Source organism: Argiope bruennichi, chromosome X1, assembly GCF_947563725.1.
Source record: "Argiope bruennichi chromosome X1, qqArgBrue1.1, whole genome shotgun sequence".
Classification (NCBI taxonomy): Eukaryota; Metazoa; Arthropoda; class Arachnida; order Araneae; family Araneidae; genus Argiope; species Argiope bruennichi.
Genome location: NC_079162.1, coordinates 77934050 through 78006138, shown reverse-complemented (window position 1 = coordinate 78006138; position 72089 = coordinate 77934050). Strand labels below are relative to the sequence as shown.

The 72089-nt window shown below is 29.6% G+C and overlaps 1 protein-coding gene across 1 annotated transcript; it reads left to right on the top strand.

Moving 5' to 3' along the window:
* Positions 1 to 33550: 33550 nt before the first annotated feature.
* Positions 33551 to 70655, top strand: LOC129958682 (uncharacterized). The gene is made up of 3 exons (XM_056071324.1): positions 33551 to 33687; positions 46691 to 46745; positions 65316 to 70655. The coding sequence occupies exon 3, from the start codon at positions 65367 to 65369 to the stop codon at positions 68031 to 68033; it is 2667 nt and encodes an 888-aa protein (XP_055927299.1). The 5' UTR covers positions 33551 to 33687; positions 46691 to 46745; positions 65316 to 65366; the 3' UTR covers positions 68034 to 70655.
* The last annotated feature ends 1434 nt before the right edge of the window (positions 70656 to 72089 follow it).

Sequence of the window (72089 nt, the reverse complement as noted above, 5' to 3'; positions counted from 1 at the left end):
TCATGTTTTTTTTTTATTTATTTATTTATTTATTATTTTTATTATTATTATTATTTGTCAATTCCGTTTATCAATTTTAACTAATTTGAAAGCCTTTAAATAAAATTCGATTTTTTTTCCCTTTAATCCCTTGATGTTTCTATTAAAATAATGTGTAAATATTGCATATAATTCGAGTATATTTTGGTTATTTTAATGTATAAAATAAAACTTGTATTCACTTCTGAATTGTTATTATTATTTAAATACCTACATACATTGAGTTTAAATTAATGTTAAGAGAATAAGTTTTAGATTTCTTAATTCTCTCGAAAGTTCACAGAAAGTTTTATAAGCAATTGGCTAGAAAATCTGATTTCTGCTAAATTTGAAAGCTTTGTTTTCTCCAGCACCTTAGATTTTTTTTATGAATTAAATTTATTTTTAGCTGCCCTATATAAGTGTTCGGAAACCAAAACTAAATATACAATCTTTCAGAAATCAAATAGGTCTGGATCTACCAGATGTGGGGTACTTAAGTCAAAAGGTTTTTCAGACACATAATGTTTATTGACAAATGGACGACACAAACACAGATACACTTATAAAAATCACACGGCTATGCCGAGATGACAATCCATGCTGATATATCACGCAGCTCGCAGGCTGAAGTCACAACATCGCCGCCTAGTGGCAGTTACATTTCGCTTGGCTTTACAACATCCTCCCCCCCCCCCTTTGAGATTCAGAAAGAGTCTCAAGTATATAACAAACATTATTCAAGAGATCGAGTTTTTTAGGTGCTTTCACACATCTGCCAGAGGAGGTGTATTTTCTCATAATTACATCATCAGCAGGTGCTGATTTGTTTTGATTATGACACACATCATGAGAATTACATTCCTCTCCAGTAGGTTCCTTATGAATAGGTTTATTTGAATAAATTTCTAAAGGATAAATTCGCTGTATAAGGCGTAAAACTGTCCCATGTTGTGTTTTAAGTTTAACTGTCCGAATTTTCCTATCACGCCCTGGAATCAATTCAATAATTTTCGCCAAAACCCAAAACAAACGCTTTTTGTTATCACCTACTAAAACTATTTCTCCAACCTGAGGACTACGCGAATGCTTTTCATTATGTTTTTGCACAAGTTGGCCAAGGTATTTCTTTCTAAAGCGCTGACGTAGATCTTTCAACAAGTTGTTGCAATATTGTTTTCTTTTGTTGAGACATTTCGAACTTAACTCTTTAATATCTTCAGTGTTTGAGCTTTTGTTTTCGATAAGGAACATACTAGGAGTAAGAGGAATGAATTCTTCTGTATTTTCTGAAACATAGGTTAACGGTCTACAATTGATGATGGATTTACAGTCACAAATTATGGTATACAGTTCATCATATGCTAAATTAGATTTTCCTAAAGTGCGTTTTAACAGATCTTTTAGAGTGAGAACCAACCTTTCCCATCAGCCTCCCCACCAAGCTGCGGTAGTAGGAATAAATTTCCAAAATATTTTAGAAAATCTTGTTTCTTTCAGAATTTTACTCCAATTCAATTGTGAGAGATCACTGGAAGCGCCCCGAAAGTTGGTTCCATTATCGCAATAAATTGTTCGTGGTGGGCCACGTCTAGCGATAAAGCTTTTCTACATTGACGTAGTTTTCCTTTTCTTTGCTGCCTCTCTTTTTCTCTTTTTCTTTCCAAAGATTTCACACAAATTCCAGGACTTGTATTGTACATGTTTTTATGAACGGAAGACATCAAACTCCTGGAATTATGTGAAATCACTGCACCATTACAACGAGCTTGGTAACTGTTGCGAAGGCAGAAATTAATTCTTTTCCCTCCAATAAATTTTGCGACAATTGCATTGAATTGCTCCACACAATTGTTGTTGGCAGCAAAAAGTAAGCTTTTGCTATGGGTGGCCAAATTTTGTATGGCAGTCATTACTGTAAAAAGCAGTCCACTGTTTCGTAGATCTTCCACCATATCTCTTTCAGTTCTTTTTTCTTCCTTACAAAATGCTTCTATGCATTGTTCGTGCCTACCAAAAACGTGATACGTAACATTTATCATGCGCTTCTGCAATTTCTGCATTCCGTCTTTTGGTGGAAATTTTGAATAAAAGGCAGTAGCGTTATATATGGCCTTTCGCATTTTTAAAATGTTTTTTCTAGGAGCTTCCTATGGGCAATGGGTCCAGACTTTGTATTCTTGGCAATGTCTTTCAATTTATTACAAAAGTTCCTGTAGAGATGGTTGCGGCACTCTATTTTTTCCACTTGGAACTCATCGTAAGGTCTGGAATCCAAAATCATTTTGTAAACATTACTATCTCCGTCTGCAACGAGCTTTGCATATTTCACACCATACATCTAAATACTGTTCTGGAATCCTTCTTTAATAATGTCAGCCTCCATTCCAGAAGAGCTTCCATTCCAGTTTTTATAACATGTATGATTGTTAGGTGGTATTTTCAATTTATTTGCTCTGAAGCAGACGGAGCAATACTTGTTTCAAACACCCAAGTATAGGACTTTCTTCGTTCGAAATCCTACGATTGCCGCCTGAAATATATATATCATTCTTGTAGTAATTTTAATTGGAAGGAGTAACATTTAAAAACTAGTAAGACATAACGAATAAATAAACGCTTTGGAAATAGTTTTACAACATTGTTATGAAATATTTCCACTAATATAAAATAATTTAGGCAGAAATATCAGTCGTATTCTCTATTTCAATTTAGATAAATATAATTTCGGTTTCGTTTACTTTTTAATGCTCGTATTGTACTTATGCCTTTAAAATAAGCTTTTCAATATATTGCGCTTGAGAAATACAAAACTATTAAAATATTTATATTTAATAACCATATAATCATTTTTATTGTTTAAATATTTAATTACATACTTGGAGCAATTCTTCCGGAAATATTAATAATTATCGGAAAAAATTGCATTTCTTACTAAGCAATTATATCAGCTGTTTATACCGTTTAAATATGTTTCCCTTGATTTCAGGATCAAAATAATAATTGCCCTTAGAAAATATTTTAGTAACCTGCATCAGTGAAATTAAAGGCTTTATTGTTCTTCGCATCCTATTCCAAAAGTAATCTAATATTAGTAATCATCTTCATTTCAAACTAATAGTTAACAATAGGATTAGTTAATGTTAAATGAAGAAAATGATTAAGATAAAAGAGCAAAATAATAATAATAATGCAATTGTACTTTCCAGATTAGAACCTAATTTAACAGAAATCAAAATTTCTATAATATTAAAACATTATAATAGGTTTTAATAAAATATCAACTCTTTATTTATTTATTTTTTGCAAAAAGAGTGAGTGAAAATTGCGTTACGTACCGCTCCGGATAGAGATGAATAATTGGTCCTATATGATCGTTTTGCCCAGCAACCATCAGCAACTACGGTCGAAAGAGGTATACCATCTGAATCTATTTCAGTAGCCTCTATCGTCAAACGTTTCTCCTCCATTGCTGCATCGTGCATTTCTTTTGTAGCTGTTTCTTCCCAGGCTGCCGAAATGCGGTCGTGATCCTTTTGGAAAGTGCATGAAGTCATGGACGGAATATATTCTAGATTTAAATATCCGCCACCCGTAGCCATGATACTTGAAACAGCAGCAGTATTTACAGGCATTTTGCGCGAATCTGGTTTTTCAGACCAAATAATTTCTGTGAAAAAACACATGCTACACTTTAGTTCAATACCAGTTCGTAATCCTTTTCTTATTTCAGATACGACTATCGTATTTGCTAAACAGCAATTAAAGAGACCGTGATTGTCTATTTGACGAAGTCTGCTTAAAAAATACCCTACATCAATTATTCTTCTTCCAATGAGAGTTATATCCTTTGATGTTTGATGATTTTGACTGGAAACACACAGAGTTTCAGCAGGCTCATCTGGAGATGTTTTTTCCAAACATATTCGCTAGACTTTCAGTCTGAAAAATTTCATGGCAGCTTTATATTGTACATAATTTACATTTTTTAATGCAATTTTAAATTCTATTAGCTATACACATCATTTTAATTCTACAAATATGAAATAGCATAAAATTAGTGATATCAGTTGTTCTTAAATTGCATTTCGTGACGTCTTACTACTTTAAAGAATTATATATACTTAAAAGCCGCAATATTTTGGATCCCCTTAATTTATATAAAGCATTTATTTATTTTTAATGTTATCAAACCATTTCTTGTGAAAATTATTGATAAAAAATGCGAAATATTGACTTATATTATAATTAAAAAATTGCAATACTCGTAAATTTTTACAATAACTTGCATTTGTGTATAAGTCACTCAAGATTCATGCATTAACACAAACTGCAAAAATTTAAAATTGATTATTTTTTCTTACGATAATTAAAATCGTCGTTGAAAAATTAAAACTGTAAAAAATAATGTTGATTATTTGTGCTTCCCTTCTAAAATCTGATATAATACTGTGTAGATAATTATAAAAAAATAAAGTAAACTTTTTCTGAATTTGGATGATTTTTAGGTCACTACTGTCCTGAACCCTCTGCTTGTTAAACTTTTTCTATCAAAATGCTGATAAATCCAATTTTTATACATCTTTGGTTTACAGCAAAATAAAATTATTCTTTTTAGGAAAAATAATTTTTTTAAAAAAAGAGTTCAAAATTATTTTGTTTGACTAACTAAATAATAACTAAGGTTCTGTTTTAAATTTAAACTTATTAAAGAATTATACCTATTTTTCTCTCCATTCAGCTAAGTTTTGTCCCATTCGCTTTTTCCTATTTGCCGACGGGAACAATCTTGTCTTTGAACCTCTTCGATAATCCATATTCAGTTAATTTCCCCTCAATATTTCAAACATGTAAGCAAGAAAAATAAACGATTTGCAAATTTACAGATAGATATAATCATATACTTGAAAATAGTCTACTAAATTTGTTTCCAAGGATGCGGTAGCATTCGCAGAAACAAGTATGGATTGCGGAGATCACAGCTGTGATGGTAAACAAAATAAAAAGAAAGAAAGGCAGAAAGGAGATAATGCTGAGGGGGAGATTTTAAGACCTAGTGAAGACCAGATAATAAAAGTGACAATCAATCAGATGTAAAGGGAGGGTTTATAGTCTATTCCTCCACGAATGGGAGGAGTTAAAGGAGCATTGGAAGAGAGTGCAAATTATTTTTCCAATTTTAGGTCTAAAATACTGTTTTTACACATTTTTTTAAAAAATTTAAATGTGCATCGGAAAGAAGATACCAAAACTGATACTTTTTACCCTGCTATTTTTATTTTAATTACGATAATTTTTTTATAGAATTGTTTAAATGTGCGAAGTTGAAGTTTAGTGACTTTTAATAAATATTTAAAAATACTTTGAGAAGTCCGAGAAAAAATTCCTTTGGTAGAATCCTGTCTTTTTATTCCTTCTACCGATTGCAGTTGACTTCATAAAAAAGAAACCGCAATAGCAAACTTAAAAGACTTAAAATATTTCTCCATAGGATAACATTACGTTTGAAAATTGTAGGTGGCGTGTATACGGCACCCTTAAGTCAGAGAAAACAAGATGTAAAAAAAGAAATAATAAAATATAAGAACAGTCGTCAAACAAAAAGTTGAACAATCATTAAAATAGGCGTAACCGTCACAAGATGGATAATCGTTATGACTTAATTATTCCATACAAATAGTTTAAAAAGTCAATCATCTGGACGAACGAGTCAGTCGCCAAAGACGGCCGGTATTAACAAATAAAAATATCTTCATCTGAGTTAACATGCATTTTCAAGTTAAAAGAATAAAAGAAATATTTAAAACTTATGGTGCCAGTGCACAGCTGATCACAATAAATGCTCATTAGTCAAGAAAGCGAGAAAAATTTCAAACATAAAAAATATTTTTTTAAAAAAAATAAATATACTGTCGAAAAAAAAGGAAAAAAAAAAAAAAAGGAAGAAATAGATTACGAATTTAAGATGTTTGGAAGAAAATGATGCTTTCTTTAAGTAGAAATTAGAAGTTAGAAACTTCACTTTAAATTCAGCTTTCTCGAAATAAGTTATTTTCGTAAATCTTTATATTTCAAACACCATTCCTTAATATTATTTAAAATATCACCCTGATTTTTTTTTTTTTTTTTTTTTTTTTGTTATGCTGTTTAAGAATTGAATTAAAATATCAGTGTAGTGATGAAACATCGTTAAGTTATGCACCATTCAAACTTTGAAAAAGATTCTAAACAAAAGCTGATTTTGTATTAAAAATGTATCTTGTAATTTATAAGAATTTTGAGTTATTCTTATATTTTTGTTCCATTCTCTAGCCAATATGTCAATGATTATATATACAATAAAGTATATCATTCCAGGCATTTGTTTTGATTGGGAATGTTTGAAAAAAAAAAAAAATTCCAGGCAAAGTATTTTCAAATGTTTAAAAAAATTAAATAATAAAATATTTGTGGGCGATATATTAAGTTTTTGTATAAATGTCATTTGAAATTAGAAAAACATTGATTCAAATATCATTATTTAAAAAAATATAATCCCCCGAGTAGCCGTATACCTTAAATTAAAACACCAAAAGCTTGAGAATCCGAATTAATTGAGGTTATTTCTGTTCGGATTTTGAAAATACAGAAATGCCAAATGCAATAAAATATTGATTTTTGGAGGTCTGTGAAGAGAGACCTCCCAGCGAGCGTAGGAAGGTTGCTATGGCAACTCTCCTAAGAAGAGAGTTCCGAGAATACAGGGAATTCTGGGAAGAGTTGCACTTATCGCTTGTTTACCTGGATTGAGCCTTTGGGATGAAGAACCACCATTCGAAGAGTTTGGAATTGGTGGGCAGCGGGAATGAACGAGGAAGCAATGGCAGAAGTTTTTGATTATATAAAAAGAATAATAAAATTACAGGCGATTAGTTAAGCAGTGTACACTGCATATTATAGATATTTTTATAATATACAGTGTACACAGATGTAATATATTTTAATTTATTTGTAGTATTTCTAATAGAATTTACGGTTAGTTTAGCTTTTTTGTGCAGAAATCAGTAATTTTGATATAAAATTAATTGAATTAAGAAAATTAAAAATATTATAAAATGATTAGAGTTGAAAAGGTATTCTGTGGTTAAAATAATAATAATGCGAACTAGAATATTTACTAGGTTCTGATTATAATTTATTTATCACAGGCAAGTTCCCTGCCTCATATTAGTTGCATCACTGATGATAGTCACGGATTCTGGAACAAAATACAGACGAGTTTGTTTTTACGAATTAAGGCGTTGTATTCATTCTTAAATGCAAATTCATATGTTTCTTTTACGTTGGACACAAACATGAAGTTTCATGTTTCAAATTCGTAATAGTTATTTTTAATAAGGATATTTTAAGAAAATTTTAATAAAGATTTATTTTTTAATAAGGATATGTTTTTTTTTTTTTTTTTTTTTTAGAAAATAAGGAAAAGATTTTCGGATTATACGAAAATTCCGGTTCCAAGGGTTCGAATTATTCAGTTTCCTCGGTATGTAGTGATATTTGCTGCCTTACTTTTATATTACTAAACAGATAATTTTGGAAAATCTTGTCGAAAGAAAAGAAGGCATTATTTGAAAATGTTCTCTATATTAATTATATAATTATAGTTTACTACAGTTAAATATAAACTACTAATAATATGAGAAATTCGCAGAATATGTAGAAGTATCAGTCCCGAAACTTTTTCGCGTTCTCTTTCTCAAAAGTGTCAGAGGGGCTACCAGCTCAGGTGTTGTCCTCGTCATCTGACCGCGGTTCAAAATTATGAGGTCTGTCCCAAAATAGCCTTAGCGTTGCATTAAAACGGGACGTTAATATAACTAAACTAAACTCAAAGATCTACCCCTTCTTCTCCCAGATAAATGTGTAGGCAAAGTCATGAACGCCACGACAGCTCAGATTTTTATTTTTAGAGTCTCGTAAATGAGTGTTTTGTGCTTTGTTTTTTAGACTAGAAAATCTATGCATTTTCGAAGCCTTCTTTTTTTTACAATAAATTAAAACCAAAATTTGACAAAAATGACAATATTAATTACAAAATCATATATTAAATTCCATTCATTTTAATCGTTGCGTTTTTACATGCATGCGAAAGTACAGACAGATCTACGGTCGAACCCTTCATGGCTTTAGTTCAAAAATTAATGCAGGTCTATACTAAATGCTAAGTCAAAGTATCAAATTTTATTCAATTGGTTCCTAAAGTATTGTAGTTATTATATTCACTTGTTCTCGGACCGACAGACTAATAATCCTGTGAATGAATTTCGCTCAAGATTTGACAGGAATCTATAAATTTGTTTTAAACAACGTATACCAAATCTGGTTTGTTCTATCTCAAAAGTTTTTGGATTATCGATTTTATAATTTAAGTTGTTTAATTTAGTTCAGTTATATTAATGTCCCGTTTTAAAGCAACACTAGGGTTATTTTGGAACGAATTTCATACTTTTGAACCGCTGTCAGATGACGAGGACGGCACCTTAGCTAGCACCCTCCTGTCCACGCTTCCGCGTCGCACCAACGGGAGGGCATTTGTCACGACAGGTTCAGCGTGCACCAGGCCCGCTTACACGATGGTCCTTTGGTGGGTCTCGAACCTGAATCCCTGCAGTTCCGAAGCCGAAATCTAACCATCAGGCCACCTCAATTATTCCTAAAACTGAAGTATTTCCAGAATGTTTACATTCCACATTGCTCTCCCAACCTCTCAAATTAAAACAACCTCTAGACATAATGATTTTTGCTTTTTCAATAAAATTCTCAGCCTCTGAAATACTACAAACTCCAGTTAAACAATTGTCAACATAAAAAGAACATTTGAGTTTCTGTACAACATCATAAAATTTAGTACAATTTTCAAGAAGATGCATAATTGTAGTATTCAATAAAAATGGGCTCGAAGAAACACCAAATACAATTCTACAATGTCTGTAAATCAATTCTTCATTACAAGGATAAAAGAATCTAAGAAAATTTCTAACTTTAGGTGCAACAGATAACATAAAGAATGCCTTCTCAATATCTGCACTAACACCAATTGGATACATTCGAAATCGATCGAGAATATCTGATATTAATTCTATTAGATTAATTCCCTTAAACAAACATTCGTTCAAAAAAGATTTCCCTCGCTCAAAAGCAGAAGCGTCAAAAACCGGGCGAATTTTTGTAGTTTGGCTTTCCAGTTTAATCACTGGCCGGTGTGATAAATAATGGCATTCTTTATTTAATTCGAAATCCGGCACACGTTCAATAATCAAGTTTTCCCAATCCTCAAACACTTTCTTGTAATCCGAAAAGAATTCCCCATTTCCAAATTTGCTCATCATTTTTTCATGTCTTTTCCAGACTAATTCTTTATTATTAGGTAAATTCTTAGAATCATGTTTCCAAGGAAGTTCAACTTCATATCTTCCATCAGGAAGAATTTTCATTTTGTCATTTAAATCAATATCGCCTTTCCCCCCTTCAGATTCGGTGGGGCTAGAAATACCCAAAACTTCAAGTTGCCAAAATTTATTTACTGGAAAGGTCATGGAATGCATTGATAATGTCGTTAAAATATTATCTTTTTCATAAGTCCATAAACAGTCCAACCGAATTTGGTTTCAACTGCAGTTAAACCAGATTCTATTTCAATTGCATTTCCTGTCAATAATTTTCCTAAAACATCTGCGCCGATCAAAAGATTAATTTCTGTTTCATTTCGAAAATAATCCGAGAAATCTATTTTCTTTCTTTTCAATTCATTCAAAATATCTTTATCCTCAATCCTAGGAATAAAGCCGCAAATTCTTCTTTCAGAAAGAACTTCAAAACTACAAGAAAATGTTTTGTCTAAATTACTGAGCTCGCTCGGGAATACATCATGATTCATCGGTTTAGTTTCTTTCCCGCCGAATAACGCATGAATAACAGTTTCAGTTCGAAGTGGAGAAACATTGAGTTGATTTACGATGTTTTCATTTATGTAGCTAGATTGCGAACCAGAATCGAAAACAGCGCGAATTAATTTCTGCTGACATTGATGTCTAATGAAAATACAAAGCGTTTGCAAGAAGATAATTTCGCTTTTGCTGATGTTAGAGAGGGAATTCTCAGATTTTTGAGTAACACATTTAGACTCATTATTTCTATCGCACATTAAATCAAAATGATGGCTATTACAATGTGAACAATTCAATTGATTTTTAATATTACAAAATTTACTTATATGCCTAGATTTTTTTAAACAAGAAAAACATGCACCTTTTTTTTTAATATTAATATTTCTTATCATCTAAAGACATTTTCTTAGCTAAAATACATTTCTCACTAAGGTGCGATTTGTCACAAAAAATACTGTTTCGAACCTTCTTACCTTGCGTTAGAAGACTTACCAATGCTGAAGCGGTTGCTGATTCAATCGGTTGTAACTGTTCACTATGGATTCTGTAATTATCTCTCCTACGACAGCCTGGCTGGGGTCCGAATCCAGCTCTAGCAAGGTTGATCATTTCTTCACCTTTTAAGGTGAAGAAATGAAGCAGCATTATTTTGATTATCATTCATATGTTCTGTTCATTGTATACATAAATCTTTTCACTGGAAACCATTCCCATGACATCATAGTGCTATTAAAAGTGTAGAGTTGCAGTTCATTCATCATCTTTTGGTGGAATGGAGATTATCATGATGAGTGCAATGGAAGCAAGAGGACCCAGGTTTTCGAAAATATTTCTTTAATGATCACATTTCACACAAAACGAACACAAAATCTGAAGACAAGACAAGACATTAACGCGCATACCTTAACAGAACAGCATTTAATCTCATTATAATTACAATGGCAATGCACTATGAGGTGCGTACCGAATCAGGCATCACCATCTATTATCCAAAAGAGAAGATAGAGCAATGCAACTGCTACAATCTAAATTTTGCATTAATCTAACCACTTTTTTGTTTGTTTTGTGTACATGTGTGAAATATGGCAGCTTTTAATTCAAACGGTCTGGTCTGCAGATTGTCAACACATTCCTCATCTTAATATTTCGTCTTTATCGTTAATAGGCAGTTCGAATAAGTTTATTCTAGATATTCAGTTTTTGAAACCTTTATTTATATATTTCTGCTATTTTCATCTAAGAGAAATGCTTATTGATTTGAATTAGTGAAATCGATGCAGAATCTCATTTCACAACTAAAAAACTGAATATACATATTAAAATAAAAATTTCTCCAAGTTTAATGAGCAGATAAAAGTAATCTCCTTGCAACTTTCATGCTTACATTTCAATAAAGGTTGTATCCCACTCCATTTCTGTGTGAACTTTGGGCAAGGATCGTGGCAGTAACGAGAGCTCATATTTTTATTTTCAAGGTCACCCACTGGAATTTTATGTTTAATATCACAGCAAAATAAATAGAATATGTATTTGGACACTTTTTATTGATGGATTAAAACAAAAATTTAATACAAAACTATATCTTTTGTAACAAGATTCATTTAGTAATAACACCAAACTTCATTAATCCGAATTTTTGCTTTTTTTAGATCAAAATATTTACAGATATATGAAATATAGGTCAACAGATGATCAACTCTTGAATAGATTTAGATCAAAATCTGATACGCACCTACATTTTAAATGTTAAAACTGTGAACCAAATTTTATTTATATAGGTCGTACGCTATAAGTATCGAGTTCACTTTTACCTAGAAACCCAAACAGACTTCTTATAATGGATTTCATTTAAAATTGATAGAAATCTAAGAAATTTGCTTTAAGACCAGGTACCAAATTACATCTGTCTAGGTCAGAACATTTTTTGAGTTATCATACTGACATTGAAATATAATTAAAAATTTTTTCTCAGAGAAGCTTTTGTCAAAATCTTTTTGATAAAAAAAAAAAAAAAAAAAAAAAAATCTTTCTCTTTACATATTTTGTGTACGAGGAAGTAAATATGTATAAATTTTGAAGATATTTCAAAGATAGCATTTAAATTACTAAATGTCCCACCTTTCAAAATCTTTCATATCATTCTAACATCATCTTAATTTCCAGAAGCCTGTGAAAGATGATTTAGAGCACTGAAGTTGATTTTCAACCATATTCTAGTTACCTTAACTGATGAGCATATGGGTAAATTAATGCTGATCTTTTCTTTAAAGACATAGTGATAGACTTGTCATTCGTTAAGTGGTGAAGAAATAATTTCAATCAAAGTTCAATGAAGTAAAGCTGTAGTCCACGTTTTTTTTTAATCCATCAAATTATTGTGCATCTTTCCAAGACTAGTCTTGAAAATAAATTGAATTTTGAGGAAAATGTTTTGATTTATAATCATTCATCTCAATCAATAGGGCCATATTATTAAATTGAAGCGAACTCGAGGCTAGAGGTACAAGAACACTTTTATTTATATATTTTGATTTATAAGGGCATCGTACTCAAGCACATTCTAATTAAAATTAACATTCGTCCTGAATTTTAAAGTATTTTTTTAGGATTTATTTCAAGTTTTCAAATTTGCTTGTAGATCAGTTGAGTCTTGTTCGCTTTATTTGGCTGACTGACTCAGCATTTTTCCTTTTACTATAAATTAAAAAAATAGAGAAAAGAACTTTCTGTGCTGTCATAAAATAAAGAAAGAAAAAAATTGCTTAAGCAATTCGGGAGTTAAGGGTTTGCCACTTTTCCAAGAAATCTTTCACGGAGAAAGGAGAGTGACATTGACCTTCCTTGACCTGATGCTGATAGGTTCTTTCATTTCTTGTGTATACGCATTTGTTAAACCAATAGGTTATAAATCCGGCGATGATCAGAATCAACATATTTTCACATATAATATAGTTTTATACGTTAAAACTACTATTTTATAAAATATTATAATATACAAAATCCATTCATCATTTGAAATGTTTTAAATAAAAACGTTGACTGAATCAAATGGTTTTAAAAACCACCAATAAAATACAGAGGTAGAGTATAGTAAAATTACTATATTTAGATTTTGGGTTGATTTTCCAAAAGGTTATTGATCCGAGTTCGGGGATGAGATGGTACATTTTGAATATTGTCACAATTTCTTGTAATAAAGGAAGGAAAAATAATTTACACAGTGGATTCTTATAAACTATTGTGTCATAATATGGTATAATCAACCTCTCCAAATATAATATGACAATGATGAAAATTTACAGATGCCTTATAATCACAGATGCAAGTCATGAAAGAAGTTTTTCAAAATTAGAGATACAAAAACTGTTTTGTAAACAAATCAAGAACACGTGAACTCTGGCTATTATGGATAATGAACATAATACTAAAAAAAAATTATTTCCAAAGTATTTTAACAAAATTAGTATTAAAACTAGTGAGAGTGGTCTTCTCAAAACTTTCTTGTATACTTTCTAATAATGAATGTTATCCTAGAGAGCGCCTTGCGTGACACTGGCATACACAGTTATGAAATATTAACTTTTGAAGTGAATTTAATATTTTTAACGAATCTATTATGTGATCCTAGGCTAATTATTCAGCGATTAATTCCTGGCATGCGGTTAATAGTATCCGAAAATTGAATTTGTGTTTAAAGCGTGTTTTTCTCAACTGATCAGTACAAAAATTTGACACAAAACTATACTTGTAGTCACAAAATCAATTACCAATTTGATATATTTATGTCACTGCATTTTTGAGTTATTGCATTTACATGTTTCTGAAAATACAGACGACAGACAGTCAACCTCTTGTTGGATCTAGTTCAAAATATGATAGGCATCTACTCTATATTTGTTAAAATCCGCGTTCCGAATTTTATCCATCTAGCTTTCTTCATTTTGTAGTTATAGTGTTTACGTATATTCAAACAGCAGGACAGATAGACTTCATCTGAACGGATTTTGCACAAAATTTGATAAAAATCTACAAATTTGATATAAAGACCGTATCCAAATTTCATCTGTCTAGCTCAAATCATTTTTGAGTTTTCTTTGTCATAGACATACAGACGGACATTTTCCAGAAACTTGTTCTTCGAACTCGGGAGATCTCAAACAAGGAGATTTATCAAAATTTTGAAGCTAAATTCTTAGATGACTTGATTTTTTTTTTTTTTTTTTTTTTTAGTCTGCGAATTCTTATTGATAGAAAAATATTTATATGCAGTTTTTGACGGCCTTTTTTTTTTTTTTTTTTCAACAAAATGGAATTTTTTAAGAAATAAAGCAGATATGGATCTGAAATTTTTTCTAATTTTTCCCTTTTATATAATTTAGCATATACTTAAGTGGAATTCCAAACGTTTTGCACGCATTAAAAAAGATAAAAATTAATTTTTTAAACTTAAAAAAATTGTTTTACAAATTAAAAATGTTCACTTTAAAAAATTTGTTCCTGATTTAACTAAACAATCACAATCTTCAACAGCTTATTTAGTAGGTCTTTTAAATACCTGCAAATTTTTAAACTAAACATTTTCCTTTCAGATTTAGAGCTTTTTATTCAAATGCGAAAAACTAGTGTTGAAACATTAGTTTTTCGCATTTAAATAAACTCCAGATTATCCGAATGCAACATTAGAGGCTTGTTTGGGATTGTTTGCTACCTTAACAACATAAATAATAAAACTTGGTATAATGTCCCCCCCCCCTTCACATTTTTGTACTTTTCATGATAATTCAATAGGAATATTTTTATTGCTCAAGCTTTATTTTATTTAAGATTTTTGACGGATATATTTTGTTACAGCTTCACGCCGATAGATGGCGTATCTGTCGAGTACAAAGTTTCTGTCAATTCTTTTTTGTAGAGTGTGTAAGAACGATTCTGTGACCTAGACGTGGCATCCAACTGTGAGAGGTGTCCTAATCTGTAACAGTCTACCTGAAGAGGCACAAAAAATGTGTCCGGAAATAAAATGGTGTTCACCAGAAAGAAATGAGGAATTATCTGAAGAGAATTACATTAAGTGGTCCGTCGACTACGCAGTATTGAACCATCGAGAGTTTTGAGAAGTCGACAAGTGGTTCTGTTTTGCCGCGTGTGTTTATTTGATATTGTTCTCAATGATTTCTGAATCGTTTAGAGTGATCTCCAATGGATATAAAGTGTAAATTCCTATGATTGAATTATTATGTCCGTTTTGGTTTCAGGGTAACTGTGAGTACACTTTTGTTTTCCAAATTTGTATATTACTTTCGTTTTTATGAGTTGCATATATTCAGAGTTCTCTTTTCAAAATGCTTTCAAAGTTTAAAAAGAGTGAATTAATTGAAGTTGCCGAGGAACTAGAAATTGATATTCCTGCAGGTGCCAAAGTAATTACAATTAAAGATTTAATTGAAAAGAGCGAGATCTATAAAGATAATTATGAATTCGTAAAAACTGTGGTTGAGTCAATAATTGAAAAAAAAAAAGATTACGAGAAAAATGAAGCACAGAAACTAGAATTGGAAAAACTTAAACTCGCGCAATTAGAAAAACAACTTGAGCTTGCGAATTTACAAAAAGATGTAACATAAAAGGTTAATGTGGCAAATAGCGATTCCGATTTAAATTTTAGTTTAGAAAGTTTGATAAAAAGTGTCAAAACTTTAACTATGCCAGTTCCTACACGAGCAAAGTCGTGTAATTTATTTTTTGAATCGCTTGAAAGAGCTTTCAAAACCAAAAATGTCCCAGAACAATTCAAGTCAGAGATCCTATTAAATATCTTAGGCGAAAAAGTTAGCAATTTAATGATATATTTAAATAAGGATGAATTGTGCATGTATGATAAATTAAAGGAATTAGTGTTAAAAGAATTTCAATCCACCCCACAAGAAGTGTTAAATAATTTTCGTAAAGCGAAAAAACGTCCAAACGAAAGCTATATCCAGTTTGCATCGCGACTTAGTGCAGCATTTGATTATTATTGTCAATTAAGAAAGGTAAATGATTTCAAGGGAGTTGGTGAACTCATGGTTTCCGAAAAAATATTTGATTCATTAGATCGTGAACTACAAATTTATATTGGCGTGAAACAAGGAGAATCTTGGTATGTGCCACCAGATTTGGCTAGGCATTGCGATATTTATGTATCGTCAAAATTCAAAACCGATAGTAATGTGCTTTCACGACTGCAAGTTGTAAACCATTCTCAAAAATATCGTAAAGAATACAGTCCACAAAAAGCATTTGTATCGGAAGTTAAAACTCCGAAATGTGTAATTTGTAAATCTAATGAAAATCATTCATTCCCTGGATGTATGTCCTGTTTTCAAAAATATGCTTGTTAATGAGAGAATAGAGGTCGTTAAAAATAAGCAATTATGTTTTAATTGTTTAAATCACCATAAAATTGCTAACTGTTATTCAAAATCCGATTGTTCCATTTGCAAAAAAAGACGCAACACTTTTTTGCACTTGGGAAATACTCAAAGCGAAACTGAAACTCGTTTGCAGAATGCTAACGCGGGATTAAATCCAAGGTCAAATGTATTCGTTCCGCGAATTGAAAATCTCAGCAATAATTCTTCGCAAATGACGAATGAGTCACCTGCGAACAGTACGCATTCATTCACTGCTACCAACTTATATCTAAACAAAATGGTTTTATTAAGTACTGCAAATGTGATGATTCAAAATAATGTAGGAATGTTTATGGGTGCACGTGCGTTATTGGATGTCGGTAGTATGAGTCATTTCATTTCAAAACGGTTAGCCGATAAATTGAATTTGAAAAAAGAAAGACGAAACATTGTGGTTTCTGGACTAAATCAATCATCTTCTGTTATTAACTGGATTGTAAAAACGAACATTTCGAACGTCAGCGGATGCTTTGAAAAGGGAATTGAGTTATTAGTAGTACCGCATATAACAGATTGTATCCCCTCCAAACAATTTGTCATTGATAAGCTAGAATTAGATAGTTTCAATTTAGCGGATTTGAGATTCAATGAACCTGGAGAGGTGGATATTTGATTAGGTGCCCAAATATTCTACGAACTTTTAAGATCGGGTCAAATTAGGTTTCCGGGAACAGACATATTTAATATCTTTGAAATGCATGTGAGTGTAAATAAAATAAAGCTACAAATATTACTTTATAAAATACTATATATATACCATATATAAATATACTTTATATATACTGTATTACTTATAGTACTTTATAAAATATTTTTTAAAATTTTATATAAATTACAGATAAAAAAATGCACAGCAATAAAAAAAATATTGCTGAAAAATTTATTTTTGAAATTTTAAAATAATCTAAAAAATGGTTTTTGACCGATATGTTTCAAAATTAATGAGAAAAAAAAAACTAAAGTTTTTATTAATATTTAGTTGAAAAACCTAATTTAAATTTTGAAAAATTCTTTCTACATACCGAATTTGGTAGTTTTAGAAGAAGTGATCTCCCCTGTAGTCCATTTTGAATTATTTTCTTTATCTTGCATGTTGAAACTATAGACAGTATGCCAGTTTATAAACATTATCATGTTAGAAATAAAATCCAAATATTTTCTCTATGTCCTGTATTTTGGTTCATTAAATTTTTGTTACATGTTGTATTAATTTTGTAACATTCTTATTTTATTAATACTATATTCTTTGATGACAAAATAAGTTGCAACTGAAAAAAATTGCATGGATTAGAATTTAATAATCAATAGCATTGCAAGATTGAACTCTGTAGGAGCACATAGGCAATACAAAATTTGGAAATCTAAAATGTTTTGAATATATATATAAAAAAAAAAAATCGTAACTTTCTATGTAAACTACAGTTTTTTTTTGTTTTTTTTTTGTTAAAATTACATTTTTATGTTTATAATAAATATATCAGTATATAAGAAATAGTATATAGCCTGTCAATTACTCATTTTAAAAAAATTCAATAATTTCGCAATTTCATGGGAAGTATTACAATTATTTTCCTAGAGTAAAAGTTTTTTTTTTTTTTTTTGTGATTTCAGATGTATTTTAGGAAATCGGTTTTTGATGAACCAAGATTATGCAGCATATTTATTTAATTGTAATGTATAAATTAAACATTTTCAGAAAAATGAAAAAGCAAAGCATTTAATTTCTGATCATTTTTAAGACAGGGAATTTCATCATCTCATGTTTGCAAAAATTTTAGTTTAAAAATTATTTTTAACAAAATAGTAAATTATTAAAAGGAATGAAATTAAATAATACTATGTTTGCTTCACTGTATTATTTGTTAAAAAGATTTCAATGCAATGAAAATGCTTAGAAACTGTTAAGATAAATGTAAAACTAGGACAAGATTCATATAAAATTAGAGATATTTTAAATACTCAAATTTTTAACAGAGTGACCAGCTCACCGGGAATTGCCAAAGAACTCTGGGAGAAGTTAAAAGTAAAGGAAATTTATTATAAAACTGGACTTTTTTTATAAATTGGTAATTCTTATCGAAAACGATATTCATTGATAGTTTTTCTTAAGTAGGATGAAACATCGTTGGCATCAAATGAAAATCAAACATTTACTGCCCGGAAAAAAAAAAGAAAAAAAAAACAGAGGCCATCTGCATTTCCGCCCATGCACCCGGCTGCAGAAAATTTATATTTAAATTGCTATTTCAAAAGTTTCTTCAATTCTGAAGAGCAACTCTTGTGCATCTAGTTTATAATGGATTCTGATTCAAACTGTGCTGGTTATTTTGTGTCTATTAATAAGTTTATTATTTGCTTTACTTTTATATTCTATATACTTATTTATAAAATTTATTCCTTTAACCCAATTTGTGCATTATTTATAGTATTGCAATGATAATTTAATGACATTACAATTCATCATTTTTATATCGAATCACAATGTAGGCTAGATTTAGAATCAGCCAAAACAGTTTAGGTGCAGTAAAATTAGTTAAGATAACATTTGAAGCTGCAATGGAAAAGAGAGACTAATCACCATATCTAATTTGTTGCATGTAAATATAAATATCTAATATTTTACACAAAAGGTTTTGTTTACTTTTTTTTTTTTTTTTTTTTGTCAGAATGTCAAGTTATCAGCATAATTAGCGAAAATGGTTTTGCATTATGTGGAGAAATGCAGTCTAACTAAAGATCAGTTCCAATTACTATTAGGATTTTAAACTTTATTGGTCTCCTTTATTTAAAAAAAGAATATATATGAAGCTATTTTTTTTCTTCCTTCAAACGTCAAATCTATTATACCACGTGTTATGAAAGCGAAAGTGCGAATTTTGAGTAATAATATTCAAAACTATTTAAACTGGATGTAAAATATTGACCCATAATTATAATTATGAAGCAATTTATTTTAATTAAAAAATTTGAAGTTTTTTTTTTCTAGCTGATTTTTTGATGAATTATGTAGTATTGAACATTATTTCTAATATTTCCATAAAACATTTTTTTTTAATTTTGTGTTTGTTTAAAATTCTCCATACATTCAACTAAATGTTCTACAATTGAGAAATAATATTAAACACAAGAAATTAATTGGTTTAACACATTATAGGTACATATTTCTCTTATAATTTTCTCAAAAATTCTTTTAAAAAGAGAATGGCAGCATTTTTCTTATACATTTTGATATAAATAACATTGATTACCCCAAAAATTTACAAAATTCATTCATGCTAGCCTTTTTTGAAATTTGTGCCTCTAAAATATTTTTCTTTTTATGCAATGCAGAAAAAAATTATTGATAAAAACCAATTTTCCACTTTGTTTCTTTATTTTACAGATTAAGCCTTCAGCCAACATGTAGGCATTTTTTTTACTATAGTTGATGGGCTAAAAATCAATGCAAATTTGATATCACTAAAGAATTTTTCTTACTTTAATGAAGTGATTTAATTTTGTATTTGTAAATTAATTTTTTTGTTAGTAAAATTATTGTTCTGTTTTGATTTGCATGTTGTAAACAGTATGGATTAGGGAGAATCCAATGGAATGAAACAAATCCTTTCATTTTTAAGTTCTCTGCCAGTGTGCATGTTTTTGTACTGTATTATACATAAGTAAATTTGACAAAGAGATGGCTAAAACTTGATCTATATGGACATGTGTCTTCTAGTGTTGGTTAATATATTGGCAAAAGGGGGGGGGGTATGAAATTGAAGCTTATCTGAAATTCAATAAATGAAAATGATGAGAGGTTTTTTCCTAGCATTAAATTTTATTTTCCATTGATTTCAGTTAAAAGAGTAGAACAATTTTTCAAAGTATAGAACATATTGTGCAATAATTAAAGAAAATAAAATAAACTGAAATAGTTCTGAAGATATTAGATACATCTGAAAAAAATCAGGGAAATTTCTTTAAAAACCTGGAAATATCAGGAAAAGTCAGAGAATTATGGCCATCCTGTTTAAACATTTATTTGATACAGGGCTAACTGTGACCAATTATAGTTGTTGAAGGGTACTGATTTTGCTTGTATTTAAAGCAAATTATTTAATATCTAACTAGATACTATTGATTATGCTTGTAAGAAGCTTCTGTATAACTTACTTTAAACATATATAATTTCTCAATACTTTAAAAATATTTAACATGTATGCATTTTAATATCCCAAGATGTTAAGAGATGTTATGTTAACTTATACATTTTTAACAACTGAAATATTGTTTTAAATTTTTAAATGCATCACATAATCTCTGTATGAGTCCTTCGTACTTGAGTCTCGCATCATCTTCGCAATTAGTGAACTTCAGACTGCGATCTATCTTCCGTTATTCTTTTTACACTTCGATAGGGATTCTAGTGTTCATGCATAGTGTTTTGTGCCTGCTACAAGATCATTCATTACTCGACCATTACTAATCTTGTACCTCAGAGCTTTTGTATGAGTCGATTAGAATCTCATCCAGAGGACAAATTGAATTTTCTCGTATCTATTGCTGTTCAAGGATGCTAGGCTAAGGCCTCTACAGACAAATGAGGTAAGTGTTCTCTAAATATCTTGAACTTTTAGTGTGTGTCATACAATATAGGTACATTTGTAAATCTAAATTATATATCCTATGATCGTTTTTTGGAAATATTTAAGAATTTAGTTACATAGCCTGTCACCCTTGTCGACTTTAATCTCTCTCCAAAATTTATTTTCTTGTTCCCAACCTCCTTCAACGCCCATAAACCATATCTAAATTAATCATGTTAAAGAATTAAAGGGTTCAAATTAAAATATCTTCCATATATTTTTGTTATTTCGTTGCTTATTTTTAAATAATTCTATACATCATTGTTTCTCTTCAAATTCAATAATCTTTAGAATACATTTCCGTAAGTTGAATTTACGCCTTAATAACTTCTTTAGTAAATATTTTATCAATATAACTCTTTTATCGCATTTATTAGCAAGGTATTTGCAATCAAGTAAAGCCAAACTCGATTCAATTACTTTATTAAGTGATTTTTAATAAATATTTGGACTAAAATGTTATAAGCAACCCTCATTAAATCTTTTCCTCGTCCCTGATCGTAGCGAAGAATTTTCAAGGTGGATATCAACACAAACTCACAGTAGAAATAGTTATAACTAGCACTTCCAACTCCTTTGTAAATTTAAGACCAACCAATGTTCCCTCCTCACTGTGAGAGGAGAAGAGAAGGGGAAAAGAGGAAAGGGGAAAGAAAGGGGGGAAAGTACCAGGCAGGTGGTATCTGGTTAAAAGAGGGATTCGCTCTCATTCAGCTGAATGGCGCAGGGGACGCTACCTCGCTGTTTACAGCTTTCTCTTTGTTTCTTTGTTTTATTTTTGGGGAGAGGGGCGATGACTGCTTTCCCACGACCGGTCCAGATGGCAGGCGGGCCACGCGTTCCCCTTTCGACTCCTCTTGAGGTTTTCTGGGGTGCTTTGATGTTTTGTCCAGTTTACCGACAATTTGTCGAGTGAAAGAAAATACTAATCACGTATCATTTTCTTTCTTTCAGATCCTTGCCTCTGAAACACTTTTTTTTCCTTTCTTTCTTTTCTACTTCTTTTTTCTCTTCCATTTTAAATCTATCTCTGAACAACGATCATGTTATACTAGTTGTTATATGTGTGCCAACGGATTCTTATACCCCAAATGCTTTTTCGCACGAGTATAAGAAAAGAGGAGAGGGGAAAAAATTAACAGTAAAATATCTAACATAGTGGAAATCAAGGTCAAAGAATGATTAACTTCGGGAATGCGCTCTTTGTTATTTATTATTATTATTAGTAGTAGTAGTAATAATTTTACTTTTTTTTTCTGCTTCTTATAGACTGCGCATTTCTGTCTTAGCGCAATTTTAATGTCGCTCTTACCTTATTTTATTTTTTATTCATTTATAGTTCTTATGTTATCCATTTTTTTTAAAATTCATTAATCGTCTTACTTTTCTTTCTCGATCATGTGTATGTATGTGTGTATGTGTGTGTGCATGTGTATATGTATGTATATGTATATATATTTATATATGTATGTATATTTATATATGTATGTATATTTATATATGTATGTATATTTATATATGTATGTATATATATGTATGTATATGTACGTATATAAAAGAGAGGCGAAGTGGCGGAAAGGAGGAAAATACTAAAAATATTTAACACTTCTTCTGAGGCAACAAATTTGTTTAAATAATGTTTGTAAAAACAAATAAATTGATAAACTAATTTTTTTAAAGTTGCTCTTAAAGAAAAATTCGCCCTTTTTTCACAACACATTTCTAACAATTTTTCTATTTATAAGTAAATTGGCAATTATAACTTTCTTAAATACCATTTAATTATAAATAATCCAGCCAGGCGCCAGAAATCTTTCCTTCGGTTGAGCCGGGAAATAATAATGATATTAGTAGTAGAATGTAGTTATCCCCCCCCCTCATTTTAAAATGTTATATGCATGAGTACGCATATTTAAGAAAGCTCTTTTTATTTTATTTATTTATTTACATGATTGATGATGATGATTTTACAAATCAATTTTCTCATCTTTCTTTTTAAGTACGATCATTTTGCATGATAAATGTATTTTTTATTCATATAAATATCAAGATTTTATTAAAATGTATATAAGTTTTCAAAAAAAAACATTTTTTTTTCCGTATTATCAAAGTTAAGTTTTCTTATTACCAAAAGTTCTTAAAGTTTTTTTTCTTGTAAAGATTTATCATTATTCTTCACAGATGACTCAAAAACAGAATATGGAGTTGGAGCTCCGTTTTGTGTTCTGTTCAATGATTCCTGGTCCTACCACTGGTCTGCCAAATTGAATGACAACAATACTGTTTTCTTAGCTGAACTCACCGCACTTCATGAAGCAGTAAAATATACATCTCAGTTTACAAACAACAATACTTTTAAAATACATGTCGACAATAGAGCTAGTATCATGGCATCTTCAAATCCAAAGAAAGAGCACAAACCAAACAGCAAGAGAAATTTTTGGTGTCTTGCTTTCAAAACCAACAGTAAAAGTTTCATGGGTTAAAGCACATGCGGGCAATATAGGCAATGAAAAAGCAGACCAACTTACGAAGGACGCAACGCGAAATGGGCAATTTTATATGCAAACAAAGCTTCCTAAACCTCATATAAAAGCCCTCCTCCGGAAATACATACTTAAAGAATGGCAAGGATATTGGAGCAATGGTGTCACAGGCAGAAAAATTTTTAATATCCTGCCTTGAGTCAACCTTAATCCCACTAACTGGATCAGAGAGAATATTATTTTCTTCTCAGAACACGGCCCTTTTCCTGCCTACCTCAAAAGGTTCAATCTGTCTGAGAGTGAGTGACCAGTGCAATTGTGGTGGGATTGGCACCGCACTTCATTATGCTACGGAATGCATCCTTACAATCTCTTGGCATATGAAAAAACCATCACCAAGCCATTAACAGGAATGGTTGAAAAGAATCGCCAGCAACTTCTTTTCCAGGCAAAAAATCCACAGTATAATCAAATTTATAAGTGAAAATAGAGACCTATTCTTGCCTCCATAGCTCTCAACATCAAGTCTCATACCAAAAAAGACTAAAGGAAAAAACAAGCACTGTAGTCTCCTGTCATACATTTCAATCAAACAGAGATTCTCTTCATTTCCATTTCTCAAATTATTTTCCATCTGATTTTTTTAACTGCATCCTGATCTACTATATCATAAAAAATGAGTGAACACAGAATATATGTATATTTTTACACATTTTATCTTTCAGCATTATATTTCAAAGTTTATTATTACAAATTATATTTTTAAGTTGAAAAATTATGTAAACGGTCTCATCTTAATATAATTTCTTATATAATTGTAAATTCTGTAAATAGTTATTTTTGTTTCGTTTTTCTGCTGTAAATATTTTGTAAATGAAATAAAATTCCCGTAACATGCCCACCAAACCGTTCAGTGACCAGAATGGTCATGGATATGGGAGTATGAGACGGCGTTCTGTTCTGTATGAGACCTTCTGTCAAAGGATTTTAAAACATCCACCTTCACATACGAAAAAAAGTATTAAACAGATTTACATTTTTTACCATCATGGAAAATGAAACTTTTTGTATTTGATAATGATATTATTGAAAGAACTAATTCGAACCAATTCAGAAAAAAAATATGCTTAAAAATTTATGATAATATGTAATGTGGCTATTTAGAATTACATTATATATATGTATGTATGTATATATGTATGTAATGATATCTCTTACTCTAATTTAAATCTTAATTAAGTTCCAAATTTTCATCATAATTTAGCCCATAATAGCTTCGTTCTAAAATGGTCTCTTATTTCCTGATCCAATTCCCACTCTTTTATAAAACTAATTATACACGTGCTCTATAAAACTGCTCATTTCAGCATTTTCCCACGAGAAGGGTTAAAAATCCTTAATGTTTCCCACATTCTTTTAAAGATACCAAAATTTTTCTTTCCTAAGACTACACGCGTCATAGAAATCCCTATCAGAATTTCATAGTAAAAACCCCTGAAGGGAAAATTTCGATCTCTATTGCTTTTCTACTCTTGTATCGTGATGTAAACGGACGTCAGTTTCATCATCACATAATATGCCTCTCGGATGAAATAAATCAACGTTTAAAATGTCATAAGTTTCTGCTATTTCGCCATGAATCTGCTCAAATATGTTTAAGTCTTAAATAGCTGGAAGGATAGTTATTTTTTCAAAAATATCAAATTATTAAAGAATTATCTATCTCAAATCCAAGCAAGATGACACAGCAGTTTCGACACCACCGTTAATTTCGTCCCGGCTGAGTGGACATGCTACTCGTACCCAAGGCTAAGTTCTGCGCTGCCTCCCAACGTGGTTTCCGAACCACATAGCCGATTGAGTACCCTCTGCCATCTGTAACTCAAGTTTCCTGTTCATCCCTGTATTTTTTCTGCTTCCTTCACTACATTCAACCTTTGTGTGTGCTCCTTTTATCATCGTTTCTCAGAAATGATCCATTCACCTCAGATCTTCTTGCCTGTGCCAAAGGATCCTCCAGATATTGATGCCATTTATGGGTTCCGTTATTACCGCAGTAAATAATCACCGTCCTCGTTGAGTTAAAGTTTAAATATGTTGCTCTACATTACAGTGCTCAAATTTTTTGCCATCATTGATCGTGGTTCATCAATAACTGATTAAAATGTTCAAGAATTTAAAAAAAAATATCTCCAGCATATGTTCTTGACATAACAAATAAAAAATTACAAGTAAATTCATCAATAACATCATTATTCCTTTCAGCAAATCATGATTTATAATGTGTATTCTTTATTTTATTTTGGATTGCATATTTAAGTTATAATACAACTGCAGATAATCTTTTAAATCTATTATTTATTGTGTTTATAAATTTTTTGTTAAATCTGTTATTTAAATTTATGCATAATATTAAAATGTGCTTCACTTGAAATTCGCCATAATGCTATTACCGGGTGTTTCAAAAATGACTGGTATATTTCAAAAATCAATAAAAACTAAACGGGCAGCGATAGAAATATACCGTTTGTTGCAATATGCTTGGGAGAACAGTAAATTTTCAGGCAGACAAACTTGCGAAATTAGTTACAATTTTCAACAACAGATGGTGTTGCAGTCTGAAAAAAATCTAAACTACGATATTTTCCAAATATCCACCATGCGCAGCAATAACATGGCGTAGTCTCAGAATGAAATGAGCAGAAACCCGTGTAAACGTCTCAGGCGGGATGGCTTCGCATGCAGAACAGACGTATTGCTTCAGTTGTTCAATTGTTTCTGGATTGTGGCGGTTCACCTGATCTTTCAAGTGTCCCCACAGAAAGAAGTCACAGGGTTTCATGTCCAGCGATTTCAAAATTTTTCAAACAGATCCTTTATTGTATCGCTTTTTGGCTCTTTGGTTACATTAAACTTTCGTTGAAAACTTAAACACAGTCTTGTTGCAACAACACTGTGTTCTAGGCGGTGGAATTCCAACACCAGAAAAATCCTTTATTCAAAGAAAAAACCCATTTTTTTCATAACAAACTTGCAATCTGTCAACAGCATACTCTTAAAGCAGAAAGACGACTTACAGAATGGCGAACTCAGACTGCGTTTTCTTCTATATCTTTCAAATCGCCTGCAGCGCCATCTGTTGTTGTAAATTGTAACTAATTTCGAAAGTTTGTCTGCCTGAAAACTTACTATTGTCCCAAGCATATTGCAACAAATGGTATATTTCTATCGCTGCCCGTTTAGTTTTTATTGATTTTTGAAATATACGGTCATTTTTGAAACACCCGGTATATATATATATCATGACCTAATTCTTGTTTATTAAATTTACTGTATTGTATGTATTAAGAATTCTTTTTCCGAAAGAGGGCACTGCGTCGCCTCCCAAATAATCCCGATTTTTAGAAATGCATCATTCGAGTATGTGTGTGTGTATCGGTGATGACTAAAATAAAACCGTTAGCGGAAATGGTGTTTCCTGTTCTTCCCTCGGTAGTTGTTGGGGTGAGTTTTGGTTTGGTTTTCATATAACTTAATTGCAAATACATTTTTTGGTGTCAGAAGTGGGATGTGTTGAATGTGGTGTTTTTTCGGTTGTTTGCATTTGAGTTTTGAACTTGTCGTGGTATAATTTGTTGTTTTGGTTTGTGAATTTTAATTGTGTTTTTTAGAAGTTACTGGTAAAATTTATATGGTGATATTTTGAGCGTCTGTTTGTCGGGTAGATTTTAGTGATTTTATTGATAATATTTTTGTGTAATAAGTGCAGAAAATGTCGTTTGGTAATTTGAGGAAAGACGAGTTGAGGTTAGTTGCTTAGGAGATTGGTTTGGATGTTACGGAGGACCTAAAATTATTTGACCTGAAAAAATTAAATAGAAAAGACCGAGGTATTTAAAAAAGAACCGGATTTTGTACAGGGCGTAATTGATAATATAATCGAGGATAAAAAATTAAAGAAGGAAAATGAGATAAAAGAAAATGAAGTAAGGAGGTTGGAAATGAAACGGGTTAAATTGGCGCAATTAGAAAGACGGAGTTGCAAAATGGGTTGAATGGTTCGGGCCAAGTTGATTTGGATGCATCAAATCAAAGTGTTGAGAATTTGACTAAAAGTATCAAAACATTGACCATTCCCGTACCTACTAGAGCAGAGTCCTTTAATTTGTTTTTCCAGTCGTTGGAAAAAGCGCTTAAAACCAAAAACGTGCCAGACGGTTTGAAAGCGGAGATCTTATTAAATATGTTAGGAGAAAGGATTTCAAATTTATTGGTTTATGTAACAGGAAGAAACTGCGAATTACGATAAACTTAAAACTATCGTTTGGAAGAAATTTCAGCCCATCCCCCAGGAATGTTTGGATCAATTTCGCAACTAGAAAAAATTTCCAGCAGAGAATTATGTTCAATACTCATCTCGATTGAGTGCTAATTTCGAATATTACTGCAGCTTGAGAGCAGTTGAGGATTTTAAATCGTTATGTCAATTGATAGTTTCTGATAAACTATATAGTGAACTTGATCACGAGTTAAGAACTCATGTGGCGGAAAAGCAAGGAGAGTCATGGTTTAGACCTCAGGTTTTAGGCAGGGAATGTGATATTTATTTGGCTTCAAAGGGTAAACAAAAAGTAGAATCTACGTCTACGAGACCATATTCAGATGTTGGAGGTGGGAGAAGTGAAGTGTCTTTGGCTAACAAACACCGTAATTATAACAATAAAACTGTATCTAATGTGTATCTATCTCGTGCGAGGAATGTGAAGTGTAGATTTTGTAACACTGAGACCCATCTGTTATCTAATTGTATCGGGTTTAAAAGACTTTCAGTGAAAGACAAAGTAAGCTTTGTGAAAGGTAATAATTTGTGCTTCAAGTGTTTTTCTTCGGAATGTTGTGAGAGAACTTGAAAATCGAGAAATTGTTTCTGTGGTGGTCCGCATCATACGTTTATTCATTATAAAAGAGATGGTAATGAGGGTAAAAGCATGCAGTCTGATACTACAACAAGTACGCAGTGCAAATCATCTAACTAATACAGGTGTACCTACAGTTCTTGTGCTTACATGCAGTGTTTATTCTAGTAATTCGGAATTAAATTTGAGTAAAATGATAAGAATTTTGTGTGATAATGGTAGCGAAAGAAGTTGGTGTACGAGATCATTGGATAATTGCTTAAAATTGAAATCGATTCGGAAAGAAAGGTTGTCTGTTTTTTCTTTTGGTTCTGTCGAGCCTGTAGAGAGAACATATGACGTCGGAGTAATAACCCTCATCAGTCGATATGACCCTGATCAGCTAATTTCTGTAGAAGTACTAATAGCCGATACAATAACTACAGCTCCTGTGGCTATTCCCAACGCAGATGTCCGGAAAGGTATGCAGTTGCGAGGCCGACACGTGTGAAAACAAGGCAAAAAATTGAGATTTTGATTGGAGGGGATGTATTTTGGTGGATAATAGATGCATCTCACTTTGAGAAATTAAACAACACGGTGACCTGTGTTCCTATTATTTTTGGGTTCGCATTACAGGGTACTCAAAGCGGAAGTATTGGTCCTTGTTCAGCAAATTTTTTAGTGTCTGCATCAGATGTTCAGGTGTTATGGGACTTGGAAACGTTGGGCATCAGAGAGGAAACTGAAATGAGTGTAACCGACAGGGAACTGTTAGACCAATTTAATAGGCACCTAGAATTTAAAGATGGAAGATATGAGGCCAAGTTGTTGTGGAGGACTGATCCCAGAGAATTGGAGAACAACTTTAATCTGGCCAAGAGGCGATTCGACGAATTGAAAAAGTGGTTCAATAAAAATGGATAGCTAGTGCTTATCGCGAAATAATTAGGGATCAGGAAACTAATGGAATAATTGAAGAATGTGATAGGGATAGGAATGAATATTTTATGCCTCATAAAGCAGTGGTCAGAGCGGATAAGGAAACAACTAAAGTTCGCGTGGTTTTTCAATTGTGGCTCCAAATTTGGACAAAACTTGTCACTTAACGATTGTTTAGAGGCTGGTCCGAATTTGAATCCTAGCATTTCATGGGGACATAGAAAAGACATTTTTAATGATAGGAATGGCTCCTGAAGATCGTAAATTTTTGAAATTTCTTTGGAATAGAGGTAGAGATCATGAGGACTATAGGATTATGCAGATGACTATATTACCCTTCGGATGCAAAACTTCTCCGTTTATTTTGAGTGCAGTAATTAAACATCACATTGTAAAATTCGAAACTGAAAGACCCGCTTCAGTGTCAATGCTAAATTCTGGTTTGTATGTAGATGATTTGTATTTTGGTGCGGATAGTGTGATGGAATCATCTGATGCTGTGGCAATTTTGAGTAGTGGTGGGTTTAAGTTGAGAAAATTAAGGTCCAAAAGTAGTGACTTGAGAGCTTTGTGGATCAAAAACGGATTTTGTGAGAGTGAAGGAGTTGAGTTGAAAGTGCTGGGGCTAAATTGGAACCCCGACAAAGATGTTTTGTCGTTGGAAGTGAAAGTGTTGGTGGATAATTTAAGAGGTTTGGACAATACCAAGCATTGTATTTTACAGACTGCAGCGAGAATTTTCGATCCTGTGGGATTGATTGCACCCTTTATAGTAAGAATTAAGTGTTTATTACAAGAGATCTGGGAAAGGGGTATGGACTGGGATGATGATTTACCAGAAAATTTACTTGGATTAGTGGATTACACATGGTGTAACGAAATTAGGACGTTGAAGGAAATAGTTATTCCTAGGAATTGTTTACAGGATTGTGGGAAAGGATTGGCAGAAATTCATATATTTTGCGATGCATCGCTCAGAGCCTACGGGGAAACATCCTATACAAGGTATGTCGATAACACTGGAAAACGTAGTGCCCTTTTTGATGTCAAAAAATAGAGTAGCTCCACTTGAAACATTAACGTTACCTAGGGTGGAGTTGATGGCTGTTGTGATAGGGGTTAGACTTGCAAAATTTCTAGAAGGTGTTTATTATAAAATTGTTGGGAAATTCATATTTTGGACGGATTCTCAGATAGTGTTGTATTGGATTAGAGGAAATGCCAAGAGGTGGAAGCAGTTTGTGGCGAATCGTGTTGCAGAGGTGCAGGAAAAGTTGAATCCGAATGATTGGTTTTATTGTCCATCGGCAGATAACCCAGCAGATTTGCTCACTAGAGGAGTTTCTGTTGAAAATTTGATATCTAGTCAAAAATGGTGGTATGGGCCCGACTGGTTGTTGCAGAATTGTAATTATTGGCCTGAAAAACCAGTCAAGCAATCGCAGGATGTGGGTAATTCAGAAATATTTAGATAGCAAAAGGCAGATTCGGTTGTTTGTTTTGTGGTTAAGGTGGAGGTTATCGAGGAAGTACCTTTGGAATAAAATTTCAGTTTGGAGTAGATTGCAAAGTGTGGTTGCTTGGTGTTTGAGATTCGTGGGAAATAGTAGAGGAAAATTGGGTTTCAACACCGTATTTGGAATGTTTGGAGTTGAAAGAGTCGCATGATAGGATTATACATTTGGTTCAGAAGGTTGCATTTTCGACCGAAATTTCCGTACTAGAGAAAGGAAATGTGTTGAGTGCAGATAAATTGATTCAGCTTAATCCATTTTTGGATAGTAAAGGACTTCTCAGGGTTGGGGGAAGAATTGGAAACTCCAGTTTGCCAGCGAGTGTAAAGCATCCTTTGATATTACCAAAACACCATCCAGTAACAACTATGATTTTAGGACTGTACCATTTAAAATATATTCATGCAGGAGTTCAATCAGTTCATTCTGCAATTGGACAGGTCTATTGAATTTTGGGAGGAAGATCATCCATAAAGAAAATGGTGAGAAACTGTGTCATCTGTGCATGGTTTCGTGCAGAATTCCCGGAAGCAAACAATGGCCGACTTGCCTGCGTCCTATGTCATACCAGGTATAGCGTGCCTGAGAGCCGGTACAGATTTTTGTGGACCATTTCTGATCACTCCTCGTCGTGGAAGAGGTGTGTGACCGTGAAGATGTACGTCTGCGTCTTCGTTTATTTCATCACGAAAGCGGTTCACCTGGAGCTCGTCAGTGACCTAAGTACTGATGCGTTTCTTTTTGTAATCTGTTTAATTATAAGTGTTTGACCTTTTGATGACATTCGTCATCGGGAGCCAGTGTTAAGAATTCTTTTTCCGAAAGAGGGCGCTGCGTCCCCTCCCAAATAATCCCGATTTTTAGAAATTTATCATTCGAGTATGTGTGTGTGTGTGTGTGTGTGTGTGTGTGTGTGTGTGTGTGTGTGTGTGTGTGTGTGTGTGTGTGTGTGTGTGTGTGTGTGTGTGTGTGTGTGTGTGTGTGTGTGTGTGTGATGACTAAAATAAAACCGTTAGCGGAAATGGTGTTTCCTGTTCTTCCCTCGGTAGTTGTTGGGGTGAGTTTTGATTTGGTTTTCTTATAACTTAATTGCAAATACAGTATGTTTTTGTTTTATTTTATGATATTCATTCAATGTAATTTTTATCTATGTAACTTTAGCATTTAAAAAAATTTCATAAATGTGTAACTTTAGCATTTAAAAAAATTTCATAAATGTGTAACTTTAGCATTTAAAAAAATTTCATAAATGTGTAACTTTAGCATTTAAAAAAATTTCATAAATGTGTAACTTTAGCATTTAAAAAATTTCATAAATGTTTTGCTTTAAAAGTATATTGTTCACCATTATGTTTTTATTAGTGATAAAAAAAACTGTTTTTTAGTATCTAGGATGTTTCTGTTGAATAAAATTGATTTGATCATTTACATTGACATTCTTGTCATACTGTGTTTATATTATTTCTAACTGTCTAGAAAAATAAATGTTGATAAATAATAAATATTTTTTTTTTTAGTTTTTTGAATTAGTGAGTACATTGAAACATACATTTGATCATATTTTTTCAAATAATTATCATATATTTTATCTCTCTCTCTCTCTCTCTCTCTCTCTCTCTATATATATATATATATATATATATATATATAATTTGTAATATGTAAATAAAAATTATGAAAGCATGATTTTGTTTGTTTTCCTTTAATGATTTCTACAAATTAAAATGAAATTATTTATTCATAAGTTGTATAGATTTAAAAAAAAGGTATCCATACCTTTTATGTTTCATAATTTGAAATTGTAAACATAGTTTATTCAATATATACTAATTTGAGTTTCATGTTCTTTCCTCTGAGCAAACTGAAAACATCAAAGTCTCAATATTTATATAAGTAATTACATAAGAAAAAAAATATAATAATTTTATTAGTAAGCTTTATTTTATTAGTAAGAATTAACTTATCTAAGAGTAATAATTATTTTTAAAAAGAACTCACTGGGGGAACTATATTCATTAAATTCAACATTCAATACTATTTAAATAATATGTAAAAAAGAATATATGTAATTTTTCAAAAACACTGCCATAGTCATTTGTCAAAATGTGTCCTTTGGATAAAAAAAAAGGGGGAGGAGGATATGGGAAAGGAAAGAATAAAGCGGCACTAAACTAAGAAAATAAATAAGAAAATTTCGAGAAAATAAATCTTAGAAATAAAAAATCGGAAGTTTTTAATTGATTGGCAAACATAATATTTACGTCAATGTTATCGGCAGTCATCACAACATGCGCAGAAAGGGTTGAAAATTGAACAGAAGCGGTTTGTTTGGTCCCTGACACGTGACCGTTAATTGTCCCCATTGCAATAACAATAGAAAATCTTAAAAAAATAACAATAAAAATAACAATAGCTGAAATAGATAAATTAATGCAATCACATGTTACTTAAATTAGTAAATTAAATATTAATCACAATAAATAAATTTTATATTTAATACTAATTAATCATTTTTGTTAATAATATGATTGAAATCACAGATATTTGGAATAAATATTTAAAAATAACAATAGAAAAATTATTTGTTATTCAAAAAACCGTGGATTATGCATCTCTACATCTAGCTCGTCTAAGTTAATAAAATATTTTGAAATTCTGGATTTGGTGCATTAAGGTATCTGTAACCGTAACAGTTCGGAGTTCAGGAGGGTAGCTTCCTTTCACCATTTCGCCATTTGACATTACGCTTTCATCATGTCAAAGTAAATTTCTGAAATTTGTTTTAAATTTGAGGCAGTGATAATATTTTCGGGCTGTGCTTTTTTAGAAGTAAGTTAACTTATATAATTATACATCAATTTGATCTGTTCGGACTTTATATTATTAGCTAAAGAATTGTTCCATTACAGTGACTTAAATTTTGTGTGTTCAATTGTTCCATTACAGTGACTTAAATTTTGTGCGTTCAATATATTTTTATTTTAAGTGTTATTTCCTCATTCCAGGAATTAATATATCCTGAATTTCGTAGAATTAGTCTAAATGTTACTAATTTTATTATTTTTTTCCCCATCTGGTATTTAGACACACTTTAATTCATTTTATAAAGATCAGTTTGGCGGCATACTTCAAACGAAAAAAATTAATTTTTTCCAGTAAAACGCATATACATGATTCTCGTCTTTTGTTTTATGAATAAAAAATTTCTTTCTGCTTCATCAGTGTGAACCATATTTTTCAGTGTAAAGAAAATTATTCATGTTTTTTTTTTTTTTTTTACTTGTTGAAATATGTCTTTTTGTGTTTGTTTTTTAGAATTTTGTGAAGAAAATATTTTTGTCTTCTTTTAAATGTGGAATGTTCTTTGGTTAATTTAGGTAGGTTTAGTTTTTCTTGATGGTCATGAAAGAATACAGACGCTTTCTTTATTCTCTAAAATCGAAACGAAAACGAAACCATCTCTCGATTAAATTTTTTATTTGCATTAATGTGTCAGTTAGTTCAGTTTGGTTTCTTAGTTCTCGATGAAATTAATTTTTTAATCATTCGTTATTAAATTCTTTATTTACATGCAGAGACGCTTTCTTTATTCTCTAAAATCGAAACGATTAACGAAAACGAAACGGTCTCTCGATTAAATTTATTTGCATTAATGTGTCAGTTAGTTCAATTTGGTTTCTTAATTCTCGATGAAATTTATTTTTTAATCATTCATGATTAAATTCTTTATTTACATGCAGAGATTTAAAAATATAACAATTTCATTACATTTTACTTACTTCAAAAACTTTGGGTCTTGAATTTCTATTCATCTCCAGTGAGGGAATACTTACCACAGTTGAATATATTTATATTCTTGGGTACTTATTATTCTAATTTAATTATGGTCATTTATACTCTTTGTTGTTTTTCCATTATTTCAGGAAATAGAGGAACACTTAGGAATTCTATAAGCAGCTCTATTTTTGAAAGTTCATAAATATTTTTTATAGCAGTGTTTTGCTCTTTTTTTTTTTTTTTTTTTTTTCATATTATGCTTGTCTCACTGTATAGATGTGGAGAGCATATAATTATAATTGGGGAAAACAAGGTAGCCTGTATATCATGACCATCTTGAAGATAGCTATGGTACAAAGCAGAATTTTCATTGTATGTTATTTACTTAACATTTCCATTTCTAAATGTTTAGTCGTTCAACAATGCTTACCTTCATTTTATAATACTGAAGAGGAAACTTTTGCTAATCTTTCTATTCATTTGATTTTAAGGCACATTACTTTGACATTTATATTAAAACAAAGTTATTGATGAATTCTAAGAACAGATTACATTGGAGACTTACTGTTGCTTAAAGATATATTGGTTCTGTACCACTGGTGCTAATCTTTGCAAATCTGAATGATTTGATTTGCTTGTCATATTTGATTAGTTTTCAACAAACTTGAATCGGGAAAATTTTCTCATAAAGAATAAATATATATAATATATGTAATTTATTATAACATCCAATTTATATGACAACTAATAGTCATCTATTTTTTTTAGCTGTTTTAAGAGTAAAATTTCTTTTAACTTTTTTGAATACCTTTCTATATAAATATTTTTTTGATAATTTTTCACATTAGATTTTTTTTTCCAAGTTCTTTAACAGCTCATTTATTTTATTATATTTGTTCCTATATGCAATTGGATACTGTGTCAGTAATGAAGTGTTCATGAAATTTTTCAAGGAGGTTTTCATTTTTTAAAGAAGATAATGAAATTTTTGGAGGAGGGTTGTAATTTATGAAAGAATAAGTGAAATATGTCAGAATTTACTTGAAAGTAGTAGTTTGTTTAATGCCTTTTTAAGGTATACCTTTTCTGACTTGGAAATAAACAAAAAATTTATTGCTTAACAAACCACCTTTGGTAATCATCTGGTTAGTCGAATTTAATGATTGCTAAAATTTTCAACTAAACATTTTATGTGACGATTTTTTTTTAAGGCTTCTCCAGCAAAGATTTTTAAGTTTTAATTTTTATAGTCATATAACTCGTATCATTAAAAGCAATAAGTCATTCTGTGTGTTGTAATTAGTATTTCTTTCATTTTCTGCTCCCGTGAGCATGAGCGATTAAACTTTAATTAATCAGGAGGAGAGTAGGATAAAAAGTACTTAAATTTGAAAACCATTTTTAAGCACCTTAAAAATGCCTAATTTTCTTGAAGTGTAAAAGCAGCTTTCTGTTTCGCCACACGTTGAGTATGGTAATTCGAAAGCATAATGGTACAAGTTTATCAGATGTATCAAAAAAAGAGAAGTATTTGGACCAGAGATCCATGGATTCCAACACATAATAGCGTTTAATCAGCCTTTTTTTTCTCCCACTTTCTTTTTCAACAATGTGTATTGCTGTTTATTGGAATAGAAATCGGGGAAGGACAATACAAAATACGTACTGTGTTATATTTCTTAAGGCTCAAAAATGTTTTAAAAAAATTTCTCTAACACTAAAAAAAAAAAACGTTTTAAATTATATCTAATGAGTGTATGTTTAACCTTTTATGTGTTTTTTAAAAAACAAAAGACACAAATTGGTCTGATGAAATAAGAATACAGTTGAATGAATTTGGTACAAGAAAGAGTTATTTTGAACATAAAAATATTTGCTAAAAGCTGCTGTAAAGATGCTTCCATTGAAACTGCTTTAGTATGTTACATATTTGGTCTGAAATACGAAACAATATTTTTGCTCCTTTGAATCGTTGAGCCATGTTATTTTACCACTGTTTATGCTGTCATGAAAGGTGTTTTTTCCCCCCTTTTTGTTTTAAAGTTTCAGAAACAGTTCATTGAATAAAATTCTTCAATTGATGAGTTTTGTTAGATTTTAAAGCAATGCCATATGCTGTCTTGAAGTACTTTTTGAAGCTAGCACAACTAGCATTTTTTATTTTGCTTCTAAGTACAGAGACTTTGACCGTTTTTTAACTTCATGAGTTTATTTCTGTTATGTATGGAAACTAGAAGTTGTTAAATTAATTTCACTTTTTCACATAATGTATAAACACATTTATTTATTTTGTAATTTTTTAAAAGCTGAAGTATATATAATCAAATTTTTATTAAATTTTCAGAATTTTAATGTGGGTGACTACATTACAGAGTTAATATTTTTAGAAAATTATGTTTATTTTCTTAATATTTGAACAAGTTTCTTTATAAAACCAATAGAATTTTGTTTCCAAGTCCATTTTTTTTGGGGGGGGAACTAACATTGATTTTTATACTTGCATTTATATGTTTTTTAATGTTATTTTATATCTTTAGATGATATTTTCTCAAATTCTAATCTTTAATAGAATTTTCTTACTAAAAATCTCATAAATTAAAATTTAATGCATGATTTTTGTTCAAATTATTATAATTTTTCAGTATGCTCTGCAGTTCTTGAACTGGAGAATAAATAGTCTATTCAGTAAGAAACATTTTAATTGTTTTATTTCTTCATAATGCAAAAGAATTGAAAATTTCATGTTATTTGTCGCACACCAATATTTAAAGAATGAATAAAAGCACAGAATTTTTTTTAGTTGAAGAATTCTGTGCATATAGCTTAAGATAATATATTTCTTAAGCTATATGCAAAGTTTTAAGCAAATCATTTGATAAACTTCTACATTAGAAGACTTTTGTTTTATACCTTTTTTTAGCCACCCCCCTAAAAAGGCAGGGGGTCCAGTTTTTAAAACAATTTTTCTGCTAAACTGATATAATTTATATCAGTTAAGCAGATATAAACCAGTTATACAATTTTTCTGCGTTTTTTAATCAATTTTTTATGCAAATATTCAAAAATGTACTATATTTAAATATTTTTTAATAAATTCATCCTGAACATAATTATATACCTTAACCATTAAAAAGAGGGGCTTTACTAAATTTCAGAATTTAGAAGTGATAAGACATTTTTTATAGCTTAACCATTTCTGAATGCTACCATTTTTTCCTATTAAAGAACATGATATTGCCCTATGATCAATTTCATGGCCATTTTGCCAGTCTTAATGCTGGTAACCATTCTGGAATGAATTTACACTTCTACCCCCATCCATGTCGAATTTTATTTCTTTTTGCATATATGAAAATCAAATACAAATTGTTTGGTTATGCTATAATTCTACATCAATGACATTTTCAGAAATGATATATCCACCTAAATAAACTGCTAGTTTATTATTTTAAGAAATATTAAAAAAGATCACAGATCTTGATTGTTAATCTTATAAAAGTTGACTTTAAAGTTTTTAGTATTGATAGTTTTTTTTTTTTCATTTTTATGGGCCTTTTTTGTTTTACAATAGAAGATGTGCATATACAGAAATAAATATTAAAATTTAAAGAATGGACATTTAAAATTAAAATTTTCATTAAAATCTTTGCATTATAATAAACATAAGTTAATCTATGCTTCGAAAATATGCAGGTTTGCATTTACTTACATATATAAAGTTGCTTAATTTTGTTGGCTAATGTGCTTACAAAGTGCTTAAAGGTACTCAATTTTTGACTCAATTTCTCACTACACACACCGTTAAAACGCAAACTATTTTCTGAAACAAAAATGTTTTTTTCTTTTAATGAGTACAGAAAAGAAAATTCTTCAGTATTAAAATCTCATGTGCTGTAGAATATTTTTGATAATTTATGCAATATCTCAAAGAATTATTCAATCAAATTTCTTTGATTTATTAAAAAATTAAGTTTTACTTGCAAACAAATTGAAACGATATAAATAATATTTTGTTTCAATTAATAAATGTACTTCTGAAAAATTTATGAAGTCAATTTTATGCAGTCCTTTGGTCCTAAGGAATCGTGATTCTGCAACCTTCATATATAATGATAAGATAATGTGACCAAATCTGAGTTAACTCAGTTTTATTTGCAAGAGAGTGGGTCTAACTTTTTATTTAAAACATTACATGTTCTCAAGAATATTTCTTGATGATTCAAGGAGAATTTAGATCATTTCTTCCTATTATATGTATATACCTAGTTCTAATTATTTAGAAATTAGGTATTGAGACTCAATTAGAGTGGATACTTTTTTTACTTGAATTTATCTTTCTAAAAAATGTATATTTTATTTCTTGGAGACATGTGATGAAAATTACACATTTCTAGGCTTAGTTTGCAGTAAGAGAACTTAATCTTTTAATTTGAGCTTTTGTTAACGTGATACCAGCACGTTGATAAAAGATAATTTTTCCCATGCATGCATAACATGCTCATGCAGGTTAAATTTAATTTTATTTTGATTAAATAAATTATTGGAAAATATGCTTAAAATATTTGTATCATTGTAAAAATAATTTTTATACTGTAATATTTTAGGAAATTACTGCCAAAAAAATGCAAAATTTTCGTTTAATTTTTAATTGAAATTCTAATTTGAGTAAATTTGTCCCGAAATGTACATTCTCACCTTCTAAAGTTTATATGTACAAAGTTTGGTCTCTCTAGATTAAACAGTCTAGCCTGCAAGTCATCAATATACATAGATACAAACACACATCCATCTGTATAATATTTGCCTCTGTGATCAGCTGGTTAGATTTGATTTCAGATAAATCATTTAGATATAAATATCCATGATTTTATCAAATTATCAGATATTAAAGCCATCTTGTTTTAATTGTTTTACTTAATGTGTAGATGAACTTTTTTAATGGAGACCAGTTCTGTGGCTTTATTAAAAACATAATTGTGCTATTCATCTATTTTATATATGTAATGATATTGTAACTTCAATTTTTTTATGTCTCCTAAACTACACAGATATTAAACAAAAACTTTGTTCTTTAGCTTTCAGCAATGCAAAAAAAAAATCATGGAATCGGATAATTGATGAATCAATGAAAATTATTTGAGTGTCAGGGCAATAAGGTAATCTACTGTTTGAAATTTAGATATGAAAAATACTTTTAAAAAATTGCCAAAATTCAGCAAAAAAATTCACACAATCATTAAATTGTTATTATTAAAAAGTTTTTTTTTAAATTTTTTTTTATTTTAAAGCATTACAAAATTTTTATATTTTAGAAGTTATCACAGGAAAACACCACAATTCAACATCAAAAAAATATTTGTGAGGTGCAAATTTCCATCCTTTAAGGTATATATAAATTTGGTAGCTCTAAGTTAAATGGTCTAGCCTGTAAAGTGCCAACACACCCATTCATCTGTAATGTTAGTGTATATGTTTTCTCTTAGCTTTGCCTGCAGAATCATTCAAACTTTCACTTTATTTGTTTTAAAGTTAACACATTATTTTCAAATTTCTAATCTTCATAGTGAAAAGGGCATTTACCATATACAAGTAACTATCAGAATAATGGAAATACCTATGAATAAAAGTGACATTTAAGAATGTTCTTCGTAGCATTAAAATATTATATATAATATATGTGTATGTCATTGTAGTATGAAGTAGCTTGAGTAAAGTTGCTAATGTCTTGGATATTTATCAAAAACATTTAATGTCAGACTTCACAAACTTTCAAAGAGATCAAATTCTAGGGCTTGCTAAAGCTACTGTCACCAAAACATCCCAGCTTTTAGACGTTTCTAAAGACACGTTATCTAAAGTCATAACATTTTACACTCTAAAGCAGTAAAAGAAGCTTGGCAAAACAAAATAGAGATGCAAGAGAAAAGCTGAGTGAAAGAGACTGAAGGATATTGAAGCAGATGATAATGTCTAAAAAGAGAGCAATAGCAGCAAAAGTGACCATAGAGCTCAATCAGCATCCGTATTTTCCAGTGTCAATAATTACAATTAGAAAGCATCTTCATAAATAAAATGTATCAGATCAACGATTCCCAGGCCACTTTTCACAAATGTTAATGCCAAATATTGTATAGTGGTACTATAACTACGAAACCTAATCGATTAATAAGTAAAAGACGATTATATGGTTAGAAAAATCATCTTTAACTTTCTTCCGTGCTAAAGAATGGATTCTGTGTGTCCATCATGAGAACACATCTTGCCATATGTCTTTGTTTATGATAGTCCCTAAAGAAACAAGTCACTGGAAGAAGAGTTCATTTTGCATAAGTAGAAGTTCATTCAATTTTCTTGCATGGGCATGTTTAGCACCAAATTGGCAATATATGGTATTATTACATTTAATTTTTGAAAATAAATTTTAAAAATTCACTAGACTCAAAATTATTTGAATACTCAGAATCATGAAAATATCTGATATCCTTGCCATATTCATATATACAAAGAACACCACAAATCAAATAAATAAACTGTGTAATTATTTGTATATCTAACGATTGCACAGTCAGGAAGGGAAAAAATCAATTAATTAAGTAGATAAGAAGTAGGATCAACTCATGACCAAAAAAAAAATTAATAATAATAATCGACTTCATTTCTTTTAAATTTATGTAAGTAATTAAATTCTCCAGAACAAACATGAGGTAATTTGTCCATTTTAGCATAAAAACGATAGTATAATTGATCAAAATTATTTCATGATTTTCGTAAAAGGTTGTTTTTCTATACTTATAATAAAGATCAATGTGTGTGTGTGTTTGTATATTGGCGCTCTACAGGCCTGACTGTTTGACCTACAGCTACCAAATTTGATACATGTATGCATTGAAAATCAAGAATGTGCGCCTTGGAGTGTGTTTTTTTTAAAAAATTTAATTAATTAAAAATTAAACAAAACCCTGGTATATTTCTGTGGTAATTTCCAAAAATACTACAGTTCATATTTTATTTTGACATAATTTTAAAGCTCAAATAATATTTTCAATGATATCATTGTTTTAATCTGTAAATTAAGTTTCTACTTTTAATGATTTTTTTTTAAAAACTACTTTAATTACTTTTTCTAAAAATTATATTTCACGAAATGAAAATAAAATATAACTTGTACAAGTATGTGGGAAAAATTAGCTCTGCAATCACATTGCCACAAAATGTTGACAAAAATTCAAAATGAAAGATTAATTTATCTCTTAACTATAAACCAAACCTAGGAGGGTGCAATGATCAACACATATTTGTATGAAATGGAATAAATATGAAATGTAATTTTTTCTATAAAAAAATTAATGAGAGGAAATGTTTTATGTGACATTTTAAAATAACTGTATTATTAATTCAATAATTCAGTTTTATTTAAGCCATATACAGTTTAATATATACAGGATATCTGCTCTAATCAGGGACCAGTGGCTAATTTCTAAAATTTTAGTAATTGATGCATATATTTAATAAAAAATTATCTAAATAAATTAATCATATTTTCAGTTTCAATCAATAAATGTTCTGGCGACTTATGAATTTTAAATTTTTATACACATAATCTGTTCTGCGAGTCATGTTTAATAAAGTATTCTTGAAACGCTATTATTTTAAATAAAAAAAAAATTCATTCTTTTACAATTAAAAATAATTGAATTATGAAAATTTGAATGTCTATTCTATTTCTATAAAAATGCTCGATTTTAGACGTCTTCATAAACCATCTTGAAGAAAACAGCCAATCAGCTCTTGGACTTTCCCCCAAACTGATTGTCTAAAATAATGAAATTGTTAATTGTCCTAATATAAAGATATTAAAAGCTTTATAATTCAGTTAAGCTTGATCGCAGAAGATTGAAACGTTAGATTTTCAAGATAATTATATAGTATATGATTTATAGGATCAAAGGACTCAATAAAATTTATACTTCGTAATTGTGTTTAGAAGTGAATGTATTGATGAAATAAAATGTTATTTACCACATTTAAATCTTTTTGAAGGTAAAAATGTATTTTATGATGAATCGGAAATTTTTACTGAACAATTCTTTGAAATATTGCATAAATTATACATATAAAAAAACATTCTGTGATACATGTAAGATTACAATGCCCTGAGAATTCAATTTTCTGTAGTCATTTTTTAAAAATATGCTTGGTTTGGTTTTCAGCAAAACTTTTTGTATTTATTGAAATTTTATCTTTTTCATTTCAAATTTAAATCTTATGGCAATTAATTGCAAACTAGGGAAATATATAGCATAAGGAACAAAATAACGTCAGGCTTTTATAATAATACGAGTTATGTGACTAGCGAAATATGAAGCTTACAAATATTTTGTTCAAGAGAGACCCTTGGTACATAAATATTTAATTGAAAATTTTAGACAGTATTTCTCTTGCCTAACCAGCTGGTCACCAAAGTCGACTGGTAGTCTAATATAAAGTAAAATGTTTGTTTTTTAAGTACACTAGAATCCTTTTAAAAATTTTTTATTTATTGTCGCAGTAGCATATACATTCCGAAGCACAAAATTAACAATAAGCATGCTATCAATTTTCAGATTTTTGTAAAAAAATCTAAATTTGATTTGTTATTTATTATAAAATAATTCAAGCACTCATTCAGATGCATGCCAGAGGCTCTGATTTAAAATGAAACCCAAATAAGGTTTTTTAAAAAAATTATTTGAACATTGCTTTACATTATCTGTATAAAAAAGATGTAAAAGTTTGTTTTAAGGTAGTATTTCTGATGATCCTATATTCATTTTCCCAGGCTTGGAAAAAGAAACCCAATTATTTAAAAACAAAAAAAAGTTTTTCCTTTTCTGTTATTTGAAATAGTAGGGTGGAAAATGAACTTTTCTTTTCAATGAATGTCAGTAGTCATTAGTAAAGTAGCAGTAAAGGATCCCTATACACATGCATGCATTTTGTTATTTTAGAGTTGAAAATTCTTTACTTCCAATATCCTTCAGTTTCCCATTCAATGTCGTTTGAGATTACCCATCAGCTTTGTAAAATGCTTTTTTATTATCACAATCAGGGCACCTGAGTAGAAGAAATGTTATTAAATATTCCAATTCTTCTAGTTCACATTAATATGGGTAAGTGTTTAGCTCCCTAGAATCAATTCTGAGAAATAAACTACTCAAATAACAGGATGGCATGAAAACAAACCATAACAGATTTTTTTTTTTTTTTTTTTTTATTTTATGGAAAAAAAAAGTGTAATGTGCTTCCTATAATGTTATGTAATCTTCTTTATATCATTATTGTGTTTGATAATATTTTGCTGTAAATCTTTAATATGATATTTTCTCTACAATTGCATAAGTTCATTGAATTCCAAAAAAGAAATAAAATCGTACTAACCTCAAAATATTTTTGTATAGCATAATAGTATTGCTATTTTTAATTTCAAAGTATTTTCTTTTAAGTTTATAAGTTCAATTTCTTATAATTATTATTTAACATTAAGAGCAAAAGCTTAAATCAGTGTAGGGGGTATTATTTTTTTTCTTGTGATCAAAGATAACTGACTTATACCTGTAGATTTAATGCGAATAATTTTGATTAAAATAAAGTACTGAACTTATAAAATATATTTCCTTTAAAAATAGTGAAATTCAAAGTTTCCTGCAGGAATTTATTTTAACTAAAATATTCTGAGTATAATTTGCTTAAAAACTTTCAAATGTTTAATTTTTAAAAACATGTTCTTAAAATGAATTTCTGTATTTTCCAATTCCATATATCGATCAGTTAGTTCAAAGGGTGATTTTATTTAATCTGTTAAAAAATTATCTAACTTTTAGTGTATGATAAATATTTCATTAAATTTCAGTTTATGACATTAAATAAAAGTTTTCTATTTAGAAAAAAGCTATAAAGAATGTATTATGATATAACTGGATGCATAGCGTCATGAAAAATGCTAAAATTTGGAAATCATTTTTAAGCACCTTAATTTTGAAAAAAGTGTTTAATTTCCCAACAACATTGAAAACGTTTTGAGGATTGCCAACATGTATTAAAATAATACATTGACTTTTTTTTCCCCATTCCTTCTTTCAAATTTAAGCATATTTCAATTCAAACAATGCTTTGCTATAAAACAGAAAAAACTTATGCTTAGAAAATATACAGGTTTACATATGTTGGAATGTAAAAATGTGCTTAGTATTTTTGGCTAAGGTGCTTAATTCTTGCAGCAATTTCTCGCTACATATCCTGTAAAAAATGTTTTTTAAATAATAAATTTTAGTTAAAAATCACATGAAAAATACTTTTATAATTATATTTTTTGCCGATGTAAATCGTTAAAAATTCATGGGATATTAGAAAATGAAAAAAACATTTTCTGAATGTAAATAAAACAAACAATTTATTTTGTAGTCTAATATATATTAAAATTTTTATAAAAATAATGAAGACATTTTAGAAAAGATTTATCTCGTTACAGTTTGTCTGATTTAATGATTTGTTGTTATCTATCATGCTTCAAATAGTAAGGGCATTTTTTAAAAGATGTCAAATTTAATAAATAATGAAATGAAATTAATATTAATCAGAGTAAAGGTTTATAAAATACTAGCCGCCTTTGGCGACCAGGCGCTTCGCCGATCTTAATGTTCGTTAAAATTTTAATAATGAAATATTTTGTGCAATTCCTACTTTAATAGCTTCTTCATCAAAATATTTTAAAACTTCAAATTTTGATTGTCATATAATTCACTCATCTATCTATACTTATATATAAAGCTCAATGTGTGTGTGTGTTGGCGCTCTACAGAAAAGACCATTTGACCTACAGCTACCAAATTTGGTACGTGTATACCTTGGAGGTCGGGAATGTGCAACTGGGGTCCCTTTTTTTGAAATTTTAATTACTAATTAAAAACTAACTTTCCCGCCAAAAAAATCTTTTCATTTTCCCCACCGTCAAATGAGTAAGGCTTCAGGTATTTTTTTTTTTTTTTTCCAGCAGCAATGAGGCTAGTGCTAACATTTTTCGGCCGATTATTTCAAACGATTCTGTTTATTTTCTTAATGTTTGATGCATTTAAAATTAAACATTGTTAATTAATCGATCTTTCAGATTCATTCTGAAGTACTTTTGAATTACAATAAAACAGATTGAAGGAAATTAAAAATTTCTAATCTACATAGCGTTACCCCAACTGGCGTAGAAAAATTCACGCATTTGCGTTACCGTAATTAGCGTTGAAAATTCACGCATTTGCGTTACCGTAATTAGCGTTGAAAATTCACGCATGCGTATTGTATTCTGATTATTTACATTTCAACGGAAGCAGACTCGATTTAAATTATTTTTAGGTTAGTTGTATGCTTTTGTAATTAAATTGTATTTATGTTAGTTTAAATTCATCGTTTTTTAAGTAATTGTTTTAACCTGTTTTCTACCCATTATTTTAAAAGATTCTGTTTATTTTCTTAGTGTTTGAGGCATTTAAAATTAAACATTGTTAATTATAATATACCTGCTCAAGATGAATCTGAAAAAATTTTGTTGACAAATTCTTGAGATATTAGATAAATTAAGAAAGATATTCTTTAGTGCCCTAACGTTTAAATGTGCTCAGTGACTCTGTTTTCAGTAATCATATTACAAAAAAAAGCTTTGTTTCAGTAAAAAATTGTATTATATTAATTGCAAATTAATCATTTCCACTTTAATTTAAAGTATAAATTCTATGGGAGCTAAAAGAAAATTCGAGAGATAGAGATTACGTTATGACTGAAGGCCTTTATAATATTCTGAGCGAATTGAAATTTGAAGTTTTAAAATATTTTAATGAAGAAGCTATTAAAATAGGAATTGCATAAAATAGTTAATTATTAAAATTTTAACGAGCATGAAGATTGGCGAACCGGCTGGTCGCCAAAAGCGGCTAGTCTCAAATAAGTATAAGTACTAAGTATGCATTTATTATAGTAATTTCAATGCATAAATATTGATTACAGTTAAAAGAAATTGTCTTCCTTTCAGGTGGCTCCTGGTGATAACTCTTCTTGATTTAAAGATTAAGACTGAAAAGGAAAAGGTAATTATCCCCCCTTCTTTTTTACTATGAACTGCAGTATCATTTTTGTATTTAAAAAATTGATGTGAGCAGAAATAGTGCTTGGGATCTTACTTGACTTTTTTCACCTTTACCTCCAAACAAATAAGTATGATGAATAATTCATTTGCCATCTAATCTATACTTATAATAAAGCTCAATGTGTGTGTGTTGGCGCTCTACAGGCCAGGTCTTTTGACATACAGCTATCAAATTTGGTACATGTATACCTTAGAGGTCGGGAATGTGCACCTGGGGTCCCTTTTTTTGAAATTTTAATTATTAATTAAAAACTAACTTTCCCGCCAAAAAAATCTTCTATTTTCGCCACCGCCAAATGAGTAAGGCTTCCGGGGTTTTTTTCTCCCAACAGTAATGAGGCTAGGGTTAGTATTTTTCGGCGGATTATTTCAAACGATTCTGTTTATTTTCTTAATGTTTGATGCATTTAAAATTAAACATTGTTAATTAATCGATCCTTCAGATTCATTCTGAAGTACGTTTGAATTAAAATAAAACAGAATAAAGGAAATTAAAAATTTCTAATCCGCATAGCGTTACCCTAACTGGCGTAGAAAAAAAATCACGTATTTGCGTTACGTAACTGGCGTTGAAAATTCACGCATGCGCTTTGTGTTCTGAATTCCGCATTGTGTTGACGAATTATTATCAACGGATACGGACTGGATTTAATTTTTTTTTAGGTTCGTTGCATGTTTTTGTAATTAAGATGTATTTATGTTAGTTATATATTTTTTGTATATGCTTATAGTTTTAAGTGCATCGTTTTTTAAGTAGTTTTTTTAAAACCTGTTTTAAACCGTCTATTTTAAACGATTCGTTTCATTTTCTTAGTGTTTGATGCATTTAAAAGTAAACATTGTTAATGAATCGATCTGCTCATGATGAACCTAAGAAAATTTTGTTGACAAATTCTTGAGATAATACGTAAATTGAAAAAGATATTCTTTAGTGCCCATAAGGTTTAAACGCTGAGTGACTCTATTTTCATTAATCAGATTATAAAAAAATTCTTTGTTTCAGTAAAAAATATTATTATATTAATTGCAGATTAATTCTTTCCACTTTAATTTAAAACATAAATTCTACGGGTGCTAACAGAAAATTAGAGAGATACATATTACATTATGACTGAAGGCCTTTATAATATTATGAGTGAATTATATGACTATCAAAATTTGAAGTTTTAAAATATTTTGATGAAGAAGCTGTTAAAGTAGGAATTGCATAAAATATTTAAATATAAAAATTTTAACGAACATTAAGATTGGCGAACCGGTTGGTCGACAAATTCTTGAGATATTACATAAAGAAAGATATTTTTTAGTTCCCATAAGGTTCAAATGCTCGGTGACTCTGTTTTCGTTAATCATGTTATTAAAAAAATTAACTTTTATTGACGAACACGAACACACTGATATTCACCGTTACTCTGATTAGATGTTATAAAATCCGAATAGATAAACATAAACGTGTAAACAGCTGTGCGCCGGTTTCTATGGCAACACAGCTGGAAAGGGAAAAGAAGTTTCTAAGACAGAACATCTGCTTTACACAATTTTATAGAATAACTTTTCCCCTTTTTCGTTTCATTTTTAAAAAAAAATTACTTATTTAATAAGAACACCTGCTTTACCCAGTTTTTTAGAATAGTTTTTTTCCCCTCTTCGCTTGCTTTAAAAAAACATCTATACTTATATATAAAGTTCAATGTGTGTGTGTGTGTTGGCGCTCCACAGAAAAGACCATTTGACCTACAGCTACCAAATTTGGTACATGTATACCTTAGAGGTCGGAAATGTGCACCTGGGGTCCCTTTTTTTGAATTAGAATTTTAATTATTAATTAAAAGCTAACTTTCTCAAAAAAAATTATTCTCTACCACCAAATGAGTAAGAGTTCAGTTTTTTTTTCCCAACAGTAATGACGCTAGGCTTAAGATTTTTCGGCTGATTATTTCAAAGGATTCTGTTTATTTTCGTAATGTTTGATGCATTTAAAATTAAACATTGTTAATTAATCGATTTTTCAGATTAATTCTAAAATACTTTTGAATTAAAATAAAACAGAATAAAGGAAATAAAAATTTCTAATCTGCATAGCGTTACCCCAACTGGCTTAGAAAAACTCACGCATTTGCGTTACCGTGACTAGCGTTGTAAATTCACGCATGCGCATTGTGTTCTGATTGTTGGCATGACAACCAATATCAACGGACGATTTAAATTATTTTTAGATTAGTCGCATGCTTTTGTAATTAAAGTGTATTTATGTTAGTTATATATTTTTTGTGTATGCTTATAGTTTTAAGACCATCATCTTTTAAGTAGTTTTTTTTAACCTGTTTTCAACCGATTATTTTAAACGATTCGTTTTTTTTTTTTTTAGTGTTTGATGCATTTAAAATCAAACATTGTTAATTAATCAATCTGGTCATGATGAATCTGAGAAAATTTTGTTGACAAATTTTTGAAATATTACATAAATTAAGAAAGATATTCTTTAGTGCCCATAAAGTTTAAACACTCAGTGACTGTTTTCAATAATCATATTACAAAAAAAAAATACTTTGTTTCAGTAAAAAATATTATATTAATTGCAGATTAATCCTTTCCACTTTAATTTAAAGTATAAATTCTACGGGTGCTAACAGAAAATGAGAGATATACATATTACGTTATAACTGAAGGCCTTTATAATATTATGAATGAATTATATGACAATCAAAATTTGAAGTTTTAAAATATTTTGATGAAGAAGCTATTAAAGTGGGAATTGCATAAAATATTTAATTATGAAAATTTTAACGAACATTAAGATTGGCGAACCGGCTGGTTGCCAAAGGCGGCTAGTTTTAAATAATTATCTAGGAATTGTTAATTAAAAGTTTGAATCACATTGCATTTCATTATGAATTTTTACTGTCAAATATGGAAAAATCTGAAAGACAGTATTATATCATTCCAGTCAAGCTTGAAACCCATGGATTAAGAAACACTGCTACTAACCATTAATTGCTGTTTTTAAAACGTTTTTTATGATAGATAAATTCTCTCTGTACATACATGTATGATTTTTATTCCACTTAATATGCATTCAATGTTATAGTGCATCCAGAACATATATATAATATAGCACATGCAGTGCACAGAAATTTGCTCCCATTCAGGAATGATAACAGGAAATTGATTGTATATTAAATATGAATGTTTCTGATTATTTTATTGAACATTTTTACAGCTGCACTTATTGCTCCACCAATTAATAGAGCTGGAAAATATTATTAGAAATGTTTTATTGGTGGAAACAAGTAGATGTTAAACAGATAGTTTATTGAAATAGGAAAATGAGTATAATTGTTACCAGATAGGTAATCGCTGTGAGTTAATTATAGATATTGATAATCATATCTTTCACTTCTTTTTCTCTTTTTCAGATTTTCACTTCTTTTTTTTATTTTGCTGTATGTAAACTTATCAATTTGCATGCATTTCTGCAGTAATATGTAACAGATTGGTTCCAATAAATTGATATTTTGGAATTGTTTTAAATAACAAGATGCAATTTCGAAATAATGCATCCCATATTCATTTAATAGGATGAAAAAGAACTGTGAATATGCTGGTCACCAAAAGTGGCTAGTACTTATATAAAGCTCAATGTGTGTGTGTGTGTGTGTTGGCCCTCTACAGGCCAGACCGTTTGACCTACAGCTACCAAATTTGGTACATGTATACCTTGGAGGTCGGGAATGTGCACCTGGGGTCCCTTTTTTGAATTTTTAATTAGAATTTTAATTATTAATTAAAAACTAACTTCCCGCGAAAAAAAAATCTTTTCATTTTCCCCACCGCCAAATGAGTAGGGCTTCAGTTTTTTTCTCACGCTAAAAAGGCTAGGCTTAAGATTTTTTGGCCGATAATTTCAAACGATTCTGTTCATTTTCTTAATGTTTGATGCATTTAAAATTAAACATTGTTAATTAATCGATCTTTCAGATTCATTCTGAAGTACTTTTGAATTAAAATAAAACAGAATAAAGGAAATTAAAAATTTCTAATCTGCATAGCGTTACCCCAACTGGCGTAGAAAAATTTGCGTTACCGTAACTGGCGTTGAAAATTCACGCATGCGCATTGTGTTCTGATTGTTGTGACTGATTGCGGACGATTTAAATTATTTTTAGGTTAGTTGCATGCTTTTGTAATTAAATTGTATTTATGTTTTATATTTTTTGTATATGCTTATAGTTTCAAGTAGTTTTTTTTTTTTTAACCTGTTTTCAACCGATTATTTTAAACGTTTCGTTTTATTTTCTTAGTGTTTGATGCATTTAAAATTAAACATTGTTAATTAATCGATCTGCTCCTGATCAATCTGAGAAAATTTTGTTGTCAAATTTTTGAAATATTACATAAATTAAAGATATTCTTTAGTGCCCATAAAATTTAAACGCTCAGTGACTGTTTTCAGTAATCATATTACAAAAAAATACTTTGTTTCAGTAGAAAATATTATTATATTAATTGCAGATTCACCCTTTCCACTTTAATTTAAAGTATAAATTTACGGGAGCTGACAGTAAATTAGAGAGATACATATTACGTTATGACTGAAGGCCTTTATAATATTATGAGTGAATTATATGACTATCAAAATTTGAAGTTTTAAAATGTTTTGATGAAGAATCTATTAAAGTAGGAATTGCATAATATATTTAATTATTAAAATTTTAACGAACATTTAAGATTGACGAACCGGCTGGTCGCCAAAGGCGGCTATTAATTTTATAAAGGCCTTCAGTCATAACGTAATATGTATCTCTAATTTTCTGTTAGCTCCCGTAGAATTTATGCTTTAAATTAAAGTGGAAATGATTAATCTGTAATTAATATTATAATATTTTTTACTGAAACAAAGCACTTTTTTTATAATATGATTACTGAAAACAGCGTCACTGAGCGTTTTAACTAAAATAAAGAATATCTTAAAGAATATATTGGCACTAAAGAATACCTTTCTTAATTTATGTAATATCTGAAGAATTTGTCAACAAAATTTTTTAGATTCATCATGAGCAGATAGATTAATAAACAATGTTTAATTTTAAATGCATCAAACACTAAGAAAGTGAAACGAATCGTTTAAAATAATCGGTTGAAAACAGGTTAAAACAATTACTTAAAAAACGATGAATTTAAAACTATAAGCATATACAAAAAATATATAACTAACATAAATACATTTTAATTTCAAAAGTATACAACTAACCTAAAAATAATTTGAATCTAGTCCGCATCCGTTGATAATAGTTGTCAACAATCAGAACACAATGCGCATGCATGAATTTTTCTACGCCAGTTGGGGTAACGCTATGCGGATTAGAAATTTTTAATTTCCTTTATTTATTTTTTTTTTTTATTTTAATTCAAAAGTACTTCAGAATGAATCTGAAAGATCGTTTAATTTTAAATGCATCAAACATTAAGAAAATAAACAGAATCGTTTGAAATAATCGGCCGAAAAATGTTAAGCCTTAAGCCTCATTAGCGTGAGAAAAAAAACTGAAGCCTTACTCATTTGGCGGTGGGGAAAATGAAAAGATTTCTTTTCGCGGGAAGTTAGTTTTTAATTAATAATTAAAATTCTAATTAAAAATTCAAAAACGGGACCCCAGGTGCACATTCCCGACCTCCAAGGTATACATGTACCAAATTTGGTAGCTGTAAGTCAAACGGTCTGGCCTGTAGAGGGCCAACACACACACACACACATTGAGCTTTATATAAGTACTAGCCACTTTTGGTGACCAGCATATTCACAGTTCTTTTTCATCCTATTAAATGAATATGGGATGCATTATTTCGAAATTGCATCTTGTTATTTAAAACAATTCCAAAATATCAATTTATTGGAACCAATCTGTTACATATTACTGCAGAAATGCATGCAAATTGATAAGTTTACATACAGCAAAATAAAAAAAAAAAATCCTTACTCATTTGGCGGTGGAAAATGAAGATTTTTTTTTTTTTTTTTGGCGGGAAAGTTAGTTTTTATTTAAAATTTCAAAAAAAGGGACCCCAGGTGCACATTCCCGATCTCCAAGGTTATACACGTACCAAATTTGGTAGCTGTAGGTCAAATGGTAGATAGATAAATGTAAGCTAACCTAATATAAAGACGTGGGCTGGAACTAAAACGGAAGATGAATTATCTAGAGGTGGGTCGTTCGCGATCGAACGGGTGGTCATCTAAGTGAACGAACTGATTCAAGTCGCCGTTTTCTGTAAATGTTCGTTCTCGAACGACTGTGTGAACCCTACTATTCCCATTCTCGAGCTACTGTGTGGATCCAGCTACTCCCGTTCACGAACCTAGCTATTCTCGTTCGCGAACGACTGTGTGGACCCTACTATTCCCACCGTGATTTATGTTTCTTCCGGTCATTTCATCGATGAGTTGGAAGGTTGCATGGGGGAGGGGGTTGATGCCATTGAGGTTAAAACAGTTTTGCTTTGATGCTATCGTTTCTAAGTAAGGGTCTTAAGAGTGTTTTGATTGTAAGGTGATTTATTGAACCACACGGGGAAATATGTGCGTTTTTATAGATTGATGAAAATTCATTTTCAGAATACATGTTTGCAGATATATTGCATTTGCAATAATGTTTGCAGAAAATGCGAAATTAAAGGAAAAAGGTAATTTAAAAGAACTCAAATATTGCTTGTAAATCTATTATTTGCTTTAGGATTATTTCATACAAGAGTATATGAAACGAGTATAACAATAATAAAATATATTAAACCAAAATTTTCTTTCTTTAGTTTTACATACTCTTTGATTTTTAAGATAAGATTTTGATGAAAGTAGGTCGATTGATTTTTCTTAAATTACAGGCATTGTTAGCAGAATTGTTTATTTGGAAAGTAAAAATAAGTTTTATCACTTTTTCTGCTACAGAGAGTGAAATGGATTGATTCGTTCACTTTAATAAAATATCTGGAAGCTAACTTTACAACGAAATATTATTATGTATGCATTGTCCTTTTATTCTCATATGAGTAAATAAATATATATGAGTAACATATATATTTTTCCTAATCTTTTTATTTCAATAAAGAAGCTTGAGATTGAATAGAATTAGAATGTGTTTTCTCAGTAATTTGAAAATTTTACTTTAACATTTGCTACTAATTAAAAAAGACGTTGGAATTTATTCTTAGATGCAATGTAAATATTACATTGGAAGTATTTTTAAAAAATATTTTCCTCTTACAATCAATTCTTTTTACAACATACTATTCTTGGGGGAAAAAGATTCCAAAAATATACTTATTTAAACATACATACAAGTTTTATTTAGTAAGAAATTGTTTCGTACTTTCTTCTGATCCTCAATTTCATAAAGAATCATTCACATCAAAAGGGAAATGTTATGCTTTCTATAAAAAGCGCTATTCATTTAATTGAACAGATATAATGAAATAGGTCAGAATTTTTTGGAGTAATTATCGTTTTGATATGATATCTAATTTCTGTATGAAAATATTATATCAAATTATAGATCTAGAAGCAGATGCTCAGTTTTTTATTTTTATTGTTTTACATTGAAAAGGAAAAACGCAGAATGTTAAATGTTGATTTAATATCATTTTTATAGAAGACATGTTATATCTGACTCTATATATGACTCTATATACATATGATATTAGCGGTTATCATATGTATAAATGTTCTCAATCTGTTTGTAGGTAATTACTGTAGAGAAACGACAATTTTTAGTTATTGTTGAATATGCTGAGAAATACAGAGGAAAAGAAGCTCAAAGAGTTTATTTTTCAAGTTTCTTTTTTTCCCAAAGAAACATGAAAAAGAAAGAAGAAAATGATATAGTTTTTATTTCTCGCATATCAACTTTTGAAGAAAAAAAATTGCATTTGCCAAAAAATTTAACAAATGCTTTGACAATTCAACTTATTCAAGAGTTTAAGGGATCTCTTCATTTTATACTTTATCAAATCCTCACCCGCAATAAATAAAAATAACTATCGAAATTTTTTCTGACTCCCTTTCTGCATACTTTATAACTACAAAAAAGAGAAGAGTAAGATGAATGAAACTTGGTATGCAGTTTTATCTCTAAGAAAACACAAAATTTACTTGTAAATTATGGAGCTTTTGGTATATCATTTGATAAATTATGTCATTAAAAAATTTATGGTGTTTTATAATATTATTTGAATTCTAAAGTGGTATAGAATAGTTGTGTGGAATAATATACCCGAAGCTATTGAGTAAGATTTTAAAATGTTGATTTATTTTATTCCATTAAAAATCTAATTTAAATTTCGAAAAATCCATTACTAGCTTCAATTCCTGCCTTCAATTATCTGTGAGTGGGGTCTGCCTTCAGTGTTTTGAATCATTTTTGTATCACACAATTTACAAATTGTCTTTTTATAAACATTGAAATGTTAAAATATCTATAAAAATGTATATTTATCATCAGGGTACGTTGCGTCATGAAAAGTGCTTAAATTTGAAAACCATTTTTAAACACCTTAAAAGTGCTTAATTTTCTCGTGAAGACGAAGAAAGCTTTTGGTTTTGTTTTGTTCCTCGATAAGTTGAATATGATAATTCGAAATCATTATCTTGTAAAGGTTTGTTTATCGGATGTATCAAAAAAGAAAACCAACAAAAGGGAAGAATTCGAAGAAGTATTTCAGGGGTTCCTGCACGTTTTAAGATAACGCTTAGTGATTTTTTTTTTTTCCTTCAACAATATGCATTGTCATTTATAAAAATATTGGAATAGTTATCTGGAAGGGGCAGTACAAAATGCGTACTATGCGAATCGAAAAACATTTCAATTTTTAATGTTTTAGATGTTAAAGAATTTATTTAAATTATGTTCGGTAAGTTTATATTTAAACTTTTATATGTTGTTAAAGCAGAATATGCGATAATGTCCGATAGACGGAAAATATGAAAATAGCAGGATGAATTTGATACGATATATCGAACTTGGGAAAAGCTGCTTTAAAAACACTAACATATTCGATCATCATTCTCATTAATATGTCGCTTTTGAGCAATCACTTGAATGACCTACTACATGTATTCAAACTGTACTATATTGGATTGAAATTAATTATGTTAGTAAATCGCGCAAAATCTAGTATGTTCAAATTTTAACTTGAAGCCTTAAATTTTCAATGATCATGATATCTTTCTCGCTATTTTTTGGATGCCCCCATCCATTTGTATTTGTTGGACTAATCTTGCTAAATTTTTTCTAATTAAGAAAAAAAGAAATTGCTGGATCTAATACTAAAATATTTTTAAAGGAATAAAAAAAATATGTTTTTTACAATTTTTTTTCAGGATTTAGATTCTATCATTTTATAACGATTTTTTTATAACTTTTATAGAAATGTTTTCCTCGATGAAATCTCTCTTTATAAAGTCTTGTCTTGAGCAACACCCTTCATAAAGCCATTGAAGTTATGAGCATGAAATTCGGAAATTTATTTTTTTGCATTGGAGGCATACTAAGAACGGATGTCTCTTAACTTTTAATTCGAAGTTTAATTTCAATGTGTTTTCATCATAAGATCAAAGTATATTATCGTCTAAAAATTATTTTAACACTGTTTTCAAATTTAAAAAAGAATAGCTTTTAAATATTAATTTTGTTTGGTTGAATGTAATTTTTTAAAAAAAAATAACTTCTGAGAAATTAATTTTGGACACAGTTTATAACTATGTTTTTTATTATAATGTAATTCAAAATGATATTGCTTTTTCGAATCGTTGAATTCCATTATTCTGCAGCTGTTAAAATTGTTGTAAAGGGGGGGGGGGTTGCTGAATGCTTTTATTTAAACATAAAAAAAAAATGTAAACATGTTTATTGAATAAAATTTTTCATGTGATAAGTTTTGTTAAATTTTGAAGCAGTTCGATGTATTGTCTCACGCTGGCTTCAAGAAAGACTTTTTTTTCAAAAAAATGCTTCAGTTGGCATTTTTACTGTCTCGTATACAAAATTTAGAGAAAATATTGCAATCGTCCAAAAAATCGTACTCGAGATTTTAATGAATCTCCACGTTTCATACCTCTTTGAATTCGAAAACTCATTTTCGGAAAATGTTTGTTTGTGACAAGGATAACACAAAAACACTTTGAGCTAAATGCTTGAAATTTGGTATACGGTCTTCACACCACCAAACTTGTAGGTCAACTTTTTAGCAACACCCTTTTAGAGGAAACCTGTTTGTCTGTCCAACTGTTCGAATATAAGTTAGTATGATAACTACAAAACGTAGAGCGCTAAATATTTCAAATTTGGTACACAGATTTAATATCTATTGTATAAACATCTGTCAAAATTTGAACCAAATCCAACCAGGGGTTCACCGCGTGTCGATCTGTATTTTCCGAAATACGTAAACGCGATAATTTAAAAATGTTGCGGCTTAAATATATCAAATTTGGGATGTAATTTTGTGACTATAAGTGTTGTTTTGAGTCAATTATTTGTTTTAATCGATTGGGAAGAATGCAGCTAAAACCCAAATTCGCTTTTTGGATACTTTCGACCGCATACCAGGGATGCTTATTTAGAACATGGCATTGCTCTATCATCAATTTCACGGCATTTTTGCTAGTCGTATGATGATAGTCATAGGAATGCTTTGTTCTTAGCTTTATATGATTGCAAATAAAATTACTTAGTAGAATGAGACAGCGCAGGGAGAAATTTACTTTTTCCATTCCAGCCTTAATTGTTGTTGCTTATATAAAAATCAAATACAAAATTTGTGGTCGTGCTGAACTTTTACATCACTTTTCCGAAATGTTGTATCAATTTTATTTTATTTTTAAGAAAAGTTGAAAAAAGCTTGCAGATCTTTATAGTTAATCTTATAAAAGCCTTATAATACTTAATTTCTTTGGTATTAAATTTTTCTTTTATTTTTATGATAATTTCTATGCTTTTGTCAAATCCAAAAAGGCATAATTTTAAATTAGAAGATGTTGTGCAAATACAGAAATAAATATTAAAATATATAAAGTAAGCAATTAAAATTAATTTTTAAGAATTTTTTTCAATAAAAACTATGCATTATTATAAAAAAAAAAATACTATGCTTAGAAAATACGCAGTGTACGTATGCATACTCATGCAAAGGTACATAATTTTTGGGGCTAATGTGCTTAAAAAGTACTTAAATTTTTGCAGCAGTTTCTTACTACGCACCTTGACATGAAGGAAAAAAAAAAGCACATAAGAGTGGCTACATTGCCAAATTAACAGGGGGCCCCCACTCACAGATATTATAATTATTAAGCACGCAAATACTATTCTTCTCTTATACTCGATGGAAAAAAACTCAAAGAAACAATAGCACAAAATAAAATTACAGATTCCTATAGCTAAGTCTTTTTTTAACTGTGTTAAATAAAAATGCCAATAAACACAAAATTATTTTTTCATTTTAAATTATAACATATTTTAAAGCCAATTTGTGGTATTATAAATAGGAATTCAGTGTCTCAGAAAATGAAGTATTTATATAAATAATAGCAGATGATGAGTAAACAATTTTTTACGAGCCTCGCCATAAAAATTTATCTGGAATCACCAATAATCAAGCAAAGCCACTGTTAAAAAAATTTTTATTTATTGAGTAAAAATTTAGGTTTTATTAATAAAAAAAAATCCCTTGTCTTCAAAAGGATCTAAAGTAACTGAATAATTGAAAACAATCAAGACCACAAATCCGCTTTCGCTCAGTAACCCAATAAGAAAATGCGGACGGGGCAATGAGTAGGATGGATCATAGGGTATGTATTCATCGGCCTGATGTTCATGAAATACTACACACACACTTCAATCACAAAGAACTTCCGAAAATATAGAAAAATAATTGCGCATGCGTCTTGTACCTTCTCCCCCGATTATGGTTACCATCTGTACTCAATAGAACCGGAAAATACCAGTTTGATCAGTAATGTAGAGTCACACGCAATGAACGAAAGAGTAGACTCGCAATCTCCCATTCATTCGTTTGCGAACATGAAACGAACAGGTCAAAATGGTGAACTAACGACTTTGAATCAAATCTTTCAACTGAACAACATTTACCATTTCTAGAATGATCTACAACTTTTTTTATTGCTTCAAACCAAGAAAAAAAAAATAACCCTCAGACATCTGTCCGATCCCTTCCATTTGAAATTAATCTTCCCTACCAAAACCTGTTTATATAAGGACCGCCATAAACAAAGAAATTTGGTGTGCATGGTTCAGCAACGGATTGTAAAACCCTCTGCGCATGCATTAGGGTGGGTTTAATTCGTCAAAATAGGGGTGAAAGGAGATATTTACATTTACTAGTATCTAATAGGGGAAATCCAAGGTCAAAGGGAATACCGGAAATGCTATACGTCTCACCCCTTAATGAGATGGAGTCGTCGAAATGTGGTCGTCTCAGAATTCGTTGGCGAACTATAGTATCCTCCTGACAAACACTCAGTAGACATTTGGAGAGCGCCTGCACAAACGTATGATCACGATTTCCTACTGGCCTATTATTGTAACCCTGACGGGAAGGATCATTGAGAAGTGTAGAGAAGGTTTAGCTGCCCGAGCCCAACCTGTGATGCAAATTTTAATTCCTGCAAGAGATGAAATTTTCCATGGTAATAATGTTTCTATTCTTGCAGCAGAATTTGCCCAATCGTGGTTTGATGAACACTAGGATAATGCAATTTATTTACTTTGTCTTGTGCAGTCCCTAAGCCTCAATATAACGGCATCGTTAGATCTATCTTATAGCATTCAATCCAGAATTGATATCCTCCACTGAAATCTCTTCCGGAATTTTCACAATTTATCTATGAAGAATTGTACAGTATTCCTCTAGGCACTATTTAGCATTTGTATGATTTGATTCCCGGGCAAATCCGAGCTACAATATATGACATAAATGGCCCTATGCCTCATTAATAAGCCTTCTTTGTATTCATTTGTGATGCTTCCATTATTCTGATAATGTATGCCTGTATTTCTGAATATAAACCATTCCATGTATAAGCTGATAATGTTCTCCTCTCTAAAATATACCGAAATTTCGATGCGTGTATATAAGTTGAAATAGAAATTAAAAAAAAAAAGTCCACCATTTTTCTAATATGTCACTATTGGGCAGAAATATTGCCAGACAGATGAAACATATATATTACTAGCCGCCTTTGGCGACCAGCCGGTTCGCCCATCTTAATGTTCGTTAAAATTTTAATAATTAAATATTTTATGCAATTCCTACTTTAATAACTTCTTCATCAAAATATTTTAAAACTTCAAATTTTGATATATAATTCACTCATAATATTATAAACGCCTTCAGTCACAACGTAATATGTATCTCTCTAATTTTCTGTTAGTTCCCGTAGAATTTATACTATAAATTAAAGTGGAAAGGATTAATCTGTAATTAATATAATAATATTTTTTACTGAAACAAAGTATTTTTTTGTAATATGATTACTGAAAAGAGTCACTGAGCGTTTAAACTTTATGGGCACTAAAGAATATCTTTCCTAATTTATGTAATATTTCAAGAATTTGTCAACAAAATATTCTCAGATTCATCATGACCAGAACGATTAATTAACAATGTTTAATTTTAAATGCATCAAACACTAAGAAAATAAAACGAATCGTTTAAAATAATCGGTTGAAAACAGGTTAAAAAAACTACTTAAAAAATGATGTACTTAAAACTATAAGCGTATACAAAAAATATATAACTAACTTAAATACAATTTAATTACAAAAACATGCAACGAACCTAAAAATAATTTAAATCGAGTCCGCTTCCGTTGAAATGTAAGCAATGATAATACAATGCGCATGCGTGAATTTTCAACGCCAGTTACGGAACGCAAATGCGTGATTTTTTCTACGCCAGTTGGGGTAACGCTATGCAGATTAGAAATTTTTAATTTCCTTTATTCTGTTTTATTTTAATTCAAAAGTACTTCAGAATGAATCTGAAAGATCGATTCATTAACAATGTTTCATTTTAAATGCATCAAACATTAAGAAAATAAATAGAATCGTTTCAAATAATCAGCCGAAAAATCTTAAGCCTAGCCTCATGACTGTTGGGAAAAAAAATTGAAGTCGTACTCATTTGGCGATTTCAAGATTTTTTTGGCGGGAAAGTTAGTTTTTAATTAATAATTAAAATTATAATTAAAAATTCAAAAAAAGGGCTATCCTATCTTTTAAGTTAGATCAAACTGCACACGGTGTGCAAATTTGATTAAAATCGGTTAAGTAGTTTAGGAGTCCATCGCGGACAAACAACGTGACACGTAATTTATATATATTAAGATTTTCCAATCAGGTCTCTATATAGTAAAATATTACTTATCAGTGCTAATAACTGGTTTAGCTCTGGTAATCTGGTAACTATCTGAAGCTAAGACATTATTTCTCCATTCATTTATTGCCTTACATACAATTTGTTACATTTGTGCTTGTCTTATTTTCTTTGCCATTTTATTTTTTCTTTGAAAGATGAGCAGGAGCAGGAATTTTGATGCAGCAAATTCCAAATAACAGGATTTGTATTTGCAAACATTTCTAATGTCAATATTTCAGTTTGACATTTCTTCATAAATCCTCCATCTGACATAATAAACTAGTAATAATAAACAATCGCAAAATAAAATGACTCATTTTTACAAAAAGAATAACTTATTGCATTTAAAATTATTATTATTTTTTAACGTAAGAAATATAAACAGTAGAAATAAAAAAATGCTGTATTTAGCAATTTATTGCTCGTGCCCAGAAATGAAATGTAGTTAAATTTTTGTGAGATTAGCAGATTTGTATATAAGCCAATCCCTGTAGTTTAGCTTTAGGAAAAGTTCCAAAAATTCTTAGCTTTTATATGGAAATATATGCTATTTTAAATTAATTCCAAAAATGGTTGTCATTTTTGTAAATCCCTAGGCAAATTATAAATTTTCGATGGTATTGAATTAATTATTAAAAAAATTTAATACTGAGGCATGTTTTTCATTAATTTCCTGTTTTCTGCTATATAATACAAAAAACTAATATTTACATTTCCATGAAAATAAATGTAATTGCTCACTTGGTAAAAAAAATACAGCAATGAGTCTAAAGCATTGAAATCACACTTGTAATCTTCTGACAATATTTATCAGCTAAAACTTCAGAAACTTTTTGTTAAATTGCTCATATTTTTCAACTTTACTTTTATAAATGTTAATGAAATATTAATAAAGTTTTAACAATTGAGAATTTTACTACAAATGAATGTGGCCTGTAAAATATATATAATATATAAAATATCTCAAAAAAGAAGTACATGCATTTATTTCCTTATCTACTGCAAATAGACATATGCTTCCAATTGCAAAGTTTCATCAAATAAGACACTTAAATGTATGAAAATACTTTGCTATTTGTATAGGGTGATAACAAAGTTACAAAAATTAAATTTTTTTTCTGTAGCATAAAGTTGCCAATTAGTAAAATGTTTTTCTTACACTCGTCTAAAAAGCCACAAAGATTCATTCTTCTATCTTAGTTTTACAATTATTAAAAGGCAAATTTACTGACTTAGATCATTTTTCCATAGCTTAACTGGTCTTTGACCGAATTATCCATTGTAGTTTTCTGGGATAAAATGTATTAGAAGAAATTAGTAAAAGGCCAGACTCAAAAAATAACATATTCTTCGACATCTATACAAAGTTGCCGGCTTTTAACATTACTAGTGTATGTACCATCCATTTCATCACTTATAATATAAATATAGGCTTTTTGAACTTATCGTTAAAGATCTGCAGAGTGTGCACTGCCAGAGGCAATTCACTCCTTAGTTTTGATATAATGCCAATCAAAATTAACTGAATATATTGGTTACCATCCAGTATATTGTTGTTCAAAATGAGATTTACCAATGAGCTTCTAAAGATGTTGCACCATGCAGTAACAGAAAATTACCACTAATGATGAACCTCTTATATGATGAATGGATTTTTAACATTCTAAGCATGATGGTTTTGAAAATTAATGCAACCTTATTATCACAAAATACCCCACAGCATTGTTACAATATCTTCATAATATTGGCCAGTATTTAGAATATTGAACAATGTTGTGAATATATCGTACAATGTTTTGTGTTAATAGGGTACTTTTTGAGAAGTGTAATTTGTTTGTTCAAATTATATTTCTCAGAAAAGAAGGTTTTGATTTTATCTGAAGGAGTGCCTAATTGAAAAATTCTAGATATTGATTATGTATTTGTTTTTGTAATTGTTATAATAGTTCATAGACTGGAATCCCAGTTGTTAAGTTAAAATACTCTCTGCACTATCTGTTTTGGAGTTATTGAGTTCTTAACTGAGTATTTGTACTCCAGCATGAAAAATAAGCCAAAATGCCTATTTCTGTATCATTTATATTGTGCCTCATTCTTCTTTGAGGAAGTAAAAATCATGTAGTTTATTATTGTTTAACCATTCTGAATACATACTTTCTTGAAGGATATTGGGAATTCAGAAAATGTTTGTATTCCTCTACAACTAACCCAGCATTATGATTATATATAGGATAATTCGTCAGCTTTTCAACTGTTCCTTGTTACTGAAATATCTTATTCTTTTAGGAACCAGGCAATTACAAGCAAAGAATTTTTTATTTGTTTGTTTGGCATTCTATGGAATATATTAAACATTCAGTTTTTCTTCCCCTTATTTCATTTTGAAGTTGTAACTGTCGATCAATCGAAGTGAATCGCATTATGAGTGATCAGCAAATTCCTTTAAAGTCGTGATGATTTGACAACGTACTACTAGACTAATATTTGCATATGACAGTTTTTCTGCATTGAATAAATTTGCATTTCTGAAGTAAATATTTCTATCTAAGTTTATGGTAAGTTCCTCTAAATTTAAAAATAAACATGTAAACTTTGTGTGTGTTTAGACGAATGCAAAAGAAAAATTTTATTAATTGATCCTTTTTCAGTTTTGGGGATATATAAAGATTTTTTTTTTTTTTTTTTTTTTGAACTATTTACTATCAGCCCTTATAAACGCTGGTGTTTTTATACAATTTTTCACCTTCTTTAAGGAAATGTTATTATTTGACGTATATGCCTTAACTGCAATTTGTAGAGTATTAATAGTTTGTTTACTTTTATTGGACACCTGTATATATACAGTTCTGGTACTATTGTATTTCTAGTATCCAAATTTCAAAAACTGGCTAATAAGATTTTTTACTTTTCAACCACCATTATAAAAAACAAGATTTTTTTTTTTTTTTTTTTTTTAATTCTGCTTTTATGAGGAAGATTTTAAAATGAAAAGAGTAGCACTCTTTGGTCACAGCATATAGAAGAGGGCTTTACGACAGGATAGGAGTTGAAAATTCATGCAAGTTTTTGTATGAAAGTTGAATTCAAACTCCATAACAATATTTTAAATGGGAAATGGAAAATATTATTAAGGTAGACTTTACTACTCAACCCAAGAGGAATATGCTGAATCAGAATTGTTTTTGAAAAATAGCTTTGATCAAGCACTGGTTATCGAAGAAATGCAGTAATACCATGTATTTTTTCCCAAAATTATTGGTGAAATGTTTTTCAGAATGTAGGCAAGGTTTAAAAAAAAAATGAAACTGAACTGATGCTTGAAAGCGTAAGTGAAAAAGTGTGGAAAGCAGATAGAAAAAAGAAGAAAAAAATGAGTTGTGCTAAAAATACTGTCATTAACCTGTAAAATTAATATTTTGTAATGATCCTTTCTTGGGCCCATTTGTCACAGGGTTGTATAGATCTAGTAGCATTTATGTTGTTGGTTCTGAATCTTCTTTCTTAACTGGAAAAAATATATTTCATTGATTGGTGCTATAATCTAAAATTCGACATATAGAGCTCAGAACTAAGTAGTTTAAATTTATGCTATACAAAATACTAGCATATAGTATAATTTCTGATTATTATAACACAAATGAGGATTTACCAATTATAATATCTGTTTAATAATGAATTTGCTATGAGCTCTTAGTTGTTATTTACCTTTCTTCTTAGCGTATATCAGTTTTTTTTTTTCCCTTTAATTTTATATTTTATTGCTGGATTTCTTTCACTAATTGTCTTTTCTAGAAAAATTTCCTTACTAAAAAAAAAAAAAAAAAAATGGTAACTATGATATGGAACAAAACAAATATAAACTAAATGTGGTTAATAGTTTTATGATACATACCGTTCTACTCAATATCCGATTCAAACCATTGGATTGAGTAAGTATGCACAATACTGTTATTTACAGAAATCTGTACAATATTCTTTTCCTTTTCTTAACATTTATTTTTACTGTGACCTTTTTTATTCTCATAGTAGGTCTTATTTGTTTATTTTTGTATGTTTCAAACTAATTTAATATATATTTCTTATGCAGGGTACTGTATGGATCTGATCTGATACAAGACATAAATCATTTTCTTTCAATATGAATTCAGGCTGTGGCACAAAGAATGAAACTCTTTCAAAAGTAGGAGTATCTGACAAATTATCTGATGATCAACTTTTGGAAAAATTTAACATAAAAAAGTGTTCAGTAATACTTGAACGCTTGAAGTCTAGTGAATATGATGCAGCTGTCATCAAATCATCTTCTCAGAAAATAACAGAATGTAATAGACCTTTTGATTTGAATGGAGAATTTCAAGGCTCACAGGCTTCAGGAAAGCAAAATGAGCATAATGTTGGAATCAATCCAGTTCGCATTGCCAGAAAATTAACATATTATGGAACAGGTCCAGATATTGTAATAGTTAAAGAAATACCATTTCTTTCAGTAAATACAGAAGAAGATACAGAAGAAGAGGCGAGTTGGAAGAAGGGATTAATTATAGAAAAAATGGATATTCGTGAGCATTTAAACCGTTATGTTCCAGAAATCGAAGAAGATATGGGAAAATGCAAATCAACTTTTCCACCCCGTTTGTATAATAGAAGCAGGCGACCAGCTAAATTTTTTAAAAGAAATACAGAAAACATTGTTGAAACTGTGAAAGCGCAAGAAGATATGGCAAAATGCAAATCAACTTCTCCACTCCATTTGAATAATAGAAGTAATCAATCAGCTGAAATTTTAAAAAGAAATACAGAAGACATAGTTGAAACTGTGAAAGCACAAGATGATATGGCAAAATGCAAATCAACTTCTCCACTCCATTTGAATAATAGAAATAATCAATCAGCTGAAATTTTAAAAAGAAATGCAGAAAACATTGTTGAAACTGTGGAAGCGCAAAGGGACATTTTGAAAAAGCAGGTTAAGCGTCCTAAAAGGAATAACCAAAATACAGCTGTTAAGCGTCCTAAAAGGAATAACCAAAATACAGCTGTTAAGCGTCCTAAAAGGAATAACCAAAATACAGCTGTTAAGCGTCCTAAAAGGAATAACCAAAATACAGCTGTTAAGCGTCCTAAAAGGAATAACCAAAATACAGCTGTGCAAGCTATAAGTGATTCAAATCAAGAAAGAAAAAAAACAGAGAAAAGAAGAGATACTGATCGCATGAATCATGGAAGTATGATAAAGAACGAATCAATTTCTCAAACCAAAACTTCTCAACTCCATTTGAATAATCGAATAGATCCTAAATTTTTAAAAATAGATAGAAGAAGAATGTTGGAAAGGTATAGGATGCGCCATAAAAGAAGTTATATGACTAACCCTGGGAAAGCTGTAATGGAGAAAAAAATTTACTATGATCTAAGAAAAAAATATGGAATAAAAGAATGTTTTGTTGTTATATCACAAACTCCTGAAATCCGCGAACTGATACGACGTAAATCCTTCAAAGTTCATTATGGTCAAGATTTTTTGAAAAGTATTGCTCAACAAGCTTACTCGGTAGCTGGATTAAACGTAGACTTAGACGAGTTATATAAGGAGACAAGACTCAGTCAGTTCTCAAGTCTAAGTCAAAAAGGATTTAAACGTGTGATCTGGGGATTTATAAAGCACATGTTTAAATGTGAATCATTCATTAAAAAGAGGCTTGAAAATATTGCTAGAGATCAGGGCAAATTGGATGAACAAGTAACAAGAAGGAAGATGTGGTATAATAATCGGAATAATGAAAATGATCATATAACTGTCGAAGATAGGAATATAGTCCATAAACTAATACGCAAACTTTTGATAAATATAAAGTACCCCTTAGTTCTGGCAGACAGAAATGAAATAGCTGCTTATTTAGCCAGAAAACTTGCTCAACAGAATAAAATTGACCATGAAAAGTCTCAACAACCTAACTGTAATCATTATAATGAATGTCATAGTGAAAAGGAGTTTGATCATACCCAAATGTCTAAAATTTCATTAAAGATGGGTGAAAAACTTCAGGATTTAAATGATGATGGTAAAGAAAATCATACTGGAAAGCAGCCACTTATCTTTGACAGCCAGCAAGACATTGAGACTGAAACAATGCAAAATGATGATAATGATGCATCATCCTATGTAAGTTCTAAACAATGTGAAAGTGTGCAATATCACTTGCCAGTAAAATGTCATCAGACTGCAGTAACAGAAACGGATTGTATTCCATTTCAGTTAACTGACAATAATAAGAACACAGATACAAGAAATGCGTTGAAGGAAGTTACATACGATGCGAGTCCTGAGTGTAATCCACTGTCCCTAGATAGAGAAATTTCTCAAAATATGAAGCCTAATGATGATGCTAGTGAAAATAAAATCTTTAGTGCAGAAAATGAGTGCAATCCACCAACATTAAGTAAAGAAATTCCTCTGCATATGGAACATATTGATAATACCACTGAAAATTTAAGCTTTGAAGCAGCAAGTAAGTGCAATCCACCATCATTAAGTAGAGAAATTCCTTTGGGAATGGAGCATGTTAATAATGCCAGTGAAAATTTAAGTCTTCGTGCAGCAAATGAGTATAATTCACCAACTTTAAGTAGAGAAACTCCTCCGATTATAGTGCATTTTGATGATGCCAGTGAAAATAAAGGCTGTAATGCAGCAAATGATAATTTTTTTGTCATTGATGATGCTGATGATTCTGATTCTGATTTTGAAAAAAAGAGTTGTGTTTCATATTCAGAGGAATGCTCTGGAGCAGATCAGCAGTCGTAATGATACTTTATGATAACATTTTGAAAACATATATATATATATAATCTCACATTCATTGTTTCATGTTCATCATATTTGTGCTATTATCTTGCCAAAGTAAATTGGTTTCTGAAATAAATAGAAACATTTTCAGTTTATTGCCAGTAAAAGTTTTGCATTGAATAGTTTCGATCCGCATTGTTGAAGAAAAGTACTACAAAATAAAGGATATAAGTATTAGGATTATATCAAATATTTCAATGTTAAAATAGAAAAAACAATCAAAAAGTGAAGTTAGTTGCTTTGGTTTATGAATGCTGATTTGATGCCAATCATGATTTTCCAATATCATTAGTCCTTCTAATAAACTTGCTAGTATTAAGTGAAGAATGTATATCTAATCTTGTTTATTTTAATTCTTACAACTAAAAGTTTTTTTTTTTTTTTTTTTTTCAGTTTTGCTTGTTAAAATTATATATATTCATTATTCCAAATGATTAATTTTGAAAAGTTAAAATCACTGTAAATAGAAAATTTTCCAATCCCTTGTTTTAGTCCATGTGTCTGTATTTGTGCAGAATTGTGTAAGGTTTATTACGTGAAAACTTGTCTGTATATAAACCACCATTGTATATAACAACCACAGTTTATAATATTTCTTATAAATTTGGATTTTTATAAAAAAAAATATATATATTTCAATCGTTTGCTGAATTTTCTTTACATGGGCCTTATTTATAATTTTTCTATTATATTTAATTTCAGGAAACAGTTTCAATTTTGGGAAAATTAGTATTTGAAAATCCAAAGTTTTAAAGAAGTGTATATTTAAAAATGTTTTATATTAATTGAGAGAAATGTGCTTTTAATGAAATTCACATTAATGTTTCCCCCCAAAAACCCAATTAGGAATTATTTAAAAAAAATAATTTTAATACCATTTGAAAAATTAAATCATGCTATTTATCTACGATATTGCCTCCTAATTCTCTAATTAGCAGGACAATTTTTGAAAACAATTGGAAATGTCTTATTATTTTAATGCCTAATAGAATTCTATATTCACTCGAAAGGATTTCAAAGACTTTTCTGATTTTCATTGTATACGGAAATGATTCAATTTCATGAAAATACGAAGGAACTTTTCTTCTGTGTCCTAAGTGGCCTGAAATATGTTGTAAAAAATAAAATAATGTTTAACCTAGATTATATGTAACAATCTTTTTATTGTTGGCAGGTATTTTCAAATGATTGTTAATTTATTATTAGTAAAGTGTTTCATTAAAATGCTGCCTGGAAATAAAGTGTTAAATTAAAATGTTATGACATATTTCAGGTTACTTTTTTATTATATTAACCTTATGAAAATGTATCTGCTATTATCATTTATTTCTAATGATTGCATTATATCCTATTTCTACACAATATTGTTTAACCAGAAGCTTGTTGTTTATGAATATTGTAATAACAAATAATGGAACAGTTAAGAACTGATTTTCTTTATAATACTTGACTAGTGTTAATATTATACTTTTTTTTTTTTTTTCAATATATAGAGTGTATTTTTTAACAATTTATTTGGCAGCTAGACTAATAACATTATTTAAATTGACCTGCCTATGGTTACCTGGTCTGTCTAATTGGTAATTCACTTTTGCTCCCATTCTTGCAGCTAAAAGTTTTTTTGCAGTTTTGCATATTAAAATTATATTTTTATTTATCAAAATGGTTAATTTTAAGAAGTTAAAATCACTGTAAATAGAAAGTTTTCCAAACCCTTGCTAGTCCATGTGTCTGTATTTTTTCAGAATTATGTGGGTTTATTAGATGGAAATCTGGCTGTTTATAAACAACCAGTGTCTTTTACAGAATATCCACTGTTATAAAAAATCAATGAAATCTATAAGTTTATAATATTCCTTATTAAGTTAGATAATAAAAAATATATTTAAATCCTTTGTTGGATTTTCCGTAAACAGGCCTTATTATAATTTTTATATTTAATTTTGGGAAACAGTTTCAATTTGGGGAAAATTAGTATTTGAAAATCCAAAGTTTTAAAAAAGTGTATATTTAAAAATGTATTATGTTAATTGAGCCAAATGTGCATTTAATGAAATTCACTATGTTTCCCCGAAGAAACCCAGGTAGGATTATTATTATTATTATTATTTTTAATTTAGATACTTTTTGAAAAATTAAATCATGGTATGTATCAACAATATTGCCTCTTAATTCTCTAATTAGCAGGACATTTTTTGAAAACAATTGGAAATGTCTTGTTATTATTTTAATGCCTAATACAATTCTATATTCACTCAAAAGGATTTCAAAGACTTTTCTGATTTTCATTGTACACAGAAATTATTCAATTTGATGCAAATATAAAGAAACTTTTCTTTTGTTTCCTAAGTGGCCTGAAATATGTTGTAAAAAATAAAATAATGTTTAACCTAGATTATATGTAACAATCTTTTTATTTTTGGCAGGTATTTTCAAATGATGGTTAATTTATTAGTAAAGTGTTTCATTAAAATGCTGCATGGAAATAAAGTGTAAGATTAAAATGTTATGACATATTTCAGGTTACTTTTTTATTGTATTAACCTTATGAAAATGTATCTGCTATTATCCTTTATTTCTAATGATTGCATTATTATCACATTTGTAATATGTGTTCATATATATATGTAATAATTGTTCAAGCAGAAGCTTGTTGTTTATAAATATTGTAATAACAAATAAAGAAACAGTTAAAAACCAATTTTGTTTATAATACTTAACTATTGTTAATATACTTTTTTTTTTCAATTTATAGAGTGTATTTTTTAACAATTTATTTGACAGCTAAACTAATAACATTATTTAACTTGACTTGCCCATGGTTCTAGACAGTTACTTGGTCTGTCTAATTGGAAATTTGCTTTTGCTCCCGTTCTTATCACTAAACGTTTATATATATATATAATATTTGCAAGTTTGCATATTAAAATTATATTCATTGATTATTCAAAATGATTCATTTTAAGAAGTTAAAATGACTGTAAATAGAAAATTTGTCAATCCCTTGCTATTCCATGCGTCCGTATTTTTGCAGAATTATGCAATTTATTAGATGGAAACTTGGCTCTATATAAACAACCACTGCCTTTTATAGGATATCCACTGTTATAAAAAATTAATGAAAATTATAAGTTTATAATATTTCTTATAAATTTAAATTTTTATTTAAAATAATCATCTAAAAATTAGTGTTAAAATATTTGTATTTTTTATTTTATGTACATAGTTTTTGACAAGATATATGAATATAATATATCTATTTAAACAATTTATGATTAAAAATTTAAAATCAATTAAAAACCAAGATATACTTTTCTGATAAAACACTCAAGATAAATTATAGAAACCTATTTTTTGTCTTCACCTTGCAAGATACAAAACAAAGCAGGATATAATTCAATTTTAAAATAAAGATATCTATGCAAACACCAATTTTTCTTGTGTTTTGAAACCAAATTGTTTGAAGACTTATTAGTTCGCATATCATATGAATAACTAAAAAATAAATGCATAGGTGAAAACATTATATAATCGAATTTGCTTCATAAAGCTAAGCAAGCTTCCAATATAATTTTCCACTTAACGATTTTACTATAAACCATAATGATATATGTTGTTTCTGTTGTCAGTATCCCCTTTTCTCAATAAATACAAAGCCGACAAAAGTGTATTATGTATCGGTTGGATTATCTGCTGATTAATGACATTACATACTCAGTTTATATTATACAATGCTTAAAATTTAAATTCAAAATTTAATGTAGTTGTGCACAATAGTGTTAACTGCATTTGGGATTAAAGAAGCTATGATTTATATGTTGTTTCTGTTGTCAGTATCCCCTTTTCTCAATAAATACAAAGCCGACAAAAGTGTATTATGTATCGGTTGGATTATCTGCTGATTAATGACATTACATACTCAGTTTATATTATACAATGCTTAAAATTTAAATTCAAAGCAAAAAATTAAAATACAAAAGGTAAACATTGCATACAGAATTAATCATAAAATGT

Coding starts and splice junctions, on each gene's coding strand:
- LOC129958682 (XM_056071324.1), top strand. CDS start 65,367: ATGAATTCAGGCTGTGGCACAAAGAATGAAACTCTTTCAAAAGTAGGA.